Source organism: Cornus florida, unplaced genomic scaffold (assembly GCF_030987335.1).
Source record: "Cornus florida cultivar Cherokee Brave unplaced genomic scaffold, ASM3098733v1 CherokeeBrave_3.0.0_Hap2_Chr01, whole genome shotgun sequence".
In the NCBI taxonomy this organism is placed as follows: Eukaryota; Viridiplantae; Streptophyta; class Magnoliopsida; order Cornales; family Cornaceae; genus Cornus; species Cornus florida.
In genome coordinates this window covers 45,022,276-45,094,364 of record NW_026775571.1, presented here as the reverse complement: position 1 = coordinate 45,094,364, position 72,089 = coordinate 45,022,276, and the positions used below count along the sequence as shown (strand labels likewise).

General features: G+C 36.2%; 1 protein-coding gene across 1 annotated transcript; it reads left to right on the top strand.

The window, feature by feature from the left end:
- Positions 1–52,096: 52,096 nt before the first annotated feature.
- LOC132295654 (small ribosomal subunit protein uS9) lies at positions 52,097–52,744 on the top strand. Its single transcript, XM_059793960.1, has one exon. It carries the CDS (start codon positions 52,165–52,167, stop codon positions 52,597–52,599), a length of 435 nt encoding a protein of 144 aa, XP_059649943.1. The 5' UTR covers positions 52,097–52,164; the 3' UTR covers positions 52,600–52,744.
- Positions 52,745–72,089: the final 19,345 nt, after the last annotated feature.

Below are 72,089 nucleotides of genomic sequence, written 5' to 3'. Positions count from 1 at the left end.
TAGCCTCCAAGATGATTTTCAATGTGTGACAAGAGACTCTAGACTCCCCCCCAAAAAGTGTATCATATTCCTTATATAGGTAGGTCAAATACACCCTATGATGAGCTGTGGTCGTGCAAGGCATATTCTCCAATGATTGGGTGAAGGACGGAATAAATGAGCTGGACTTTAACTTTTTCTCGCTGGAGGAAGTTCGATCGATCGAACCTTAACTTGGATCTATCGAAGATGGGTTCGATCGATCGAACTGCATCTTGGATCGATCGAAGTGGTCTGACTCCTCCGGATAAGGACAAGGCTGAGATATTTCGAAGATATTTATGGGGAAAAGGACAAAAGTGGTTGGTAGGCGTACAGCTGTGGATAAGATCAATCATTTGAATAGGACAAAATAGGGTTCGATCGATCGAAGGTGATGTTGGATCGATCGAACTTGGAATTTCAGCAAAGGCCAAGGTTGGATCTATCGAGAAGTACTGTGATCGATCATAGATGTTCGATCGATCGAACTCTAAGTTGGATCGATCAAACTTTTCAGCTGCACAACTTTGATTCCTTTTTGCTCCTTGCTTTCTCCACTTTGCTCCCTCCTTTGGTTTATCTCAGGATTGCTTCAATTAAGCTCTTATTTGGCTGAGTTAGCTTAATTTTGGGATTAGTGCCTGAAAATATAAATAACACGTAATAAGTCTAAAACGGCAAAGTAAGATAGATAAAGGTACTAGAATGCTTAAGCTTAACGGGTTTAAATGCGCACTTTTCAGTGCTCATCAGATTTTAAACATGCACGCATACGTAAAATGGTGAAGTAGATGCGCTACAATGGCCTACGGCCTCATGGGACGTCATATGCAAAATATGACCCTTCAATGGATGAAATCCCTTAAATTCCACATACAAACTATAAAGATAAAGCAGCATACATGGCATATATGTGTCCTTGGCCATTGGCCTCATTGTATACATATCTAAAGAGAGTCAAAAAGTGCACTTAAGTGCACACTACATAGTTTGAACGTTATATACATGTTTTGTCAAAATAAACAAAAATAGAGCATGATATGCTAACAAGTGCATATCCCATCATAACAAAAATGCTCCAAGTAGACTAGCAATCTTAAGAGTGTTGTGCATCCCACAACAAAGCTTCTTTACCTGAAAAACAACCCAAACTATTAGCGTGAGTAATCAAGTTACTCGTAGGATGTGGTGCATGCGCATATCTTATAGTTTCAAGTATAATGTGAACCAAACATAGAACATCACAAGGGCGCATTCCACCTAGCATCTATGTTTTCAAGGCACTCTAAGGGATCATCTCAAGCTATACTAATTTTTGAAATGATAAACATATAGCATCCAAGTATACATTAAACAAGTACATTAATGCATTTAAACCAAGATTTTCCAAATCATAAGCTACAAGAAATCCATGATCCACAACTTGGAAAGTAATGCGAAATCAAATAATGGAAAGACTAGGATATGTGGCCACGAGACTATACAAGTTATTTTGGGTAATTACGACCCACAAGGTACTACTTAGTGCGCACTATGACTTAGGAGAATTCCTATTCTCCGTACTAGAGCCAAACCCTAGCCATCAAGCATTTCATATCCTTACAAGCTTCCAAAGATAAACAAGTTCATGACAATTATACTATCTCAATGCATGAAACTACCTACCAAGCACAAGTAGGGTAAAACCACACAACCCATGTCTTAAGGTTACATGTCTAAAGTGGTAAGTTAATGATACTACACATCATGTTATATCAACTTACTATCAATGTAAGCCATAATTGCAACTCATGCAATATAGTAATCTACCTACAAGTAATTATAAGTGCTACACACAAGATTTTCGTACTAAGTTTTCAATGACATCTACATTACTTAACATCATAAGTGTAATCTCAAGATATCCATAATAAATCCTCAATGAAATCACAGGTATTAGGCAAATTATTAGACAATAACCTACCTATACAATTTAATGATCATATACATGCTTTAATCCACAAATCCTAAGTCAAGCATATAAAATCTCTATTTATATGTTAGTACAAGAATTTAAAAAGGCATGTAATCAATATATATCAAGCTCTAATATATATAAAACCCAAAGAGGATAAACATATAACCACCCCTACCTCACAAGAGGATTGTCCCTCTTGAATCCAATGAAAGCAAAGAAATTTTAAGTTTTCCTTCTAAGGTTATGAAGAGGATGATGAGGCAAGGCTTTTGTATTCCAAGCTCAAGGATCTAAGGTAAGTGGAAGGGCACCAAAATGAAGCTTTAAACCTTGAATCAAGCTTTTTGCTCCAATGGTGGTCAAGTTAGGGTTTGAGAGGAAAAGATGATAAATGAATAAAATGAAATCAAACCCTAAGTTAAAGGTGGTGGGATTCTCCACTCACTAGGTGCTTTTGCACTACCTCTCTCACACATACTTGTAAGACTTCATTTTGTGCTTACACTTGTTATAAATCTAAGGCTCCTTCCTACACAAAATCCCTAGCATACACTTGTCATGAATCTAAGCCAACATGTGTTCCATTCCTAAGCCAACAAATGGGTGAATCTCCACCCTCCATGTGTCATCTAACTAAGTCCCCAAGTGATTCCACCACAATGCCAACAAGTGGCTCCATGAGAATGTGACACTTGCCAAATTTTCCAATAATTGCAAAAAGGTCCTTTTTGAAAATATCTTCCAAAATAAATTACAAAATGTCCCTAAACTGAAAAATAATTACTTTATTTAATTACGCAAAAACCCCTCAAGTTTAGAGTGATTACCAAAAGTGATGCACTTATGCCCTTTACAAGAAAAGTAAACATTTAACATACTTTTCTACAAAAGTGAAAATGTAGATTTCATAGAATTTAAATATCATGGATGTATGCAAGGCCAGAGTCAAATCCGAGCACAAAAAGTGAGGTTATGCAAGGAAAAATGAAAAATGACTAAAGGACAAAATAGGGAAAAGACAAAAAAAAAGAAATTTACCGAAAAAGAAAAGAAGGGAAATGTCCGGGTCATTACACTCGGGCTATAGAAGCAGGGGTAACAACTGCACTTTGAAATCAGCCTCAGGTACAGCCGGTACCGTTACCAGCACCAGTTGTTCAGACTAATACTTAGGAGAAGGCCAAGAGTTCTTTCACAAAGGGGAGCCCACTTGAGTTCACAGGCTCCACCGATGCGAGAGCAGCTCACTAGTGGAAACAGGACATCGAGCGACATCTTTGCTTAGTTCAGTGCACAGAGGTTTAGAAATAGATGCTTGCTACCTTCAAGCTAGTTGGAGATGCACTATAGTGGTGGGAGTCAGTTACCACCACAGAGGAGAGGATGGCATTGACTTATGATGAGTTCAGTGCACGTTTTGAAGAAAAGTACTTCCCTTATGCAGTCAGGGCAGCCATGAAGACTGAGTTTCTTAATCTGTAACAGGGAAACATAACAGTGGCGGAGTATGAGCAGCAGTTCACATGCTTATCTCTTTTGCATCGGAGGAGGTGGATATAGAAGAGAAGAAGCGCAACAGTTTTGTTAAGGGACTGATGTGGTCTATCAAGAGAGCTATTACAGATAGTCCAGCCTATACTACTTATACTCAGGTGGTAGACGCCGCTCTACAGCAGTACCAGTTGACCGTGGACTTCAGACAGGCCAAGGGAGAGAAGCGGGGTGACAGAGACTCTGCTAACCAGTCAGTTGAGAAAAGGAATGGGAACGGACACCGATAGAATGACAAGGGCAAATTCCAAGGACAGCAACCTTGGAAGAAGCACAAGGGTGGTTCAGATGTTTCCAAGGATGTGGCACCTGTTCAGTGATAGCAGAATGGGGGATCACAGGCAAGATAGGGTCAGCCACAGGCTAACCGACAAAGGAGGCCATTTGGTACTTTCCAGGGTAGTTGTTATACCTGTGGAGAAGATGGTCATACTTCTAGGCAGTGTCCTAGAGCAAGACAGGGACAAGGACAGGGACAGGGACAGCATGTGCAGCAGGGGCAGAGGGCGTCAGTGCCTTTACCAGCTCCACAGGTTCCACGGATTCAGGGACAGACATATCTGGCTTTATCGGCACCACCGCAGTTTCAGGGACAGGCACCGCAGTAGCTATATTATAGTAGGGTGTATAACCTCATGCCATAGGATATGCAGGCACCTCAGGCTGTTGAGGGTAAGTTTCCTATTCATGGTTTACATGGACGTGTTTTGTTTGATACGGGTGCTACACAATCATTTGTAGCTAGATCTTTTGTTATTTTATCTGGGATGACGACTCGGGTATGCAGTAGACCTTATGTTATTTCTATACCATTAAGTAATACAGCCATTCTTTATGAGAGTGATGGGCCTTTGACACTAGATATTGGTAGACTTAGATTTCTAGCCAATCTTTTGATCCTGGACATGCACACTTATGATGTGATACTTGGGATGGATTGGTTATCGCATTATCATACCTAAGTTGATTGTTATGATAGATCAGTTGTATTCACCATACCTGGTCAGGACATATATGTCGTCGTTATGCCGCGTTTTAGCGAGGTCACTAGCACCTATTTGTTTCATATGGAGGAGGAAATGGAGGAGGGGAGTACTGTATCATTAGATAACATACCAATAGTACAGGATTTTCCGAATGTATTTCAGGAGATTCAAGGGTTGTCACCTAGTCGAAAGATTGACTTTGTGATTGACTTAGCTCTAGGCACTTCGCCTATTGCTAGGGCACCATATAGGATGGCACAGGTGGAGATACGAGAGCTGAGGGATCAGATTCAGCAGTTACTCAGCTAGGATTTATTCGCAGGAGTACTTCACCTTGGGGAGCACCGGTTTTATTTGTGAAGAAGAAGGATGGTTCACTTCAGCTGTGTATAGATTACAAGGAGTTGAACAAGGTTACTATTCGTAAAAAGTATCCGTTACCCAGGATTGATGATATTTTTGATCAGTTGAAGGGAGTTACATACTTTTCTAAGATTGATCTGCGGTCTGGATATTATTAACTTCGGGTTAGGGAGTAGGATGTTCCGAGGACAACGTTTCTCACTAGATATGGATCTTATGAGTTTCATGTGATGCCGTTTGGGTTGACTAATGCACCAGCGGTCTTCATGGATTTGATGAATAGGGTCTTTAGGACTTACTTGGATTAGTTTGTCATTATCTTCTTAGATGACATTTTGATTTACTCGAGGTCAGAGGACGATCATGCTAGACATCTTCAGATAGTCTTGCAGACGCTTCGTGAGCACCAGTCGTATGCTAAGTTCGAGAAATATGAATTTTTGCAGCAGGAGGTGAAATTTCTGGGTCACGTGGTGTCAGAAAGGGGAATAGCGGTGGATCCGGCTAATGTTTCAGTGGTGGTTGAGTGGGGACAACCTACTTCACCTACTGAGATTCAGAGTTTCCTCGGTTTGGCAGGGTATTACAGGAGGTTTATCCAGGGGTTCTCCAAGATAGCGAGGCCACTCACTCATTTAACTAAGAAGGGTGTACGTTTCATGTAGGATGAACACTGTCAGAAAACTTTTGATGAGCTGAACACTAAGTTGACTTCTGCACCAGTTTTGTTTACCCCACAAAGCGGGATTGAGTATCTTGTTTACACAGATGCTTCTTTGCAGGGTCTTGGATGTATTTTGATGCAGGAGGAGCGACTGATTTCGTATGGATCTCAGAAGCTTAAGCCGCATGAGCTTAATTATCCAACACATGATTTGGAATTGGCAGCTATGGTCTTTGCCTTACGTATTTGGAGGCATTATCTGTTGGGTGAGTCCTTTAGATTATTCAGCGATCACAAGATTCTGCAGTATTTGTTCACTTAGCGGGAGCTGAATATGAGACAGCGCAGGTGGTTGGAGTTTGTAAAAGACTATCACTTTTCTATACAGTATCATCCAGGGAAAGCGAATGTGGTGGCAGATGCACTCAGTCGCCGACCTGTTGGTAGTCTTTCTACTGTCTTCACTACTGAGTGGAACGCTTTGAGGACAGTGGATGAATTGTCGGATGTTTTCATGGCTTGTATGGTAGTTACACCTTCTATCATTCATAAGGTTTTGCAGGCACAACTCACGGATTAGCAGTGCAATGACAAAGTCGCAGAGATAGCTTTTGGAGAGGTCCCATTTTACTATGTTGGGGTTGATGAAGGTTTGAGGTACAAGGGACAGTTAGTGGTACCTTCTGCTAAGGATTTGAGGAACGATGTGATGACTGAGACTCACCACTCCGGGAGGCGACAAGATGTATCAGGATATGAAGCGACAGTTTTGGTGGGCAGGTATGAAGAAGGACATTGCTCTATTTGTCTCATGATATAGTACTTGTCAGATGGTCAAGATTGATCATCAGAGGCCGCTAGGAGCTCTATAACCACTACCAATACCGGAGTGGAAATGGGAGAGCATTTCTATAGATTTCATGGAGGGATTGCCTAATTCCTTCAAGGATCACAATTCCATTTGGGTCATTATGGATAGGTTGACTAAATCAGCTCATTTCTTGCCTATTCGCACTGACTTCACTTCTGAGCAGTTAGCGAGACTTTACATTACAGAGATTATGAAGTTGCATGGCATTCCGTTGTCTATTATATTGAACAGGGATTCGAGCTTGTGTTGGGCTTTTGGAAGAGGTTTCAGCAGGCTTTAGGTACAGAGTTACATCTTAGCACTGCTTATCACCCTCAGACTGATGGACAGACTGAGAGGGTGAATCAGATTATGGAGGATATGCTTCGGTCATGTGTTCTTAATTTCAAGGGCCACTGGAAGGATTATTTACCACTTGTGGAGTTTGTATATAACAATAGTTTCCAGAAGACTATTGGTATGGCACCATTTGAGGCATTGTACGGTCGACCATGTCGATCACTTGTTTGTTGGATGGAGGTTGGTGAGAGTAGATTCTTGGGTCCTGAGTTCATTAAGGATACTTCTGAGACGATCGCTCTCATTCGTGATCGTATGCGTACTGCTTAGAGTAAGTAAAAGAGTTATGGTGCGCTTTGGGAAGAAAGGGAAGTTGGCACCGCAGTTTATTGGTCCATTCATGATTACAGATCGAGTGGGCGCTGTAGCTTATCGGTTGGCACTTCCGGATAATTTGGATCGTGTGCATAATGTGTTCCATGTCGTTGAAATTTCTGCGTTATGAGGATCGGTATCAGCATATCGATGTTGGGGAGATTAAGTTGCAGCTGGATGCAACATATTTGGAGCCACCGTGTCGTATTGTCGACCGGAGGGATCAAATCCTTCGTAATAAGGTTATTCCTTTGGTGCGTGTTCAGTGGAGTCATCACAATGAGGCTGAGTCCACTTGGGAACGGGAGGATGTTATTCGCTCGCAGTTTCCTGAATTATGGGACGAAGGTAAGAGCGAATTCTGAGGACGGAATTCTTTTTGTTAGGGGGGAAAAATGTAATGCCCCTAATTTTAAAAGAACAGTCCTGGAATTTAATTTAATTATTTATGTGTATTTTTAATAAATTAGTTGTTTAATTGCTTGTATTATTGGACTTAATGGATTATATGCTTGTTTGTCTTTTTGTTTAATTGCTTGTATTATTGGACTTAATGAATTATATGCTTGTTTGTCTTTTTATTTGAATTACTTGTTGATTTATTTTATTTTCTTTAATTAAATTAATTTTTTTAATTTGCTTAATGGTGTAATTGTAGTATCTATTTTATTTATATGCATTATTGGGTTAAATTAGTTTTATTAATGGTTTTAATTGTATAAAATAATTATTAGGTTTTTATGTTTTATCACGTTGTGAGATTTAGCCGACTTATAGTTGGTTTAGGTTTTGATTTAGGTTGTCAAGTAAGGCCTATAAATACGTTATTATACATCTGTATAAGGGTTACAAACAAACCATATTCACGTATTGAGGAAGAGAGAAACAGAGAGTAAATTAGAGAAAAATAGAGAGTGAACCTTAAGAGATTTACAGAGAGGTTCAAGGAGAAAGGAACGTGTTTGCTTCTGGGTTGAACCAAAAGCACCGGAGGGGTGGAACGACAGTCTAGGACGTTGATGGAAAACTCAGAGACGGTGGTTTAGTGTTTCAAAATCTGAAACTAAAGGCAAGTCTCTGTTTTACTCTTTCCTTTAAATCTGTGTTCTGTGCATGCCTAGCTAGACTCCAGGGTTTAATGAATGCTAAAATTGAGTAATTATGCATGCTTAGTTGGACTAAAATAGAGGGTGTATGATTTTGTTTTCATATTCCTGTTTTGAATGATTCTAGAAATTCTTGATGCACAATTGATATTTAAGTTTAATCTTTGCATGTTAAAACATCTAAAATAGCTTAGTATGGACGTATGAGACTTAGGTTGAAGCTTAGTGGCCTTAACAATGAAGTTTTAGGGTTTACAAAGGCTGAACAAATGAAGAAGAAGACTTTAGCAACAACTCAGCCGACTAAGTTGGTAACTCAGCCGACTAAGTTGGCAACTCAACTAGCTGAGTTGGACCGCGACCTGGATTTTGGTTTTAATTGCCCATATTTATTTCTAAACTATTTTAATTAATCTAAATGGGGTTAATGGACTTAGGAAGATCCCAGAATGCATCTTATATTTATATATGCTAAGAAGGTGGATGGTTTGGAAATTAAATAACTTATATGTTTTTTAGATCGGATGGAAGGGTAAATTTAATTGCTCTGACAACTGAAATTAATGTTTAAACGGATTAAACAATGTTCATGAAACGTTATATTTGTTTATCTGAGATTTATATTTGTTTATTGGAGGGTAAGTTAGCGACTTGGAGGGTAAGTTAGCTGCATGTTATTTAAACTGTGGTATTACTTAAATAAATGCAATACTTATCTGTATGATGTGTATCATATTATTTGTGAATTAAATTGATGTATTATTTTTATATTGCATCATTTATTGGACTGGATGGTTTAATTTTGTATCATAATATTTCTGGTTTAATTGATATGTTATTATGTTGTTGCATCATTTGTTGGACTGGATGGATTAATGCACCGGTATAGGACGGTGGCATTCTAGGAACGGATTAACCAAAGAAGTTAAATCCTACCTAATCTGGATTGAGGTATAGATTAACCATAAAGGTTAAATCCATCTCCTACTTGTGTCATGTCAATAAAATAATTGTATGACCTTCTGGATGGATTGTTATACATATATCAGACCACTATACTAGATGGATGATATTTTGTATTAGGAGTATACGGACTTTATAAATTTATGATATGGTGCCATGGTATGAGCTTGAGTCTCAGAACCATGGTTAGGGTGCGTATATTGCCTTGGATGGATAACTGGACATAGGTGTTGTTCCCTGGTAGGTCTAGGTACTCATGCCCACCTTTGGGTGCGTTTTCGCATGTTGCCTTCTATTCAGGTTGAGACAGACCACCTTTGGGTACTCATAGGTGTTGTTCCCTGGTAGGTCTAGGTACTCATGCCCACCTTTAGGTGCGTTTTCACATGTTGCCTTCTATTCAGGTTGAGACAGACCTATTGGACTAGCGAGTGTCCTATAGTGTGTAATATATACATATATGGACTACTCTAGATATTGTTGAGTTATCTAGGATGTATCTGCGTATCGGATTTCTGTATGGATCGTAGTAGGATAGGACTTGCATGTGGGCCTGACCCACTCTTTTATTTTTTTCAGGTGTTCGTCAGTTCCAGGGTTAGAGCTTGGACTTGCAGAGCAGATACAGACACTTATTCCTCTGATTACGTAGGATTGCTTTCTATGTTTAGTTTTAAATTCTACTTCAGTTGTTTTAGTTTTAGTTTGGGATTTTAATAAGGGGTCCACTGGATAGATTCCCGAGTTGTATGGATTGGAGGTTCTGGAAAGTTTGGTTTTAATGATTAATGATTGAGGATTTTATTATTTAGTTTTCGTTCAGCGTTATTATTTATTTTTTCTTAATTCATTTTGTAATCTGTGTTCATTTTAAATATTAATTGTTTGATATTTCCTCAGGGTTTGGGCCTGGGCCTGATCAATCCATGTCTCGGATCTGAGGGGTTTCTGCTATGGACTGTGATATTCCCTCAGGGTTTAGACTTGAAATGGACTATGGACTGTGACATTTGTTGTTGCGAAGAATAGGCAAAACCTTGTTGACGAATGGAGTTTTATTGTTGTAGTTAAAAGTAGAATGGGCATTTTCACATATGGATTTTGTTTATGGGCAATGTCCTTTGTGCAGTGATTGAAATTGATTGAATGTTTTGGTTGATATATATATATATGCATGTGTGCCTTTGTTTGACAATTTTGGAATGTCCATTTTTAAGGGGAGACCATGCCAGATTTTTGAAAAATTAAATTTGAACTTTTATGTTACATTCTAAAGGCAAGTGGTTTTTTTTTTTTTTGAAACTGGAAATGGATTTTTAAAAAAAAGAGTTTTGAAATTAAGGATTTTATTTGAAGAGAAAGAAAGAAGATTTCAAATTGTTTTGAAAATCCAAGTTGTTTTTGAAATGTGTAGTTCTTAACTTTGGAAATATTATGATTATGAAATTTTGTTTGTTGATTGAAAATGCAAATTTGAATATCAAAGTGAACTTGTTGTCTCGAGATTCGAAATGAAAGGAAAATCTTCTTTGAACTTGAAATATTCTTGCAAATATTTTTGAAATGGCATTGAAAAATTTGAAATGTTGTGTCCATAATCCTGACTTGTTTCATTTGATTGTTTGACTATGAAATGCATGGATGTGTTACTTTTGAATTATCTTAAATACATATAAGTATGTTTTGACTTGATTTTTGTACTTTTGAACTTGAAAATGCAAAGTTTTGTCTTAAATGCATAAAGGTGTTTCAAATGGACCTCTTTGAAAAGTTTTGATTTCCAATTGACTTTAGCTCATGATTCAAGTGCATTGTTTTAGTAAAATGAACTTTGAATGTTTAAAATGATTTGTGATCACACTTGTTGGGTTCAAATGATTAAAATTGAAGGTTTTGGAACTTTGTTTTGAAAATGAGAAGTTGAGTTGCTTGATTCCTTCTTTTGTTGTTCATTCATAGCATGATTCTTATCATGAAGTTTTTATACAATGCAATTGAATGTGTTGACTCCAAAGTTTTCAAAAATTCCAATTTTTCCCTAAAAGTGTCGAGTAATTCCAAAGTTGACCAAAATGCCCTTGTTTGAGTTGAAACTTGTTCCATTTGACTCATTTGCATCCATTTGCATGTGCTAAGTGCCTTTGAACTTGTTTATGATACAATTCTTGATTCTTGCTATGCTAGGGCATAATTTTGTTGTCTTCTGACCTTTTTATCATAATTTTGTTCTTCTCTGGCAAAATGAGATAAATTGCCATTCCAACCCAACTTTTTGAAGACAAATGATTCCATTGTTGCTTATTGGCCTTGAAACTTGTCAATTATGTTCCTCTTTGAATAACTGTGTGCACTTTGGAATAATTGCAACTTATTGCTTGTATATACACTATTTTGCACACACTTCTGTCACATTGAAAGTTTTTTAGAGTTCTTATGCATATTCCGAACCTATCTTCTTGGAATTAATTTTTGACTAAGTTTGGGGGTACGAAATGGATGTTTGGGTTTTAAACTGTATGATTGGGAAGTGATTTCTGTTCTTTAGCCTCAGTATCAATTTGTGAGCATGTCTTGAGTTTTTAAAATACAATTTGATATAAGTCCGAGGATTGTTTGCTTTTTCTTGAAAATTATCTGTTTAAATGCCATTTGCTTGATCTTATACACTTGTGATCCATTCTTGAGAGCCAATTAAGGGTTGATGACTAAGGTTCTTTTCGATCCTGATTTTGATTCCACAATGGTACGCTTCTTGTATTCCCAATTTTTGACCATTCTTTGCTTCATTTAAGCTTTAAAGGGGGTTGCAAGCCATAAGCGATCATTTTTCTACTTATCTATTGCTTAGAGGGGATCACAAGCCATGAGTGGTCATAAGATGTTGATTTTTGTTGCATTGGAGTACGGGATATTTCTTTGTCTGGAGTTTGTTGATATATATGCATCATTTAGATATATGCCATCTAGTTACATACCATATCCAGGATTCATTCTCGAACTTGTTTGTCATAACATGCCTTAGATTGAATTGTTTTACAACCATACATTCCACCTAGTCTTTATTACATGATATGCATGATTCTTGAGTCATAGGTTGACATTTGCCATGATTATATGCTCCATGTTATCCTACCTGCTCCATTTGATCTTAACTGTTGAACTTATAGACATTCTTGCTTAGGAATTGATACGATGTCATCTTAAGGTCTACTTGTCATGTCATTATAGAATCTACTTGAGTTTTAGGTTTGTGAATGCGCAATGCATCATTTACACACATCACAGCCTATGCTTACCCTGTTGACCACTTGTTGTTCAAAATGGTCCAAATGTGACTTTTCTACCATCTATGCCATCACTGCATTGTCTTGAGATTGCTATTGTGCTTTGACCTATTCTGTTAGCTGAGGCACGTGAATGATAATTATGAAGTTTTCTTAATCATTTCTTACACAAGCATGATCCTATTTGTCTATTCTCTATTTATACTTGATTCAGGCATGCTTTGTATTTTCTTATCAGTTGCTTACCTTATTCTTTACCTGCGCACTGATTTATTCTTGTTGCTTTTGTAGATGCAGTGCAGATAAAGACTCTTGCTAGAAAGCGAGTACATAGAGCTCCACAGCCTCCTCCATCTCCAGAGGCAAAGTCTTATTCGTCTTCATCTTCAGCATCCACAACAGTCCATTCAAGACCATCTTCAATAGAGAGCCAACATCCTATTATCCGAGAGGTACCTTCTGTCTCTTACTCTAGGGGGAAGCTAGAGCCCAAGTACAGATTCGACCGTAATCTATTTTCCCATTTGGACCAGACCAAGTGGTCCTATATGAGCTTATTCGTAGGGGCATTGATGCCATCATGACACCAGCAGACACTGTAGTCTATCCCTAGGTGGTTGCATTATTTTACCAGCACCTTCGGATGGATGAGGATGACAGACTCTTACTGCATACGACTATAGATGGCCAGGAGATCGACATTTCTCTCCCGGCCATAGTTGTTGCTTGCTGATACCCCCATTCATCTCCACTGATTGATGATTATTAGGATCCATTATATCCTAGTGCTCCACCTTATCCCTATGAGATGACCATGGTAGCAACTCTATCTCCACATGCTGCCTATGAGGGCAACACATTTGCAGACTGGGTTGACATTGATCCCTGATATTGGTTTATTGATTCTGTGTTACACCTCAATGCCTTTTCATCAGGCCATGGTACACAGTGGAGAGAAGGGATTTTTCAGATTCTATACTGTTTGAGCCAGGGCTATTGGATTTCTGTTCCTGCACTTATCTTGGAGCTCATACAAAAGTTTTGGAAGAATTTGATTCATACACACAACTCTAGAGCTGCGACTTGGCCTTTACCTTATGGCCACCTGATTACTCAGCTACCACTTGACTAGGGTTATCAGTTTGACCTAGATGAGATTCTAGATGAGGATGTAGCTATAGAGGATACAGCCGATAGATCACCTCCCAAACAGAGGCGTTGCACTACCATTTCAGCTTCTACCTCATAGCCAGATGCACCTACTGCATCTCAGCAGGCTGATACCTCTCATGTACGTCCCACAGAGCCTATAGCATAGACTGACACTCGATCCCAATATGCCAGTGCTAATTTTAGTTACAGATCTGATGTCATTCAGCTGCATACAGACTTCATTTCCTTCAGAACTGATATGACTGGGCGGCACGAGGATATCATGAGGCGGCATGATGATTTGGTGAGGAGACATAATGACCTACTGAGGAGGCATGATGACTTGAGAGCAGATGTAGCCAAGGTGAAGCGTGAGCTTGGGGCATTGCGGACTGACCTTATATGATAGCCCAAGTTTTGCAACCTGGTTTGTCACTGATGACCCAAAAGTTGACCCAGTAACGGGTCCGAAATGCGAAAGTGAATGATAAGAACTAAAGTCTCTAGAGATATAAATCATCCCTAAGACACAAAAGTGACATTCCATGAAGTCACGGAACTCAAAGAGAATGAAAGAGGAAATAAGAGTCAAAACGGGCAAAATCCGTCAATCAAGGGTAAAATGGCCAATTTACAAATAAAAATAGAAAATGACTCCAAATAAGTTAAATGAGGTCTATAGAACCTAAGCTAACCATGTCACAACATTCTAAGAGATTCCAAGAACTTTGGCCAAGAATCCCACGAAACACCCATTCCCGGTTCAAGCAAAATCTGACACTGTCTCACTAAAACATGATTAACTCCCACTGTGATTTGAATATGAGAATGGCAATGGCACCATTGGATAGTTGACTCAAAATGGCTTAAAAATCACCCCATTTGGATTAGCAATGAAGGAGATATGACCGTTTGAAGTCAGAGCAACAGTGTTGATACACAATATGAAAGGCTTGTGTGCATGAGGCATTTAGGTCGACCGAAATGGCATTTTAGTCGATCGAAATGAACCCAGAATGGATAAAAATCTAAAAAATGAAAGAAAATCACTTAGGTCGACCGAAATGAAGAACCAATCGATCGGTTGTGACCCAAACAGTGCGAAAGCTACTGGAAAATGACTTTTCACTATTCAAATGAATCCCAAAAGCTATCGGTAGACCGAAATGACATTTCGGTTAGCCGAAATGACTCGAAAAGGTGCTGAAAGACCTGCTATATACCAGAATTGATGAGGCTTCACTCAAGCCTCAAACCCCAACATAAAATGGTCCAAAAATAAAATTTAAGCTGTGTAAAACATGCCAACAAATGTACTTTACATATAAAAATGTGTTGCAATGTGTGACACCCCTCGATTCTAAAGCCATGGATGATCAAGTCTGAGCATAGATCCGAGGGATACAAAACAATTAAGTATGTAAATGAACACAGAATACAAAAAAAAAAAAATAATAATAAATAAATAAATAAATAAATAAACAAAAAATAAAAACTAAGAATAAATAAATAGCAGAAAAGAAAAATAAATAATAAAATCTCCAAATGAATTATCCAAAACCTTATATCATTACAACTCGGGAATCCATCTAGTGGAACCCTAATGATCATCCAACTGAATAGATTTGAAGCAAACCATAATTAGAAACTAAAACATAGATAGAATCCTACATAGAACTGGAGGAATGATGTGGACTGTCTCTACTCAGCACAAACCAACTCTAGGTCTGGAACTGATGAGCACCTGAAAAAATAATAATAGTGGGTCAGGCCCAAGAACAAGTTCTTTCTACGACAACCCAAACAGAGACCAGAAAACTATACATCTATAGCTAACCCATGCAATAACTATAAAATCCATAAAAATATATATATATATATATATATATATATATATATATATATATATCCACACTAAATGACTCTCACTAGACTACAGGCCGGTCTCAACTTGAATAGAGGCAACATGCAAAATGCACCCGAAGTGGGCATGTGTACCTAAACCTAACAAGTACACCTTTAACCATCATAGCCAGCTATGCAATCCCAATGCATATACGCTCCCTAAACATCGATACTGAGCCTCAAGCTCATCTCAAGGAATCATAACCATATATTTAAACTCCATCCAAGCCAAAGTAGTGCCGCTCAACTGTTCGTTGCCTTGACATGACATAAGTATAAGTATCTAGTAATCCAGTTAGTCATTCAACTTGTTTAGTTGACCTGACACAAATATAATTAATCCATTCCCTTATATAATAGATAGGACTTAACTGATAAGTTAATCCATCCTTAGAGTGACACCATCCCATACTGGCACACTTAATCCACACAATCTAACAACTGATGTAATAATTTCAGGATTACATCAAATAATCCAAAGTTAAACATAATAATAATATTATAACATGCTAACACAAAATAGGACAACTTATAATTTATTTAGGTTTCCTATATCACATATCCTACACATACTGAATCTTAAATAGATTGTTATATTTTGTTATACAATCACTTAAGCATTCTCCATACTTTGTTTAAAATTTATTTAAATCATTCATAGTCCTTATTCGATGTTTAGGACTCCACAAATCCAATCTAACAATAAAACAACGCTGTTTTTGAGACTTCACCAGGTAAGGCTCGAGCTTCTGTCTCAATTGCTCGAGCACCCTGTCCAAGGCTCAAGTATCTCACTTCAGGCTGAAGTTTTTTATCCCAATTGCTCGAGCTTTCCTTCCCAGGCTCGAGCTTTACTACCAATTGCTCGAGCTTTACAGCCAGTTGCTCGAGCTTCACAACCAATTGCTCAAGCTTTTCATCCTAAGGCTCGAGCACTGTTACAGCGATCTGAACATTGTTACGCGAATCAACCCAGAATTTCAACTGTGCATTAAATCTTTATTTGTTTTAGGAATCCTAGGCATGTTTTTATGTTCCATCCATATATAAATAAAACAAAAACATCATATGAAGCATGCAACAAATTCACAAAATAATCAAATCAAATCATGAATTTAACAGTTCACACAAGAACAACCATGAACAAATAAGATTTTCAAAACCTAGTTCTAGATCAATTAAAACATGGATTCCAATTTTAATTAATCTTTTAAACATTCCTAAAATTATACTAAAAACATATAGGTTACAGATCTAAGGAGAAGTGCAGAATAGAGAACTTGTCTTTAGGATTTGATAAAACCCTTGCCTCCTTCTTCTTCATCTTCTTCCTCTTCCTCCTTATTTCTCTCTCTCTCTAAAATAATATACGTGATCTATTTTCTAGCCCCTTTTCTAACCCTATAGAGACATATATATAGGCTACATATTAACCTTATTCATTTTCCCAATCCACATCCCACTAATAAAGAAAAATAAAAATAAAAACTAAAAAGGTAACTAAAAATATAAGTTACGTACAATCTATGTATATTATTCTTATCTAAATAAAATAAATACAGTAGACTATCTCCAAAGGACTTTTACTAAATATATATTATTTAATTATATAAATATACATATCCACTATCCATGGGTAATTATCCGTACCCATTAAAGCCCTTATCCAAGTAGTCCATGGAACCCAATTGGTTGGCCTATGACTATTATCCATAACCCTAAAATAAAATGAATTAAAATAAAATAAAATAAAATAAAATAAGCAACCATTTAAAACATTTAAATTCCTAACTATTGATTACAAAAAACCCAACACATAGTTAATTAAATCATGTAAACAATTAACATATAGCCAAGAAAATCAATTAAAGAATCAAGAACACTATTCAAAACAATTAATAAAAATACCGAGACTATCCTTTTAAAATTAGGGGTATTACATTCTTTCCCTCTAACAAAAGGAATTTCGTCTTCGGAATTCACCCTTACCTTCATCCATTATGTCTGGAAAGGTTGAGCGAATAACATCTTCCAGTTCCCAAGTAGATTTAGCCTCATTGTGATGACTCTACTGGACACGTACCAAAGGAATGACCTTATTACGAAGAATCTGATCCCTACGGTCAACAATACGTCACGGTGGTTCCACATAAGTTGCATCTGGCTGCAACTCAATCTCACTAACATCAATATGCTGATAACGATCTTCATCGCGAAGAAATTTCGTCAACATGGAAACATAGAACACATTGTGAACACGATCTAAATGGTCTGGAAGTGCTAAACGATAAGCCACCGCTTCAATTCGATCTGTAATCATAAAAGGACCGACAAAACGTGGTGACAATTTCCCTTTCTTCCCAAAGCGCATTACTGCTTTCATAGGAGACACTTTGACTAAATCCTGATCTCCCACCTAAAATTCCAAAACATGAGTACGGCGGTCTGCATAACTCTTCTGCCTACTCTGGGTAGTGCGCATACAATCCTTAATAAGAATAATCTTTTCAGAGGTATCCTTAATGAATTCAGGACCCAAAAATCTGCTCTCACCAACCTCTATCCAACAAACAGGATATCGACAAGGTCGGCCATATAAAGCCTCAAACGGTGCCATACCAATAGTCTTCTAAAAGTTATTGTTATATGCAAACTCCACAAGTGGCAAATAGTCTTCCCAATGACCCTTAAAGTCAAGGCCACAAGAACGAAGCATATCCTCCATGATCTGATTAACCTTCTCGGTCTGTCCATCAGTCTGAGGATGGTAAGCAGTACTAAGATGTAACTTTATACCTAAAGCCTGCTAAAAACTCTTCCAAAATCCTGACACAAAGCTCGAATCCCTGTCCCATATAATAGATAACGGAATGCCATGTAGCTTCATAATATTTGTAATGTAAAGTCTCGCCAATTGCTCCAAAGTGAAGGTAGTGCGAATAGGTAAGAAATGAGCTGATTTAGTCAACCTATCAACAATGATCCAAATGGAATTGTGATCCTTGAATGAATTAGGCAATCCCTCCACAAAATCCATAAAAATGCTCTCCCATTTCCATTCTGGTATATGTAATGGCTGTAGAGCTCCTGGCGGCCTTTGATGATCAATCTTGACCATCTGACAAGTACTACACTAAGAGACAAAAATAGTAATGTCCTTCTTTATTCCTGCCCACCAAAACTGCCACTTCATATCATGATACATCTTGTCTCCTCCTAGATGAACAGAAAACTCAGAATGATGAGTCTCAGTCATCACATCCTTCCTCAAATCGTCAGCAGAATGTACCACTAAACGTCCCTTCTACCATAAGCCTCCATCAATCCTAACATAATAAAATGGAACCTCCCCAGAAGCTATCTCTGCAACCTTGTCAATGCACTACTGATCTGTGAGTTGTGCTTTTAGAACCTTATGAATGATAGAAGGTGTAACTACTATGCAAGCCATAAAAGCATCAGATAACTCATCAACTATCTTCAAAACATTCTACTCAGTGGTGAATAAAGCAGAAAGACTCGCATAGGGTCGGTAACTGAATGCATCTGCCACCACATTCGCTTTCCCTGGATAGTACTGTATAGAAAAATGATAGTCCTTCACAAACTCTAATCATCAGCGCTGTCTCATATTCAACTCCCGCTGAGTGAACAAATACTGTAAACTCTTGTGATCACTAAATAATCTGAAAAACTCGCCCAACAGATAATGCCTCCAAATACGTAAGGCAAATACCACAGTTGTCAACTCTAAATCATGTGTTAGATAATTAAGCTCATAAGGTTTAAGTTTACGAGATCCATATGAAACTGGTCATTCCTCTTGCATCAAAACACACCCAAGACCTTGCAAACAAGCATCTGTGTAGACAAGATACTCTATCCCGCTCTGTGGTGTAGACAGAAATGGTGCAGAAGTCAATTTGCTCTTTAGCTCATCATAAGCTTTCTGACAGTGTTCATCCTATACGAACTATATACCCTTCTTAGTCAAAAGAGTGAGTGGTCCTGCTATTTTGGAGAACCCCTGAATAAACCTACAAGAATATCCTGCCAATTCGAGGAAACTCCAAATCTCAGTAGGTGTAGTAGGTTGTCCCCATTCTACCACTGCTGAAACCTTAGCTGGATCAACTGCTATTCCCCTTTCTGACACTACGTGACCCAGAAACTTCACTTCCCGCTGCCAAAATTCACACTGCTCGAACTTGGCATATAACTGGTATTCATGAAGCGTCTGTAACACTATGTGAAGATGTCTAGCTTGATCGTCCTCCGACTGAGAATAAATTAAAATATCATCAATGAAGATGATGATAAATTGATCTAAGTAAGCCCTAAAGACTCTGTTTATTAAATCTATGAAGACTGTTGGTGCGTTCATCAATCCGAACGGCACAACACGAAACTCATAAGATCCATATCTAGTGAGAAATGTTATCCTAGGAACATCTTGCTCCCTAACCTGAAGTTAATGATATCCAAAACATAGATCAATTTTAGAGAAGTATGTAGCTCCCTTCAACTGATAAAAAAGATCATCAATCCTGGGTAGAGGGTACTTGTTCCGAATAGTCACCTTGTTCAACTCCCTATAATCTATACATAGGCGAAGCGAACCATCCTTCTTATTCACAAACAAAACTGGTGCTCCCAAGGGTGAAATACTCCTACGAATGAAACCCTGGCTAAGTAATTGCTGAATCTGATCTCTCAGTTCTCGCATCTCCACTGGTGCCATCCTGTATGGTGCTTTAGCAATAGGCGTAGTGCATGGAACTAAGTCAATCATAAAGTCTATCTCTTGACTAGGTGGCAACCCTAGAATCTCTTAAAAAACATCCGAAAATTCTTGTACAATCGGTATACTATCCAATGACACAATAATCTCCTCATCCATTTCCTCCTCCACATAGAACAAATAAGTGTTAGTGACCCTATTAGAACGTGGCATAGCGACGACGTACACATCCTGACCAGGTATGGTAAAAACAACAAACCTATCATAATAATTAACTTGGGCATGGTAATAAGATAACCAATCCATCCAAAGTATCACATCATAAGTGTGCATGTCCAAGACCAATAGATTGGCTAGAAATCTGAGTCTACCAATATCTAGTGTCACAGGCCCATCACTCTCATGTAAAATGGGAGTATTGCCTAAAGGTATAGAAATACCCTAAGGTCTATCTCAAACTCGCGTCGTCGTCCCAGATAATGCAACAAAATATTTAGACACGAATGAATGAGTAGCACTTGTATCAAATAAAACACGTCCTTGTTAACCATGAATAAGAAACATACCCTCAATAGACTGAGGTGCCTGAATATCTTGTAGCATAGGGTTATACACCCTGCCATAATGCAACTGCTGCAGTGCCTGTCCCTGAGGCTGTGGCAGTGCTGGTAAAGCTGGATATGTCTGTCCCTGAATCTGTGGAACCTGTGGAGCGAGTAAAGGTACTGGTGCCCTCTGTCCCTGCTACACATGCTGTCCTCCATCCTGTTGCCTTTGAATAGGTGCCCTATTCTTGTGAACATCTGAACCACCCTTATGCTTCTTCTAAGACTGTTATCCCTGGAATTTGCCCTTATCATTCTGTCGGTATCCATTGCCATTCCCTTTCTCAGCTGACTGATTAGCAGAGTCTCTGTCACCTCGCTTCTTACCCTTAGCCTGTCTAGAGTCCACAGTCAACTGATACTGCTGTAAAGTGGCATCTACTACCTGAGCATATGTAGTGTAAGTTGGACTACCAATAATAGATTGCTTAATAGACCACATTAGTCCCTTATTGAAACTATTACGTTTCTTCTCCTCTGTATCCACCTCATCTGGTGTAAAAAGAGATAAACGCATGAACTGCTGCTCATACTCTGCCATTGTCATGTTCCCCTACTGTAGATTAAAGAACTTTGTCTTCATAGCTGTCCTGACTGCATATGGAAAGTACTTCTCATTGAAGTGAGCACTGACCTGATCATAAGTCAATGAAGTCCTCTCCTCTGCGGTGGTAACTGACTCCCACCACTGTAGTGCATCTCCAACCAATTTGAAGGTAGATAGCATCTGCTTCTGAACCTTCGTGCACTGAACCATTCGAAGATGTCGCTCAATGTCCTTCTTCCACTGATGAGTTGCTTTTGCATTGGTGGAGCCTAAAAACTCAGGTGGCCTCCCTTTTGTGAAAGAATTCTTAGCTTTTTCCCAAGGATCAGTCGGAACCACTGGTGCTAATATAGGTGTCTGCTGAACCTGTGGTTGATTCTGAAGTGCAGCTGTTACCCCTGCTTCTATAGCCCGAGCAATGAGGCCATTGAGATGAGGAGGATACTCTAGATCTCTTCTTTGACCCTGAGCCTGCAATGACCATCATTATCCTAAAACCCAGGCAATTGCTGCTCCTCCTCCATTTGCTGACGCCGTAGGAGATACTGCTGCCTACATGCCGCTCTAATCTGTCGCCTATTTCCTTGCATGTTCTGTCATCTTATAGCATTATCCATTCTGTTAACACAGAAAGATAGACATCAGCACGATTTTTAAATGAACCGTAAAGGAAAACAACAAGTCCTAAACTTAAGCTCTAAACAAGAGAATATGCTACGCGGAAGTCTTATACGATAGAATCCTAAAGACACTGAACCTGGAGTTCTCTGATACCAATTGTGACACCCCTTGATTCTAGAGCCACGGGTGATCAAGTCTGAGTACAGATTCGAGGGATACCAAACAATTAAGTATGTAAATAAACACAGAATACAAAAAAAAAAAAATAAATAAATAAATAAAATAAAAAATAATAATAATAATAATAATAATAATAATAGCAGAAAAGAAAACTAAATAATAAAATCTGCAAATGAATTATCCAAAACTTTATATCATTACAACTCGGGAATCCATCTAGTGCACCCCTAATAATCATCCAACTGAATATATCTGAAACCAACCATAATCAGAAACTAAAACATAGATAAAGTCCTATATAGAACTGGAGGAATGATGTGGACTGTCTCTACTTAGCACGAACCAACTCTAAGTCTGGAACTAACGAGCACCTGAAAAAAATAATAATAGTGGGTCAGGCCCACGAATAAGTTCTTTCTACAACAGCCCAAATTGAGACCGAAAAACTATACATTTATAGCTAACCCATGCAATAACTATATAATCCATAAATATATATATATCCACACTAAAGGACACTCACTGGACTACAGGCCAGTCTCAACCTGAATAGAGACAACATGCAAAACGCACCCAAAGTGGGCATGCGTACCTAAACCTAACATGGTACGCCTCCAACCATCATTGCCAACTATGCATCCCAATGCATATACGCTCCCTAACCATCGAAACTGAGACTCAAGCTCATCTTAAGGTATCATAACCATATATTTAAACTCCATCCAAACCAAAGTAGTGCCACTCAACTGTTCGTTGCCTTGACACGACATAAGTATAAGTATCCAGTAATCCAGTTAGTTATTCAACTTGTTTAATTAACCTGACACAAATATAAGTAGGACTCAACACTTTAGTTAATCCGTTCCCTTATATAATTAATAGGACTTAACTGATAAGTTAATCCATCCCTAGAGTGCCACCATCCCATACTGGCGCACTTAATCCACACAATCCAACAATTGCTGTAATAATTTCAAGAGTACATCAAATAATCCAAAGTTAAACATAATAATAATATTATATCATGTTAACACAAAATAGGACAACTTATAATTTATTTAGGTTTCCTATGTCACATATCTTACACATACTGAATCTTAAACAGATTGCTATATTTTGCTATATAATCACTTAAGCATTCTCCATACTTTGTTTAAAATTTATTTAAATCATTCATAGTCCTTATTTATTGTTTAGGACTCCACAAATCCAATCTAACAATAAAACAACGTTGTTTTCGAGACTTCACCAGGTAAGGCTCGAGCTTCTGTCTCAATTGCTCAAGCACCCTGTCCAAGGCTCGAGCATCCTACTTCAGGCTCGAGCTCCTTATCCCAATTTCTCGAGCTTTCCTTCTCAGGCTCGAGCTTTACATCCCAAATGCTCGAACTTTACTCCAATTGCTTGAGCTTTACAGCTAGTTGCTCAAGCTTCACAACCAATTGCTCGAGCTTTTCATCCCAAGGCTCGAGCTTTGCCCCCAAGACTCGAGCACTTTAACAACTATCCAAACACTGTTATGCGAATCAACCCAGAATTTCGACTGTGCATTAAATCTTTACTTGTTTCAGGAATCGTAGGTATGTTTCTACGTTTCATCCATATACAGATAAAACAAAACATCATATGAAACATGCAACAAATTCATAAAATAATCAAATCAAATCATGAATTTAACAGTTTACACAAGAATAACTATGAACAAATAATATTTATAAAACCTAGTTCTAGATCAATTAAAACATTGATTCCAATTTTAATTAATCTTTTAAACATCTCTAAAATTAAACTAGAGACATATAGGTTACAGATCTAAGGAGAAGTGTAAAACAGAGAACTTGCCTTTAGGATTTGATAAAACCCTAGCCTACTTCTTCTTCTTCCTTTTCCTCCTTCCTCCTTCTTTCCCTCTCTCTCTAAAATAATGTACGTGATCTATTTTCTTACACCTTTTCCAACCCTATAGAGACATATATATAGGCTACATATTAACCCTATTCCTTTTCCCAATCTACATCCCACTAATAAAGAAAAATAAAAATAAAAACTAAAAAGGTAACTAAAAATATAAGTTACGTATAATCTATGTATATAATTGTTATCTAAATAAAATAAATACACTAGATTATCTCTAATGGACTTTTCCTAAATATATATTATTTAGTTATATAAATATACATATCCAATATCCATGGGTAATTATCCGTACCCGTTAAACCCCTTATCCAAGTAGTCCATAGAACCCAATTGGTTGGCCCATGACTACTATCTATAACCCTAAAATAAAATGAATTAAAATAAAATAAAATAAGCAACCATTTAAAACATTTAAATTCCTAACTATTGATTACAAAAAACCCAACACATAATTAATTAAATCATATAAACAATTAACAAATAGCCAAGAAAATCAATTAATGAATCAAGAACACCATTCAAAACAATTAATAAAAATACCGAGACTATCCTTTTAAAATTAGGGGTATTACATAATGGCCCATGGCCTCATTACATATCATTTACTCCAAATCACTTGCCAAACCTCCGAAGTTATAAAAATTACATTTCAAAGGCAAAAGTTGAAATTTAAATACATACACTTAAACGTTAAAGTTTGTGGCCCTTGGCGTCGTATCATATATATCAAATAGGTTCCAAATAGTGCATCTAAGTACACTTTACATACCATAGGGCAAAAAGGGCATATTGAACCTAGCTAAGTATTACATCTTTATAACCAAAACTTAAACATGCTAATACTTGCATGTGAACAAGAATACATTAAAAGTATTTCAATTTAACGAATCGACCTAGGGATATTGTGCACCCCAAACCCAGGTATCCGTACCTGAAAAATAACCCGATAACTTTGGGGTGGGTAAACAAGTTACTCGTAGGGAATGAGCATGCATAGACCTAAGATTTTACAAGGTTATCATATTAATGTGAAACAATTCAAAAGGTCATGCCACCTAATGTCTATGTCAAATGTGAGACTCAGGGAGCATCCTAAGCTACTTTAGATCATTTCTAGCATAAATCACATCATTCATGCAATTTAAAAAATATAAAAGCATGTTATACAAAGCAACAAGATATAGATTTTCAAAGCCATCAATTTGAAATCTAAAATACGAAAATAACTAAAGTAGGTCATGCCACCTAACGTCTATATTCCAAATGAATCTATAGGATCATTCCTAAGCTACATTTGAACATTTTAGCATAAATGTACTTAAGAACATCAAAATTGTAACGATTCATTAAAAATCACAGTGCATGAATGTATTTAATAACATTTAAAACTGCGATGATTTATTAAAAATCATAATACATAAATGTACTTAACAATATTAAATCGCCAATAACCAAAACCACAAGTCACAATTAAACATTGGTTGTCAATTTGAAATTGAATGCGAAATCAAATTGTGGAAGACTTAGACATCAAATCTTGGAGTAAACCATGACCTAAATCGCTATTTCGGGCACTAACTCGCTAGGAATACCACCCTAGTGCGGACTATAATTTGGGGAGACCTCATACCTCCCGTACTAGAGCCAAACTCTGGCCATGTCTTTGTAATAATGTCCCAAGTGGCTCCAAAATCAATAAATAAGTTCACAACTTATACATAATTAAATAATACACGAAACCACCTTCCATGCGCAAGTAGGTTGAAGCCACACAATCCATGCCTTAGAGTTTCAATTATAAAATGGCATATATAATGTCAAGTCTTTACTATGATATAATGTACAATACAATATCATCTATTTAACAATTTAAATCATGCTTCCATGGTGAACTTTAAACACTAATTCTACGACATTGTAGCAATAAGTTTACAAGGTTAATAATATCAATAATTCATAAGAATCTCATATTACTACTACATAGTAACAAGGTAGCAATTTAACTTCCAATAGTGCACAATAAGCATTCCATATTTATAATACTATGAAATCACAAGTTAACAATATATTCCATATTAGAAACACGTTCTCATGAATATAAACATAACAACCCTATTATTCAATGCTTGAAACATAATCAAGTGAATACGCAACAAGTCTAAATCCATGATTTATATATGGAAACAACTCCTAAAACATGATTAAATCCATGGAACAAGTAGATAGAATTTAATTAAATAATATAATTAAATTCTTCAGATTTCAAATCAATTCCAAATAGCCTCAATTTAATGTATGTTAAAGAACATAGCATGGTCATCAACAATATCAAGTTAAAAATCAAATTAAATGAAAAAAACACTTAAAATAGAATTAATTAATTTTCTCTAGATTTTAAAACAACTTCAAATGTCCTCAAGTTAGCATAGGTTAAAGAACAAACCAAGGCCTATTTTAATATTGTAATGACCCGGTCATTTTCTTAGATTTTCACGGATATTTTTTTTCCGTTGATCTTCCCTTTCTGAGTTCGGTTTCTCATCACTTAGTATCATCTCGAGTGCTCGGGAATGATTTCCGAGACTCTTTTCTTTGGATTGATAATTTCCTTTGAGGACCCAGTCATTTCCAAATTTTCTTTTTGTCGACACTATTCACTTTTTGTCATTTTCCCTATTTTGTCTTTTCCCCGTTTGTCACTTTGTTGGCACAATTTCACTTTTTGTGCTTGGAGTTAGTTTTTGACTTCACGTATCTTTATTCCAAGTGGTTTCCATGAAATATGTATCTTCACTTTCGCAGAAAAGTACTCTGATTGCTTCAGGTGTCCATAGGGGCATGGATGCATAGTTCTTTAGAAATTATTTCTTTTCTTGAGGTATTTTTCGTAAATATCTTTTGAAGATATTTTATTTCAGGGGTTTTCATTCTGGGTCATTAGTGCAGTTTTCACTTTTTAGAGAGACCATTATGCAATTAATGAAAGTTATTACTAAATGCCTTATTTTGATCCTAAATCCTCGTACAGGATTCATTTTCACTTTTCTTCAAGTCGTGTACTCTTAGAATTTCCTTCTGATTGTTTTTCTCCAGTTTCAAGGTTTTTGGCCCCGGTTGCCGCCGAACTTGTTCGGGGCATATTTCTCTGCTCGGGACTCGGTTTTTGACGCCATTTCTTCCGTTATTCATATTTTCTCATTAAGGTTCTTTTTCATTCACGGAGTTTTTCCGTTTAAGCACATCTGCTCAAATTCCACTTTTTCAGACCCGGCAGAGCCTGTTCGAGACACTTTTTGAGTTTTTCTATAAATAGGGGGTCTTTAATTGAAAAATCTGATTTCACTCTCTCTCTCCCCTCTCTTGGCTGGATTCCATGGCAGCCATGGGCTGCCACCTCTCTCTCCTCTTTTGAGCTTCTTCACCTTAGTGAAATGCCGTAGTGCCTTAGCGTTTTATGTTCGGCTTGGCAAGACCTTCAATTCCACCGATTGGAATCTCGTTTTGGCTATTTCTTGAGTTCGGGTTTGAAGTCAAGTTATGATTTTGATGGGGCTTCCTTGGGGTTCTTGTTCACCGTGTTGTCCCCGACAAAACCCCGAAGTATCGTCAGATTCGGAGCAGTTTCATTTTGGTGGCTTTTGAGATTTTTATCTCAAATTGAGGTAGGGGGTGTCTTAGGTTTATATTAATGTTGTATTGATGATTTTAGAAGCTTTTACAACTTGTATGCATACTTTGGTTTAAGTCTTATAATTTAATTTAATTAATTTCTATGGTTAAGATTTATTTCTCATGATGATATATAGCTTAGAATTAAATTGTGGCATACTAGAAAGTTTGGCTTTGATATGTTTGTTAACATATATTAAATTGGAATTATTTGAATAAGAATTGTACTTTTTATTTAATAATTATCTTTGGTGAAAGTTTAATTCTCATGGGCGTATCTTGCATGAAATTAACTTATAATATGCTTTTAAATTAAATCTTGACATCTTCTTTAACATACTTTAATTTAAGAGCATATGGATGATTCTAAAAATCTAGAGATTTTAATTAAAAGAATTAATTAAAATCTATTTAAATGTTCTATTGGCTTAATTGAGTTTTTAACTTGATATTTGTGATGACTAGGACTTCTATACTAGCATATATTAGTTTGGGACCATTTAGAGTTGTTTTAGAATTTAGGAAGTTAATTATCATGAATTAATTAAATTTTACCTCGTTGTTCCATTGGCCTAATTGAGATTTGAATGAATATATGTAATGACCATGCTATGTTATTTAACATGTATTAATTAGGGGCCATTTAATTGAGATTTGAAACCTAGAAAAATTAATTAGGTTATGTAATTAATTTTCGTTTCTATTGTGTTAATGATTTAACCATGTGTTTGACATTAATTGTATATTTAAATTATGATTTTAGACTTGTAATGGATTTATGAGTTTATGTTTAAAATGTTGAATTATATTGTTATAGCGTGTAATGAATTGCACACTGAAGATTCGACATGTGATGTTATTCTAGCGTGTAACGAATTGCACTCTGAAGATTCGACATTGTCATCTTCTAGTAGTTGTGGATTTATAGCATGTATTGTGTGATTTCAACCTACTTGTGCATAGAAGGTGATTTTTGTGCTTTATATATTTCGTATATAAGTTGTTAACTTATTTATTTTGGAGTCACTTGGGACATTGTTACAGTAATATAGCTAGAGTTTGGCTCTAGTACGGGAGGTATGAGTTCCCCTATTTTGTAGTGTGCACTAAGGTGGTCTTCCCAGCGGGTTAATTTTCAGAATAACCATTTTGATCTTGGTTTAGTCCGAGACGTAATGTCCAAGTCTTCCACTATTTGCTTTCGCATTCAATTCCAAGTTGACAACCAATGTTTAATTGTGACTTATGGTTTTGGTTATTTGCGATTTAATGTTGTTAAGTACATTTATGCATTATGATTTTGAATGAATCATAGCATGCTTTTAATGTTGTTAAGTACATTCATGTGTTATGATTTTTAATGAATTATTATAAACTTTTAATGTTGTTAAGTACATTCATATTTTATGATTTTTAATGAATCATTGTAAACCTTAATGTTGTTAAGTACATTATATTATGTTGTTCAAATGTAGCTTAGGAATGATCCTATAGATTCATTTGGAACATAGACGTTAGGTGGTATGACCCACTTTTGTCGTTTTCGTATTTTAGATTTCAAGTGATGACTTTGAGAATCTATATCTTATTGCTTTGTATAGCATGCTTCTATGTCGTTTGAATTGCATGAATGATGTGATTTATGCTAGAAATGATCTAAGGTAGCTCAGGATGCTCCCTGAGTCTCACCTTTGACATAGACGCTAGCTGGAATGAACCACAATGATTAATCTATGCAAACTTGTAAAATGTTAGGTCTATGCATGCTCATCTCCTACGAGTAGCTTTATGTTGCTCACCCCGAAGTTACTGGGGATATTTTTAGGTACACGATTCAAAATCTGGAGATTTGCACTTGCCTTGGGTGATTTGTAGATTTGAGGTTTCTTTAAATGCATTTCTGTTCACATGTAAGTGTTAGCATGTTTGAGTTTTACCATCGAAATGTAATCTTTCTAACTTAGAGGTTTGACATGTAGAATTTTGTAAATGAATTGTAATAAGGCCATAAGCCATTGTAACATGTTTAAAATACCATTTTACACTTGCGTGTATGTTCACATCATCACACAGTAGCATATAATGTAAATTGATCATGTCATAGGGGATTCAAATGAGACTTAGGAACTCTTTTCAGTTTTGGTGCTTGGTAGGTTCATTCTTCACATTTTTGACCTTTTTCGGTCGACCGGTGGCTTGTTTCGGTCGACCAATGCCTTTTTGAATTTTAATTGAACAGTAAAGTCCAATTCCAGTAGCCATTTTCTATTATGAGCCACAAACCGGTCGACCGGTTTGTCATTTCGGTTGACCGAAATGAAGGCTCATTTCCTTTCTTTTCTTGGCTCATTTCGGTCGACCGAAGCATCATTTCGGACGACCGAAATAATGCTGCCTTGTGGGTTTTGTTTGGTTTGTTGCCTAGACAGGTTAACTCCGATTGTTTGTTCCAGCAGGATCTTATTTATCTTGTTTAAGTCATTTAATGGCACACATGGTCTAGTTTGAACTAGATCTTGTTCCTTTGGTTGTCATTGGTGCCATTTGACCCTTTTCATTCTGGCTTCCGCTTCCGGTTATTTCCTTGAGTCTCGTGACTTTATGGAAGATCACATTGGTATCTTAGGGATGATTTATATCTTTATAGACTTTGGTTTTATCTTTCGCTTCCGCATTTCGGATCCGTTATCGGGTCAACTTTCGGTTCATCACTAACGCACCGGGTTGCAAAACTTGGGCCGCCACAAATATCATATTACAAGTTAATTTCGTGCTAGTTACAACCATGTGAATTAAATTTTCATAAAAGTAAATAATTAAATAAAAATCTCAATACTTATTCAAATGTCCTTAAATTAATATATATTAATAAACATATCAAGGCCTAATTTAATAGCTAGCATGCCGTAATTTTATTCCATCACAAGAATAACCATATGATTTAAATCTTACACAAAGAAAATAATTAAATTAAATTCTAGATTATGAACAAAAGCATGCAAACAAGTTGTATAAGCTTAAAAAACATTCAAGACAACAAAAATATAAACCTATAACATCTCCTACCTTAATTTGGGTTAGAAATCTCAAAAGCCACCAAATGGAAACCGCACTGAATTCGACAATACTTCGGGGTTTTGTCAGGGACAACTAGGTGAACATTAAACCCCTAGGAGGTCACACCAAAATCCAAACTTGGCTTCAAACCCAAACTAGAAAAATAGCTGAAACCGGATTCTAATAAGGGGTAAAGGATCGCCTCGCCAAGGCCTACGATAAATACTAAGGTATCACAACATTTTACTAAAGGGAAGAGGTCAAAAGGAGGAGAGAAAAGGTGAGATACCCACTGATTTTCGGATACGGATTGGCCAAGCCAACGCCAGAATACCCGAGGATGTCAAAATAAATGGCAATAATCGAATACAGAGTACAAAATAGATAACAGGAATAAATAAACGACTGAAATAAACTAAAACAATATTCCATTAATAAAATCTCAGAACCAAATTTCATTAATAAATTCTACTGATACAAATAATCCTCCAACATATACAACTCGGGAATCCATATTATGTGGACCCCTGGAAAACCAAACTAACCAAACTTTTAACCATCAACAATTAGATACAAAAATCACCAAGGAACTCCTATATAGACAATCCAGAAGAATGAGGTAGACGATCCCTGCTCAGTACGAACAATCCGTACTCCTGACGAATACCTAAAAAATGAAAGTGGGTTAGCCCCACAAACAAGTTCTACTCTACTACAGTCCAAGCAGAGATTCGATACGCAGATGCATCCTAGATAACCCCAACAATATCTAAATAGCCCATATATGTATATATATACACACTATAGGATGCTCACTAGCCCATAAGTCTGTCTCAGCCTAAGTAGAGATAACATGCAAATCGCACATAACGTGGGCATGTGTACCTAGACCTACCATGGAACAGTAACTATGTCCAGTTATCTATCCTAGGCAATATACGCCCTAACCATAATTCTGAGACTAAAGCTCATATCACGGCACCCTAATCATATATATATAATCCATCTAAGACAAGGCATGCCATTCAACTGTTTATTGACCTGACATATATCTAAGTAGGACTTAACTTTTATAGTTAATCCAATTCTAATTTCAGAATAGGTAGGACTTAGTATTTTGAACTAATCCATCCATAGTATGCCACCGTCCCATACCGGTGCATACAATTCACAAATCAAATCATTGATGCAGTAAATAATAAATTTAATCATCAATTTAAGTAGGACATAAATTTTATAGTTAATCCATTTCTTATTTCAGAATAGGTAGGACTTGGTATTTTGAACTAATCCGTCCCTAGTAAGCCACCGTCCCATACCGGTGCATACAATTCATAAACCAAATAATTGACGCAGTAAATGGTAAATTTAATCATCAATCATACTCCAAAATAAGCATAAATAAAGTCTAATATGTATATGACCATATTATGTATCCAATACAAAATTTAAAAATCATGTTCCAATCGTTTAAATTGCTAGAATAAGACTAGGCATTTAAATCCTCCAAACAGTTCAATAATTGATGCAATTTACAATCAATTAAAACATCAATTAATCCAATCTAAGCATAATCATTTTCAGATAATCAACTACACTGATAACACAGCTAAGACATGATTAACCGCTATTAAATCATGTATAGAAGAATTGCTAAATTTCAGTAAGCAATTAAATCAACTAATTGATATTCAATATGTAGTCTTTCTCTTTAACTTCATGTTGTTCCATTCCTTAACGCATTAATGTAATAATGCTTCCAAGTTGTTTTATATGTCCATAACAATTATTTAAATCATTTAGAACAACTTAAACAACTTAGGTACACTCCGGATGGCCAAACAGAACTTAAAAACACACTTTCTGAAAGTTCCAGCGCGAGAGCAGGCTCTCAACCTTCGAGAGCCAGCTTTGTCTTCATGGGAGCCAGCTCCCCACAAGTGGGAGCTGGCTCTGTAGTGTCGGGAGCTGTGTCCCTCCATGTGTGATCCGGCTCTGTCCATGTAGGAGCTGGCTTCCTCCTTTAGAGAGCCAGCGCTCTTTCCCTAAGAGCCGTAACTTCAACTATGTTCATCTTCTTTGCCTCCGGCAATGTTCAAAGCCTCTATAAATCTTTTATTAGGGTTCCTAGATGCCCAACTACGTCCCAACACATCCAGAACAAAATCATATAAACCCAGTAGGCATAGTTAACAAGAATCAGAACATAATATGCAACAAGTTATACAAGAAAATCAGTTTCCATTAATCAACACATAATATAATTTAAGGCCTAAATTTACATGCATACGAGAACAATTTTTAAATCCAATTAACCCTGGAGACTATCTAGCATGCACAGAACACGGGTCTAGGGGAAAGAGTAAGAATAAAACTTGCCTCTGAGATTTCGGATTAAAATCTCAACGTCGTCTTCCTAGGTTTTCTGGTGACTCTAGTTGCCGTTGAAGCCATCTGCTGTACTATTCTAGCCTACATACAACCTCCACTTCTTTCTCCTTGGTCTGGTCTTGGACTTTTGCCAAAACCCTAGCCCTGTTCTCTCTCTGTTTATCTCTCTCTCCTTGCTTCTTTCACAGAAACGTGAATAGGGTTTTCTAAACCCTACCGCAGACATAGAACATATATATATATAAGCTTAGAAAACAAAATTCTAATATATGTCGGCACCTTAACCCAACGTGATAACACATATAAATATATAAACCCATTTAATTATATAATAAAACTATAAATTTTAATTAGTAATTAACATAATTCTTAAATACATATATACTCATATATATATGTACCACCATCCATGGGAAATCTTTCCGTACCCGTTACTCATCATATCCAAGTAGTCCATGTAACCCAAGTGAGTGGTCCATTACTACTATCCAAATCCATCATTTTAAAACATAAAATAAAAGAAAACAAAATAAAATAAAATATATACACATCAAAATCAAATAACAAATAATTTCATTCAACACTTAATGTAAACAAAACATTTAAGCACTCACTTACAATTAAACATAAAAATGAAACCATATAAACACATATCCACATAAGCAACTAAAATACAATAATTAAATTTCAATTATATCCTTTTTAAAATTAGGGGTATTACATTCTTCCCCCTTAACAAAAGGAATTCCATCCTCAGAATTCACGAAACTCTAAATTATTGTTGTTAAAATTCATGTCCGTTTTGTTGTGGATTCAGCCTCTATGTAGGGCTCCACCAAATTCCTACGCATCCCATAATATACAAGGTTCCTATATTAGGAAACATCATAAATGTATTACTCCTAGGTTGTATCTAACAACGACCCAATCCTACCCAAAATTTAGTGAAGGGTAACGATACTTATTCCTCCAAGTTCCATAGAATATACGCACAAAATTCCTATGCATCCAGCGCTAACTAGTTGGTAACGCAAAACTGTAGGCTACTACCCTAACTAATACACACAATCCATGAAAAGTCAATTTAATACGTAAAAACTGACCTTCCGCCAAAAAAACACATTGCTTCCTATATGGAATACATCCCAATCAACCGTTTCCTAATAGAAAACTCTAATGTATGAGTTCAACTATTTACAACATCCTACTGCCGCCTTCAAACCGCGCGTAATCCGTTACAATGGAGAGTATTTATCTCCAATGTATCCTTTAATGAAGTCAAGGTCTTATTGTACAACCCTCGCTGCCATTTCAAACCTACAGGTAAGAGGTCTGCACTATATAATATACAAAACCTCAAACGTCATCAGACCACCCTCCTTGTGCCAACAATATAACAGACAAAAAATGGAAAAGTGAAGTAAACATGTCCAATTAACCATAAAAACCTAGGATATATATCCCAAGCATATCCTCCATAATCAAATTTACGTGCTCAATCAAATCCTCTGTCTAGAGATACGAAGCAAAACTGTTTCTCCAAAATCCTCATAAAGCTCCTTCTAAATAGCAAATTTCATCCAGTATAATGGACATCCACATGCTATAACGTTCTCCATTATCAGTGCAAAGTATAACTGATATAAAACTCCAAAGTGAACATTACCCTAATTAATGTTCATAAACGAACGTACTCAATCCAGCACTCTAATCCATACAGAATCAATGTCAATAATTTCTACCGACCTTCCAGTCTTGATTAGTTCGACTCCCAATTTGAAAAAGGAAGTGACAAAAATCTCCAATGATATTCAATTGTCAATTTTCCACCTTTCTACCAGGTGTTACCCTCATAGACAGTTTTGTACATGTCCCTTTCCATACCGGCTCACCAAGAACTAACATTATATATCTTGATGTAATGCATAACCATCTGAGTGCACTGTAAAATTATATATTTTATATTTTAGGCACTCCAACCTCCGTAACATCAGTTACAGAATCTACTAAACCTCATCCAGTACCTTAAACTCGATCTGTGTAAGATAACACCGCCTCCAGGTCAGCTCCGACATTCTAAGTTGACCTCATCAATTACCTAGGTAATAGCAAGTGTTATTATTACACATGTTATACATTCTTCCGATTTCTCAACAACTACCCGAAGGTTTAATTACTATATCGGTTGTTAAGAGTATCCACTTCCATATTTACTTCCATCAGACGGAACTTAATGCAAAGGATGAATCAACACTTCTTTTCATCTAAGTCGTCTCGTGATTCGTGCTATTTATATGAACTGATATCTTACCAGTTTAAAATAGACAAAAATGAAACTGATTTAATTTATCAGTCAATCAACATCCCAACTAGAATCTTGACCCTTGTGTAAAATCAACAATCCCTCAACTAAATCTGTGAAAAATGCTCTGTCATTTCTACTTCAGTATAGGAAATAGTTACAAGGATTCAGTAATCTCTGATGGTCCATCACAATTATCTAGTGAATATTAGAGTTGGAGACAAAATCACTTTATCCTTCCTCCTGCCTATCCTCCAAACATCTGCTCCATATCGTGACTGTAGCATTATGTTTCCACCAGGGTGAATAAAGAACTAACAGTTGTGAACCTCGGTTCTTACATCCTCCTTCCAATTTTTCTACCGAAAGTACCGTTAGTCTGGTACCACCAGCTTTCATTTGCACCCATTGTTTAAGTTGGAGCATATTCAAAAGCTAGCTATGCAACTTAACCCATGCACCACTGATCCGTGATAAAGTTACCGAGAATTAAAATCAACCGGTAATTCTATTCATCGAAAGTTAACTAACTATGACTTTTCCACACCCACTATGCACCGCTTCCTTATATAGGTGCTCGGTCTCACCTGTATGGCTTTGACACACTCTAATTCTTTAACACATGTGAGTATCTATTCTACTTCTTGACTAATCTTTAAAAGAATATGGAACTTTTCCATCCTCCAAGCAAGTCATCAATCTCCCACCAACAACTATTTGTTGCAAACTGTGACCTAAAAAAAAAAAAAAAATTCCTATAGTATTTGTGCAAGTGAAAAGACTTTGCTTCCTCCTCCAAGTACAACATCGACAACTTCTACTAATGACACTCCCTGGTGAAATAAAATCTTGATTAAGGATAGACTAATGAAGATTTATTTAATCTGCTATCCCTACTTGGCATCATTCCAATAAGTACCAAATCCAGTACTAAATCCCCCTTCAGACTTGGTGACAACTTCTGGAATTCCCAAGAAGATGTTCAGTAAAGTTAGCACCTTCGATAAATCATTGTGGTGTTCAAATATATCAAACTAATCGTACTAGCTTATTTGACTCGTAATGATGCTTTAACTATCCCATCTAAATTATCGTACCATAATTACGCATGTCTAGGTCCAATAGATTGGCTAGAATTATTTATATCTACCAAATCCTATGACCACATGCTCCCAATCCTAGTGTATTTTAGCGCTATTACTCCAAAACAGTAGTTAGCTGATCACATACTTGTGTCACAATCCTAAATAATTAATGAAAATAAAGCACGCATGATACACACAATAAAACATAATATAATCCTACTTAAGACATCGTTCTTTCTAGAAAAGAAAGTCTCTTTTGGAATCAACCTTCCTAGATTGGTTCACAATTTCTTTTATAGTTTCATAGGTGCTCATCCAACCTCGAAACACTGCCTTTAAACATAGCTTAAAAGTAACATCCATTTGTCTAAACAAATACCAAAGGCTTAACCCTTATCCTCCTTATACGCAGAATGCAAACCGTCTAACGTGGCCTTATAAAGCAATTTAGAACGTCACAACCCTATCTCTATACCCTCCAGAACGTGATATAAAATCATTACTTTGTTCTGATAAGAACTCCATCCGATTCCTAAACTCCTGAAGAGTACTTTTTATCTACCTCCTTTAGAGATGATACGAAAGTCTAACTATATGTAGATTGATCCACACCAACTCTACTAGTATCATTCACTATACTACTAGCGAATAAGATCACCCTCGTGCGATCAGTCATCATCAAGATTCAGTATCCTTTTTCTTGGCTACGCTGAAATCTCCCCCCTTAAGATCCTCTTCGGACTCCTGCTCTTCACTTGTCTCCTCCTTGAGAACAACTGAAGTCGTGTTAGCCCCGATATGCGGTAACCTAACACGTACACCTAATTCCCTCCTTGGCTTATACTTTTAAAAGTAGCGCCAACCGGAACTAAACCTTCGATTCCTAATTCTGCCTTCTAGCAAAGAAATCGATAACGTACTCCTTTACTCCTTTGAGTCTCTATCGCTTTCGCCTTGGATCCTATCCTCTTCCTAGTGTCAACTATTATGTGACTACATAATATAATTGACATAAGCTCCTCCTAACGAACTGTAAATAGAGTACAATGAATCCTAATATGGCTCTAACTTTTAAGAGATGCAACGCAGAAATCATATAACGAAAGACACTCCTAAGGACACTTGAACCTGGAGTACTCTGATACCAACTCTGATACCCTCGGATTTCCAAATACAGGTTGGCCAGGCCCACTCCCGAATACCTGAGGATATCAAAACAAATGGCAATGATCAAACACAGAGTACAAAATAGATAACAGGAATAAATAAACGACTGAAAGAAACTAAAACGATAATCCATTAATAAAATCTCATAACCAAATTTCATTAATAAATTCTGTTGATACAAATAATCTTCTAACATATACAACTCGGGAATCCATACTATGTGGACCCCTAGGAAACCAAACTAACCAAACTTTCAACAATCTACAATTAGATACAGAAATCACAAAGGAACTTTCATGTAGATAATCTAAAAGAATGAGGTAAACGATCCCTGCTTAGTACGAACAATCCCTACTCCTGACGAATACCTGAAAAATGAAGGTGGGTTAGCCCCACAAACAAGTTCTACTCTACTACAGTCCAATCAGAGACCTGATACGCAGATGCATCCTAAATAACCCCAACAATATCTAAATAGCCTATATATGTATATATATACACACTATAGGACGCTCACTAGCCCATAAATCTGTCTCAGCCTGAGTAGAGATAGCATACAAATCGTACATAACATGGGCATGTGTACCAAGACCTACGAGGGAACAACAACTATGTCCAGTTATTCATCCTAGGCAATATACACACCCTAATCATGATCCTAAGACTCAAGCTCATATCACGGCACCATAATCATATATATAAAATCCATCTAAGACAAGGTATGTTATTCAACTGTTTATTGACCTGATATATATCTAAGTAGGACTTAACTTTTATAGTTAATCCAATTCTTATTTCAAAATGGGTAGGACTTAGTATTTTGAACTAATCCGTCCTTAGTATATCACCGTCCCATACCGGTACATACAATTCACAAATCAAATCATTGATGCAGTAAATGATAAATTTAATCATCAATTTAAGTAGGACTTCACTTTTATAGTTAATCTATTTCTTATTTCAGAATAGGTAGGATTTAGTATTTTGAACTAATCCGTCCCTAGTATGCCATCATCCCATACCGGTGCACACAATTCACAAACCAAATAATTGACGCAGTAAATGATAAATTTAATCATCAATCATACTCCAAAATAAGCATAAATAAAGTCTAATATGTATATAACCATATTATGCATCCAATACAAAATTTAAAAATCATGTTCCAGTCATTTAAATTGCTAAAATAAGACTAGGCATTTAAATCCTCCAAACAGTTCAATAATTGATGCAATTTACAATTAATTAAAACATTAATTAATCCAATCTAAGCATAATCATTTTCAGATAATCAACTACACTTATAACACTGCTGAGACATGATTAACCACTATTAAATCATGTATAGAAGAATTGCTAAATTTCAGTAAACAATTAAATTAACTAATTGATATTCAATATATAGGCTTTCTCTTTGACTTCATATTGTTCCATTCCTTAACATATTAATGTAATAATGCTTCCAAGTAGTTTTATATATCCAGAACAGTTATTTAAATCATTTAGAACAACTTAAACAACTTAGGTATACTCCGGATGGCCAAATAGAACTTAAAAACACACTTTCTGAAAGTTCCAGCGCAAGAGCAGGCTCTCAACCTTCGAGAGCCAGCTCTGTCTTCATGGGAGCCAGCTCCCCACAAGTGGTTGCCAGCTTTGTAGTGTTGGGAGCCGGCTCCATCCATGTGGGAGCCGGCTCTGTCCATGTGGGAGCTGGCTCCCTCCTTTAGAGAGCCAGCTCTCTCTCCCTAAGAGCCGTAACTTTAACTCTGTTCATCTTCTTTACCTCCGGCGATGTTCAGAGCCTCTGTAAATCTTTTATTAGGGTTCCTAGATGCCCAACTATGTCCCAACACATCCAGAACAAAATTATATAAACCCAATAGGCATAGTTCACAAGAATTAGAACATAATATGCAACAAGTTATACAAGAAAATCAGTTTCCATTAATTAACACATAATACAATTTAAGGTCTGAATTTACAAGCATACGAGAACAATTTTAAAATCCGATTAACCCTGGAGACTATCTAGCATGCACAGAACACAGGCCTAGGGGAGAGAGTAAGAATAAAACTTGCCTTTGAGATTTCAGATTAAAATCTCAACGTCGTCTTCCTAGGTTTTTCGGCGACTCTAGTTGCCGTCGAAGCCCTTTGCTGTATTGTTCTAGCCTACACACAGCCTCCCCTTCTTCCTCCTTGGTCTGGTCTTAGACTTTTGCCAAAACCCTTGCCCTGTTCTCTCTCTGTTTATCTTTCTCTCCTTACCTCTCTTACAGAAACGTGAATAGGCTTTTCTAAACCCTACCGCAAACCTATAACATATAAATATATAAGCTTAGAAAACCTAATTCTAATATATGTCGGCACCCTAACCCAACGTGATAACACATATAAATATATAAACCTATTTAATTATATAATAAAACTATTAATTTTAATTAATAATTAACATAATTCTTAAATATATATATACTCATATATATATGTACCACCATCCATGGGAAATTTTTTCGTACCCGTTACAAAAAGTGAGGTTGTGCCAAAAAGTGACAAACGGGGAAAAAGACACAAAGTGAATAGTGTTCAAAAAATGAAAATGTGGAAATGATGCGATCCTTTAAGGAAGTTGTCAATCCAAAGGAAAGAGTCTCGGAAACTATCCCCGAGTACTCAAGACGACACTAAGTGACGAGAAACCAAACTCAGAAAAGAAAATATTAACGGAAAGAAAAAAAATATATATCCGTAAAATTTGAGAAAAAGGAAAGGAAGGAAAATGACCGGGTGGTCATTACACCTTACAGTTTCTCTCACTCGGCACAGCCATTAGATGCTTGACATGCTGTAACACATTGCTGACATGATGACTCCAGATCCTACACCTTGATTCCACCATTTTCTCTCTCTATTATTCATTATCTGTTGTGATACACTGTTGTTACTGAGATATTTTTGCACTATCTTGATATTGGCACTAGTTTTGGATACATTGGATATTATTTTTGCACTGAACTTGCTATAAATTGATTTTTGGATATATGGTTTTGGATTTACTTGCTATATATGGATTTTTTGGATTTTAATATCAGTTTTGGATATTCTGAGCTTTACATTGCTAGATGCCATGATTTTTGCCTAGTTCTCAGTTTCATCTCTCATTTATATTATTGATGCATATGCTTTGACAATTGCTAGTGTGACCATTTTCAAATAGGTTTTCGGAATCTAAGTTTGGGGGTGCGCCTTCCAAAGCTAAGTTTCCGTTGTCGGGTCCCTTTTGCTACACCCATTTGGTATACTCTTTCCTTTATTTGTTGTTTCTTTGCACATTGAGGACAATGCCCAGATTAAGTTTGGGGGTGTGTTAGCATATTTTACATGTCACACTTAGTTTTTATGCATGTAGTATAATTTGATAGTCTTGAGCCATAATTTTGATCTTTTGAGGACCGTGATACTTAGAATTTAAAAATTACTTAACTTAAGAGTCCAATACTCCTTGTATGCTTTGTGAATACCATTTAGGAGTAAATTTTTGGAAAGATTGATATCTTGTTTGCATTTGTGGTTCACATCATCCTGATTTTGTGATTGCTATGAGATTCACTCTAAGATTCTACACTAGCACAGGCACATACTAGCATTCATTTGTGGGGTACATGCTTTGTTGATTATTGACTTGGTTATATCCCAATTGAGCTAATAGTGCATTGAAAGCTTTCATTTTTGACAAAGGTGGATAACAAACCTTTTTCACTAAATAGCCGGGATTCTAGTCTTATTAAGTACTGAATTTCTTATGCCGAAAGGTGGAGGGCCCAAACTCTAAATTAAAAAAAAAAGAAAAAAAAAAAAAGTGAGGACTTCTCCCAAAAGGTGAAAAGTGGGAAATAATTAGATGGAGGTTGTTTTGATTTGTAGCCTAGTTGATTTGAGCTTGTAAGTCCTTAATGGTGTTTAAACACCTAATGCCCTAAAACCGTCCGGTTTGGGAGTCTTTGACCTAACGCTCGACCTCATGGATCGCTAGAAAGCTTAATAGATCAACACATTGCACCATGCTTCCATCTTTGATCTTCTAGGTTAGTAAAAAAAATAAAAAATCGAGTGAAAAGAATAAACACATTAAGTTGAATAAAGCTTTAATAAAAGGTCCATTCTTTGTCTTGATAATCAGTACTAGATTTGTGTGCTAGTTTGAGGCCGGATGTGATCATTTCTTTAGTTGGCTTAGATAGTAACATATTTGATGTCGGTTCACTTAAAAAGAATTCTAGAGTTATTTTGATTTACATGATCATTGTCTTGATGTATGGAGGACCACACTTGCTTGCTTGATGTTGAGATTTTGGGAAATTGCTTGGAAAGGATTGAAAAATTGCATACTTGACGTAGTTCTTTCCCAATGCTTGTTTTGTATATTCGTGCCTCTTTAGTGAGAAAGAGCTCAATGTTTATGGGTATCATTTCTTGTGACGACCCTGATTTTTAGGCCAGCGTGTCCTGTGATGAACAGAAGATTGACCCGCTAACGGATCCGATATGCGAAAGCAAAAATAGAAAACAAGACTCTAGGAAATCAAAATGACATTCCATGAGGTCGTGGAACTCAATGAGAACTGACGCGGAAGCAAAAGACCAAAAATATGACAAATAAGCCCCCAGAGGCAAAATAGTTATTTCAAAAAACTATAGATTCGGGTGTCACCGAGCAAACCGCTGGAAGGATAACGAAAAACTAATCAAGATGGACTCAAGAATCGCAGGATTCGGAGTCCGAACGAAGGAGAAACGGCATGACGAAGAAAAATGAGCACTTAAAGCAAAAAGGGTAAAATGGTAATTATCCAGGAAGAACCAGATGCAACCGAGCACACCGTTGGAAAGACAGCAAAAAATTAGTCAAGTTCAAAAAAAAATTCACTTGAATCGGAGTCCGGACAAAGAAGAAAAGCCCAAAAGAAGAATTGACGTCGCGGCGGCCCGACGAGGGGCCATGGCGCACATGGCGCCCATGCGCGAGCCCACCGGCGTGCATGCCGGCACCCAAAGACATGGCTGGTGGCAGCCCTTGGCTGCTGCTACATTTTTTTTGATCTACCCAGAACTGAGGCTTGAAACAGAGGTCAAGACGAGTTTTTCTGGAAAAACACGAAGAAGAAACCCCCCCTAAAATCGAGTTTTCTACCCGACACCGCGGACGGAATTGAAAAAAACTCACTGTGAAATCCCCAAAATACCCCTAAATCAGAATTGAACAAGAGGGTCATAAAGCTGCTAAATGAAAACTGGAAGCTGAAACTTCACGAGGGATTTTCGGTACCAAGACGACATTTTCTGGAAAAACATGAAAAAGAAACCCCCCCTAAAATTACGTTTTCTAGGCGACCATGTCGAAAGAAGAAAATAAAACTAAGGTGAAAGGTCCATAATGCCCCTAGATCAGAATATGCAAAAAAAATACGAAATGAATTCACAAGAGGCTCAAAACACAAACGATGAGGTTTTGCCCAGAAACGACTATGCACGCAAACGTAACATACCTATTTAAACGCGCTACAATGGTCCATGGCTTAAAAATATAACCGATGCAAAATCTGACCCCCCAACGGGCAAAAAGGCAAAAATGGACTTGGAATGGAAAACATGGAATCCAAAAATGCAAAACGGGATCAAATGACCGTTTGGCCCTTGGCCACACTTCATACAAGATTAATAAGACCCTATGAAAGAATGAAAATGGAATTCCCACACCCGATGCAACCATGGTGAAACAATGACTTGCGATTTTTCAAGGTTTTCATAATATTTCATGAAGTTAAAAAGTTGTATAAAATACAATACACATGTCATTGGCCTCCGGCCTCATCTCATACATATCAAATACATTGAAAGGAGTGTACTTAAGTACACATTACATATATCGAATCAAATATACATATTTTGACATATAAGTCTACAAAATGACATTTCATGCTAACATTTGCGTGAAATGGAAACTTGAAAGTTACACGACATCCAAGGAATGCTAGGCTTCACGAACTAAGTCTTCGTACCTGAAATATGCCCCAGTATCGTAGGGGTGAGTAACATAAAGCTACTCGTAGGAGATGAGCATGCATCGACCTAACATTTTACAAATTTATCACCTTATGGTGAAACATGTTAAAGGGGCTCATGCCACCTAACGTCTATGTCCAAGTGAGACTCGGGGAGCATCCTAAGCTACCTTAGAGTCTAAGCAACAAGAATCATGATATACATACATGTATGAAATGAATCATGGTTGGGATAATCCAAAGAACATGACAAGAAGAATGCTTGAGCATAGATTAACATGAACTGCATTTTCAATACAATTGAACTAGGTCTAGAGTAATCCATACAACATGACAAAAGCATATTTGAATACAAGTTAACAAGAATCACATTATCCATGCAATTCAACAACAAAAGAGCATGTTATCCAATGCACCAAGGTTTAAGTTCTCAAAGCCATCACATTAGAATCTAAAGTACAAAATAACAGTAGTGGTTCATGCCACCTAACGTCTATGTTATAAATGAATCAATAGGATCAATCCTAAGCTTTATTAGAATGTCAATACACGATTTTCAATATCGATGCAATTTAACCAACATTGGAACTTCCAATACAACGCATAAAGCACAATTTCTCAAAGTTAACATCCTGTAACTTAAAATGGAACGACAAATAAGAAACAACAAGTTACAACATCATCTAGTTATCAACTTGAAAATGAAATGTGAAATCAAACAAAGTAGATACTCGAACATCACACCGGATCAGACCGACAACATAGTAACTTTAGGGTTACTAGCCCATGGGTAACCTCCCTATGTGCGCACTAGACTATATATAGAGGGACTATCCCCCGTACTAGAACTACGTCCTAGCCATAGCCAAACAACGACATCCCCAAGTTTCCAAAATCAACAAGTTGTGCAACAACGCATATATCAACAGGAATATGCAAGATAATCAACTATCTACCAAGCACAACCAAATTTGGAAACCTATACAATACATGCTCTAAGTCCACAACTAATATGATGTGATGAATGTCGAATCTTCAGTGTGCGATTCGTTACGCGCTATGCATGAATGATGCTAAATATGAATGTGCAAATCATTACACAATGCAACAATATATTCAATAAGGAAAATATATTCTCATGAGTATAAACATAGCAACTATGGTATCCAATGTTCAAAACATAACCAAATGAATATACAACAAGTCCATGTCCATGATTTTGATATAGAAACGACTTTCAAACACAATTAAATCCATGGCTCAATTCGATAGAATTTAACTAAATAAAAATAATTAAATTCCCTAGATTCTAATTCAATTCCAAATAACCTCAAATTAATACATATTAAAGAACATGGCATGGTCATCACCTATATCCATTCTAAAACTCAATTAGGTTATTGGAACAACAAAGTAGAACTTTAATTAAATCATGCTAATTTAAATCCCAAGGTTCTAAAACAACTTCAGATAGTCCCAAATTAATATATACTAGTAAACAAGTCATGGCCAATACAAATATCAAGTTAAAACCTTAATTAAGCTAATGGGACAGCAAAATAGATTTTAATTAATTCTTTTAATTAAAATCTCTAGATTTTCAAACTTAACCAAATGCTCTCAATTTAACATATCTTAGAGAACATGCCAATGACTAATGTAATATCACATTACAAGCTTATTTCATGCAAGTTACACCTATGTAAATTAAACTTTCACTAAAGTTAAATATAAAATAAAGGTTGTAATTCTCATGCAATTAATCCCAATTTAATATATGTGAACAACCACACCAAAGCTTAATTTTCTAGCATGCCACAATTCAATTCCAAGTTGTATATCACCATGAGGATTAAATCTTAAACATGGAATTTAATTAAATGAAAGGTTTCAAAACCTCACCGAATATTCTAAATCAAATATATGTGAAGCTATATGGCATGTAAATCAAGAATATCAAGTCGGAATTCAAAAGGAGTGAATAGTGCACTCGGGGCAAATTAATTAATTAAATTAATTAATAATTACTAATTTTCAAAACACCTCCAATTACTTTCAAATTCAACTATGTTGAAGAGCATGCCAAGGCCTTATATAATATGCTAACACATATTAATTTCAAGCTAGTTAAGGCCATGTGAATTAATCTTTCACCTAAGATAAATATTAAATAAAATCTTTAATACTTATTCAAATGTTCCAATTTTAATACACGACAATGAGCATATCAAAGGGTAATATAAAATCATGCTACATGTTTAAACCAAGTCATGAGCAACCGGGAAAATTAGATCCCGTACAAGAAATATAAATAATAAAATCTCTAGATTTTTATATTTAATCATGCAAACAAGTAGTATAAGCATCACAAGTATGCTATATAACAAAAATTTAAACCTAAAACATCTCCTACCTCAATTTGAGATGAAAAACCCAAAGGCCCACCAAAATAAAAGTGCTCCGAATTCGACGATACCGAGAGGTTTTGTCGGGGACAACACCATGAACAAGAATCCACAAGAAGCCCCATGAAAATCATAACTTGACCTCAAAACCAAACTCAAGAAATGGTCAAAACTGAATTCTAATAAGGGGGAAAGGTAGAGCACGGCGAGGGGAACAACAAACGTTAAGGCCGAAAACTTTCCATCAAAGAAAAGTGAACCAAAAGAGGAGAGAGAAGATGGCAGCACCCCTTGGGCTGCCATGGGAGCTCCAGGTCGTGCATGAAGAGGGGAGAAGATGAAAAATGAAATATCTCACCCCCCTTTTATAGAAATCTCAAAAAGTGCCCCGAACGGGCCCCGCCGGGTCTGGAAAAGTAAAACTTGAGCAGACGCACTTAAATGGCAAAACTTTGTGCATGAAAAAGATTCAAAATGATAAAATATGAACAACGGAAGAAACGGCGTTGAAAACTGAGTCCCGAGCAGAAAGTTATGCCCAAAACAAGTTTGGCGCAAACTGGGGCCAGAAACCCTGAAACTGGAAAACATCAATCAGGAGGAAATTCCAAGAGTACACAACTCGACGAAATGTGAAAATGAATCATGTACGAGGATTCAGGCTCAAAACAAGACATTTTGCAATAACTTTCATTAATTGCACAATGGGCCCTCCAAAAAGTGAAAACTACACTTATGGCTCAGAATGAAAATATCTTCCTAAAATATTTTCTTAAAAACCCCTGAAATAAAATATCTTCAAAAGATATTTACGAAAAACACCCCAAGAAAAGAAAATAATTTCAAAGAACTTTGTATCCATGCCCCTATGGACACCGGGAGCAACTAGAGTACTTTCTTGCAAAAGTAAAGATACGTATTTCGAGGAAACCACTCAAGATGAAGGCATGTGAAGTCAAAAACCAACTCCGAGCATGAGAAGTGAGGTTGTGCCAACAATGTGACAAATGAGAAAAAGACAGAATAGGGAAAAAGACGAAATAGCGCATAGTGTCCAAAAACGAAAAATGCGAAAATGACTCAGTCCTCAAAGGAAGTTGTCAATTCACATGAAAGAGTCTCAGAAACCAATTCTGAGTGCTCGAGATGACACTAAGCGATACGAAACAGAGCTCAGAAAAGAAAATTAAACGAAAAAAATTCATTCCTAAAATTTCAGGAAAAAGGAAAGGAAGGCAAATGACCGGGTCGTTACATTTCTAGAAACTCTTATGAGACTTCACTCGTCCACTAGGGGTAACCTAGGGGTTTAAAAGGCTTATTGCATAAGCTAAATGCAATCGTGTTCCCTACGAAAGTGGCGCTATCATTTCATTGCTTTCTAGTTTATAGTTGTATAGTTGTTTATTTGTTTCTTTTCTTTGTAGTTCATTAATAAGGACTAGCAATATCTAAGTTTAGGGTGTAATGAGTGCTCAAATGTGATGCATTTTAGCACCTAAGCTAGGGTATTTTAGTCAATTCATCTATCTTACTTTCATGTTATAATACTTATTTGTGTTTTTGCCTATTTCAGGTCAATAAAGTTCAAACAGGCTAAGAAGAGCCATTTAGCTCAATTTTAGAGCTAAGGAGCAAATCTGGAAATAAGTCAAGAAAATTGCATTAGTAGATCTTCGATCGATCGAAGGAAGTCCCGATCGGTCGAAGAAGGCTACAATCGATTCAAATTAAGGCGGTGCCAACTTAGTAATCCAGATAAGGCCAAGAAAATATTTTCATGACACGTAAGCTTTGATTGATCAAAGTAAGAGTTTGATCGATCGAAAATCCTTCGATCGATCGAAATGGCTACTGGCAGTGAGCCGTCTAATTCCCAAGCGCGCCCAGATTCTACTACTTTTTGTAGCTGCGAATTTCCACCAATCAGAGGTAGTATTTCTGACTTGTTGCCTACTCAAAGATGCTTGTAATAGATTAATTGAACCAATTTTTGTAGAGGTTACACATAGAGATATTTTTACCAAATATAGAAACAGTTTCTCTCTCTAGAACTAGGGTTTTGGGAAGAAAGTAAGGATGAAGATGATGATACTAACCTCCAAGTTAACCCTTGAGGGTTCCATGGCCACTACAATGAATGACTAAATATTTCTTTTAGGGCTAAAGATAGCCCCTAGGCTTGCTTCCTAAACCTAGCTTTTGTATATTTTTGGGAATTTTAGTTGTAATTGATGTTTTGACCATGAATAAATGTAGATCTTGTGATTTTTACATGATTTGTATGGATTAATGCTTTCAATTGATCATCTAATTCTATCTATATGTCTATGTATGCTAGAATGAATGTTCATGTGCTTTTCTCTACATTTAATGAAATTGATGCATATCTATGTGTGTTAATGTTATAAATTTAGTGATGGTTAAGGCATGGTGCTTAATTGATTACTCTTGTGGTTTATTTGATGGTTCATACTTATTTCTTGATGGATTATGCCACCTTCTTAGTTTAATTAGTTTAATTTTCATGTCATTAGCATAGTTGTAGTGTAATTACTTTCATTTCATAGATAAGTGGACAATCCATTCTTGTTGTTTGATGTTCCATACTTATGAGTGCAAGAAGTACATTTCTCTAAATTTTTGTGTATGCACTAATTGTGGTTTAGTTGAATGGTTAATGGTCTCATTTGATAGTTTGTGCTAATCACTAGATTGATTAGACAATCTATGCTTATTTGCCATCCATATTTAGTTTTCAATTGGTCACACACACACACACACACACACACACACACACACACACATTTTATAACTTGAATTTCCCTATTAATTTACAATTGCTAGTGTTTGGTGAAGTGAAGCTTAGTAGTGAACTCTAAGCCCCAAGACCTTTATTTTATATTACTTTCTCTGAAATCTAGATTGTCACTTAATTGCATTGTTTTAATTGAACCATTAGTTTAATTAATCAAATCGAACCCCTTTTTTGATCATTCGACCTATTAATCCAACATTGATTTCAAGAATACTCTACCTTTCCCTTGGGATGATCCCTACTCGCTCTTGCTACGTTAGTAGTTACGAGTGGCAGTGACATTCTATAAATTTAAACTTGGCCACATTTCATCACACTTTAAGCTTTGGTTGTCATTGACGACAAAAGGCACACCAATTATTATAGGAACCTTAAATTACTCCACTGAATATTGCTCTAAGAATATTATGGGAGTGATTTTACTTTATGATAAAATATGATTGGAGTAATTTATGGGATTGATTTTATGAATCATCAATTAATGTATTTTTCATATTTATCGCTTTGGTCCTTCACCTATAAATAGAGGTGCTCATTGTAAACAATCTTAAGAGAGAATATAATAAGGGTGATGTAGCCCTTTGGGCTTTATGTGTCTTTCCTTGCATTCTTCATTTTTAATTTCTCTCTTCAATTTTTATTTCTTTCAACATTATGCATGCTATATATATATATATCAAATCATTCACATACAATATCAAACTTAACATGCTTTAACTTGAATAAACCAAATCATCATATTCATAAAATGATTCATGTAGAGCAACAACCATATAAAGGAAATGAACATGTAAGGAACAACAACTAGCACATAATCATGCTTTTAAACAAATACACATGTAGATACTCACAAAGATTAAATACATTGTAATTTAGACTTCCCTACCTCAAATGGAGCAACCAAAGCTTAGATAGCAACTCAAAATTCCAACAAATGCATGCAAGACCGGTGTCAAAACGTAACCCTTGCCAAGCTCTTCAACTCTTTTAACTATAGTTTGGGCTAATTCTAACTCAAAAATTGAGAGATCTTAGAGAGAAGTTGGAGAAATATAGAGAAAGATAAATGAAGAATGGAGAGAAAAGATGTGGGTGGCTGAGAGAGAGAGAGAGATGAGTGATGAGACCCTTGTAGTCCAAAATGGACTTTAGGGTCTTCCAAGACTAGTCAACCCATGGGTCACATTCTTTGACCCTCACAATTACCACATGCCCCTTGAATTAACTTTAATCACTAATATGCCAAATAATATCTCCTCCCACTAACCACCCATACATACATATATATATATACACAGACACACACACACATACACATCAATGCTCAAATAAATAAATAAATAAATGTAATAAAATCATCGGGATTCGCATAACGCGTAAAACGTTATACGAAAAATAAATAAAATAAAATATTAAAAAATTTGAAAAAAATCCGGGACACTACACTCAGTGAAGCTTTAACTGTGATAAGCAAACACGATTTCCTGAACCGGCCTCACAACCATCTTCGATATTAATGATAACCCCAAACCACGATCATCGAGTCATCACCGCCAGACCAGCATCACAGCGTTGTCACTGCCATGTCGAGATCAATTTTGACATTAACCCCAAACCTCACCGCCAACATCATTGTAAACCTAGCTATCTTCAATGGTTCTTTGGGTTTTTAGGGTTGATTCTTTGTATATTTACATATATGTATATATTTTACATACTGAAGGGTGGTGGTGTAATGGTTCACAGTCACGGTCACGGTTGTGATATCGGTCTCAGTCGTGGTCGCGGTGTAATGAACTCCGACAAAATCAGTGTAAATTGGCGGATACAGATTGCGTATCAGACTTGAAAAATGATCGCGTATCGGCTGATTTATCGCATATCGGACGATACAGTATATTGTTGGTGGCGATGGAAAGGAAAATAGTGGGAAAAAGGAAAAAAATGAAAATATTTTATTGGGTAAATGTTAATGGGCAAAAGGGTCATTTTCTATTATAAATATTTTATCCATTTTTAATAATATAATAATAAGGGTATACGAGTAAATTCATAACAAAACCTGACATGGAGGTGTCTTAGCCAAAAAAATAAAAAAAAATGACAAATATCAAATTTATTTACAATTAGATGAAACCTCTGGAGAGGTTATAATAGTTTGCTCAACATTTTCAATCAAAATCCTATATGGGACAAACCTACAACACCATGCCCACAGAGTGAACATGTTAATAATATAAGATATCCAAATACCTAACACCCAAACCATCTCATTTGGACACACAGAGAACACTTATACCTAAAACTTCCAGGCTTTTCTCTCCCTACATTTTCTCCTCTGCGCACACCCAACTCCACTTCTTCCTTCTGTTTGCTCCCTCCTCCCTTCCATGGGAGTGGGGAGGTGATGGCTTGCTTCCTACGGCTGCAATAAACTCAGCGTGTTTTAATAAATGCGTTTCGTGGGGATTTTTTTTACGCCATTTTTGTTTTTGTTCTGCTTAGATTTGCTCATGTTTGGTTCGTTTTCGGCTCACATGAGTGGATCTGTTGTTTTTCTTCGGCTAGATCTCTGACTAGGTCAGTTTTTATTTGTTCCCGCCTAGATCTAATCTTTTTCTTCTTGATTTGATCTTGTGCGGGGTTTTTGGTGGTATTCCCCCTGTCAAAGCACCATATGGTTGTAACTTTGGAGCTGTTACCTTGATGATTGCAGACATTTGGGTCACTCATGTTGTGGCGTTTCTCCTTTGATGGTTTCCGTTGTAAAGCTTTGACTTTCGTTTCTCCACAAATCTGAAGTCTGTTCTTTATTTTTTTTTATTTTGCTTCAAGATTTTTATGTCTTTTATGACTCGACTTTTTTGCATTTGTACCGCCGTTATGGCTCGGCCTTTGTGCCTTTGAAATCTGATAATAATAATAATAATAATATTATGACACTAATAAAAAGCACACATATTAGTCGGATTTTATCCGGACGGGTGGATTGGACCCTAACCCACAGGGGACAACCCAACCCTAATCCACCTGTCCTCACTTCCTTTCAAAAACCCTAATCCTATTTGTTTCACTCGCCCTCATTTCTCTGCGGAGAGAGAGAGGGAGCTGATTATCATGGCAGCCCCAATTGAGTCTGTGCAGTGCTTCGGGCGCAAGAAGACTGCCGTGGCCGTGACCTACTGCAAGCGCGGGCGTGGTCTGATCAAGATCAATGGCCGCCCCATCGAACTGGTGGAGCCGGAGATCCTCCGCTACAAGGCGTACGAGCCCATCCTCCTCCTGGGTCGCCACCGCTTCGCCGGCGTCGACATGAGGATCAGAGTCAAAGGCGGTGGTCACACCTCCCAGATCTACGCCATCCGTCAGTCCATTGCCAAAGCCCTCGTCGCCTACTACCAGAAGTACGTCGACGAGCAGACCAAGAAGGAGATCAAGGACATCCTCGTCCGCTACGACCGCACCCTCCTGGTGGCGGACCCCAGACGCTGCGAGCCCAAGAAGTTCGGTGGACGTGGTGCTCGTGCCAGGTTCCAGAAGTCGTACCGTTAAGGGGCTCATGAGGTTCGGAGAGAGAATCACTTCAAATTCAAATGTTTTGGTTTTAAGCTTCTCATTTAAGCTTCTCTATATATCACTGTTTGATTGAGTAATTGACTGTTCAGGAATTTAAATTTTGCAGAAAATTTTGATTTAATTGTTTTTGGTTGCACAATTTTATTATTGGATGTTTGTGATAGAGGATTGAGTATGGAGTTTCAGATTAGTCTGAGTGTTATAGGAGTCTTTTTTAGGTTCAATGTGTAGCTTGAAACATAGGACATCATGCTTTTTATCTCTCCCTTGACCCAACTTAAAGAGTTCTGTAATCTGTGGTTTTAATGGGTTTGGTTCGATTTATAGTTTGCAAGCTATTTAATTGTCTTGGCTGTGGAGTCTTATTTTGCTAGGTTAAGAATCCGATATGGAATTAATCTTCATTGATTCAAATTTGTAGTTGTCAATATGAAACTACACGAATAGGAATGGCCCATGTGTGATGTGTGTCCAATAGGTTATTGATCTTTACATGTGATGTTGGGAGAAGATGAAAAGTTTCAAATTTGATAAAAGAATGATTTCCTACCTCTTACATAGAGAGAGATGGAAACCTAATGTTCTTCACCACGCACTATATAATTTTTATATTTATTATTATTATATCAAATTATAATATTATGTTTATATAACATATAATAAATGCACAGGATGTGTTTCTGTACCAATACCAAATGTTTGGGCAACTTTTAGGCTAAGTTACCACATCATGATACTTGGAGTTTAGGGAAATGTGGCATTTCATTGTTGCAAGTACTCCTTCCTGGCCATTTCTCAGAATGCTAGTTATCTTTTGATGTGCGCATTATATAAATAGCTTTGTAGTTTTGCATTGGGATCATGTCATTTTTAGCCTTGCTTCATACTTTGTTTGCCTAGAATCTTTTTGATATTTTACTAATTTTTTAATCTGTGGATTTTAGGAGCAGCAATCCAGTGCATTAAAAAGTATCATGTTTGGGTATTACTCCTTGTGCAAAGCTTGTGAATTAAAGAGAGAGGAAAACATTTGTGCATAAATTTCAACCTTTAGTTTCTTGATTCTGTTCTGACTAAAGTCGAGGTCTGGTAAGCAGAAATCTAAAAGTTCTGCTAGGTTTTTGGAACATTCTCGCCTTACTTAAACCCAAAATTTCTCTTTATGAAGCTTGGTCTCACTCGTACTTGAGTTAGGTATTGGGTCTGTAAGTCCAACTGTGGCTCCAGAAATCCTTTGGATGGGAAGATGGAAGTGCCTCCACAGATTGTCTTGTTGGGGGAACATATGCTTTCTTAAGGCTTGTTTTGTCTCCAGTCCTGGTTGAACAACATGGGTAGTGTGTCCATTCCTCCTGTGAGTGCACGATTATCCTTCCCCACTATCTATGATAGCAATTTCCCTGCAACAGACCTGTATTAGGACATCTGATTTACTAAGTTCGGACTACTTGTACCACTTTGAATTGTTTGAACTTCTCTTCTTCTATTGTAATTTTTAATTACTGACTCATGTGTCGTAAGTGGTGACTAAATTGTACTGACAAAAACAATAATAATTAAAAAAATTAGAATTAATGAGATATCATTATAATTACTGTGGCTTAATGTAGTCCTTGGAAGGATTTGTAATGTGTTTGTCTAAACTTCAAGGGACCTCATGTTTGCCTACATGAGTGACCAGGCTGTAATGGTTGATGTTGATTGTCGATCACCATGTTGGATAATTGTGGTTGAGGCTTGTCACGATGCATGGATCAATTATTATTATTCTACTCTTTTATTGCCATTTTATTTATTTATTATTGTTTCTCATTTCATATCGGCATGGAGTCCATCCCTATTGAACTTCGTATTGTTCTGCTGGACCATATCATGGTAATGACAGTGAATACAGAGACTTTATTAGAGGAAAATATCAAGTTGCTTTGCTCAAATTTTACCAATTTGATCATCTTTCCAGAGGAAAGAATTAGGAGCTGCAATAATGAATGTCTGCACAAAACAGAAAGTTCATGGGTCTTTTAAGTTTTAACCATCCCATATAAGGACTTGTTAATCTAATGTCTAGAATTATGTTCAGAGCATTTTTTTTTTTTTTTTTTTTTGACCTTTTCGATTGCCAAGTGAATTATGATGGTTGTGGGTGTTGCTAGTTCCTCCGATACTTTTTTCGGGCTAACATGGTATCCATGTTAATTGTGAAGTTGAATTTGTATTTTGATTGATAAGGTTGACAAGCAGTTGATACATGTAAGTCCATGTTCAGTTCTGGCATGACAGTTCTTTCAAATCTGTATTTGGCTTTTGAAGTAAAATATCTCTAGCCTTTTAAGATTGCTTCATGCTTCATGCTTCATGCTTCATGCTTCATGGTATTATTTTCACATGCATGTTTAAATTTTCGGTGGAGATTTTATTCCTTTTTGAGTGAGTATTTCAATTCTTATGAATTATGATAATCTAGCAGAAATTGAGAAGCTTTTTATGGAAAGAAAATATAAGAAAAGAAAAGAAAAGAAAAGAAAAAAAGATGGGGATGGGAACATGTTAAACAGTGAAGTAATGAATGAAAGAAGTTGCTAATTGCTGGTAACTGGATGGGTGGTTGTTGACACTGCTCTTCTCATTAATATTAAAATAAAGGATAAATTATGCACCTTCATTATTAGCTTCAACCATGGAGACTAACAAAACAATGCCCTCAATTCATCTCCTTTGCTGGGATCCACCAACACCCCTTCACCAAATTGCTCCATTCGCTGTAGAACAAGAATAAGCCTTGAATTGACAATTTGAACCCCAACCCTAATTCTAGCGCAAGTCCCCTGTAAATTGATAGTATGCACGGCTTCTCATAAAGAAATTCCCAAAAATGTTATTAAAATTGCAAACCCATCTATGCGAAATATTAGGTGTGCCAAATTGCTCCTCTCGAGTTTCAAGAATGTCATTTGCCTTTCTTAAAATGATGTCAGTTCAAGCCAAAGTTGCTCAATGATGTTAATTGATGATGTCAGCATCCTGATCACCTGGAAAGTCCATATTGCTCTCTAAGATTTACTAATTGTTGTAATATTACCTTCCACCATAGATATTAACAAACAATGCCCTCAATTCATCTCCTTTGCAGGATCCACCAACACCCTTTCACCAAATTGCTCCATTCACATTACTATCACAATGAACAAGAATAAGTTCTGAATCGACAGTTTGAACGCAAGCCCTAAATCCTATAAATTGATAGTATGCACTGTTTCTCATAAAGAAATTACCAAAAATGTTATCAAAATTGCAAATCCATGTATACGAAATATTAGCTAGTTAGGTGTGCCAATGATTCCCTCAATCAGAGGTGAAGAGAGAGAAAGGATAATGGCGAGAGAGATTAGGGTTTGGTAGGCAATGTTTGTCCAAAGACCAGACCGAGCCCTCCTCACATCACATTTCACACAATCATCAATGGACTTCTCATCTTCGTCAAACATATCAATACCAGTCTCTTTGATCTTTTGGGTAATCTCCTTCGCTACCCCCATGCTCCCTGTATGTTTGCTTCGTCTTTTTTCTTATACTCTGTGCCGTCTTCACTGCAATCCTATTCCTTCCTTCGAGCCGATGTCATTGTTACTCTGTTTCTTTTCCTTTTGTACTATATTTCTTGGGGTCCATGGACTATGCAACATATACGTTTGACGTTTTAAGGTGTAAGAGGTGAAGAAGATAGCATCCTGATTGCATGACACATAGAGGGTGAATTTGGCAATGATGGTTAGGTTAAGGGACTTGTTACAATGGGTGGTGCCAAGGGCACGATCGTTATATAAGAATAGTTTTATTATTATATTAAAATAATTATTTCAAATGTGAAGGTTTTTTTAGTAAAATTCCTATGGTCTGTTAATTTGACTCCAATGGACATTCATTTTAGGGGAGGTAAATGGTTCTCTTAAAAATTAAGGGGAGCTATTTGAGCTTTTAGCTAACTAGAGGGGAGGTGAATTTAATTTACCCTTTTACATATGAATTAATAAATTCTAAACTAAATTGTGATTATTAATAAATTTATTTCCAAACGTTTCATTTTTCTACACAATCCAAAGAACACCAATGCTTGCCAAAAGGTTCTCATATGTATTTCCAAGTTTTCTTTTCGTGGACAACCCAGAGGACATTAACGCTTGCCAAAAGGTTCCATATAAATTTTTAATAAATTTATAGTATTTCTTATATGAATTATTACCTTCAAAGATAAATTATAGTTATTAATGAGAAAATCTAGATTTTGGGCTTGGGTTCAAACTTTCCATTCAGCCAAATACAAAAAAATAAAAAAAATAAAAATGAAAAAAGAAAAGAAAAAAAGAGGTACTTACGATTTTCTCATTTACATTTTTCATTTTTTTTTATATAAAAAATCTAAGAAATAGTATAAAATTGTTAATGAGAAAATCATAAGCACTACTTCTTTCCTTTTTTATTATTATTTTTTATTTGTATTTGGATGCTTTTTTTATTAGTGTATTCGGAGTTTTTTTTTTATTTTTTATTTATAAAAAAAGTGGAATGTTTTTTTTTTTTATTATTTTTTTTTTCAAAAAAATGAAAAATGTTAATGAGGAAATCATAAGGAGTAGGGTAGTATATTTTTTTTCCTTTTTTTGCTTCATGTATTTGGCTTCATTTTTTCTTTGTGCGTTTGGCTTTTTATTTTTATTTTTTTTAATATTGTGGAGTAGGCTCTAGAATTTTTGGGAAGGTATGATTTAATGAGCGTTATTAGACTTTTTAATTTTAAAAAATGAAAAATGGTAATGAGGTATGAATCATAATTTGATTTAATGAGAATTTATTACAATTTTATATTAAAAATGAAATAAAAAATGTCAATGAGGAAATCATAAGGTGATTTAATGAGACTTTATTAGACTTTTTATATAAAAATATATAAAAAAAATAAAGAAATAGAGAAAGGGACTTATACTTTTAGAATAATATAAATATAGATATAGATAATACCATACTAAAATTAAGGGTAAAGTGCAAAAAATCCCTTTCAACTATTAGCCATTTAGCAAAAAACCGCTATGATTTAATAATTTGGCAAATAACCCTCCTGAACTAACATGTTTGTTGCAATTAACCCCAGTCCGGTGATTAGTCGGTTGAATTTAACCGTGAAGAAGCACATGACGATCACGTTACAGCCTAAAATTTTTTAAATGACCATACAACCCTTTATGAAGTTAAAAGAACACAATGCCCCCTCACCCTTACTATAAAATGACTTATTTTTAGTCTTTAACTACTGACGTAACTGATCGATTGAAGTAGCTCTTGCTGCCAGTGTAACGACCCGATCATTTTCCTTCCTTTCCCTTTTTTCTGAAATTTTACAGATAAATTTTTTTCCGTTTAATTTTCCTTTATGAGTTCGGTTTTTTGTCACTTAGTGTCATCTCGAGTACTTGGAATTGGTTTCCGAGACTCTTTTGTATGGATTGACAACTTCCTTTGAGAATCGAGTCATTTCCACATTTTCACTTTTCGGACACTATTCACTTTTTGTCCTTTTTCCTATTTCGTCATTTTCCCTATTCTGTCTTATCTCTGTTTGTTAGTTTTGGCACAACCTCACTTTTTGTGCTCGGAGTTAGTTTTTGACTTCACGTGCCTTCATCTTGAATGGTTTCCTCGAAATACGTATCTTTACTTTTGCAAGAAAGTACTCTGGTTACTCCTAGTGTCCATAGGGGCATGAATGCACAATTCTTCAGAATCTTTTTTTTTTTCTTGGGGTGTTTTTCGTAAATATCTTTTGAAGATATTTTATTTCAGGGGCATCTAAGAAAATATCTTTTGGAAGATATTTTCATTCTGGGGCAGTTTCGCAGTTAACCCTTTTTGTAGGGGCCATTGTGCAATTAACGAAAGTTATTGCAAAAATACCTCGTCTGGAGCCTGGATCCTCGTACGGGATTCATTTTCACATTTCGTCAAGTCGTGTACTCTTAGAATTCTATTCTGGTCGTTTTTCTCCAATTTCAGAGTTTTTGGACCCGGTTGCCGCCGAACTTGTTCGGGGCATATCTCTCTGGTCGGGACTCGGTTTTTGACGCCGTTTCTTCCGTTATTCATATTTTCTCATTTTGAATCTTTTTTGTTCATGGAGTTTTGACGTTTGAGCGCGTTTGCTCAAATTCCACTTTTCTGGACCAGGCGGGGCCTTTTTGGGGCACTTTTTGAGATTTCTATAAATAGGTTGCCCTAATTTTTAAAATCAGATTTTCAGACCTTCTTCCTCTTCTTGGCCGGCAGCCATGGGAGCCCAAGGGGCTGCCTTCACTCTTTCTTCTCCTCCACTTGATTTCCTTAGTGAAAATCCTTCGGCCTTAACGTTTATTGTTCGCCTTGACGCCACGCACCTTTCCCCCTTATTAGAACCCGTTTTTGGCCAAATTTTTAGTTCGAGTTTGAAGTTTAGTTGTGATTTTCATGGGGCTTCTTGGGTATTCCTGTTCATCATATTGTCCCCGACAAAACCCTTCGGTATCGTCGGATTAGGAGCACTTTTCTTACGGTGGGGATTTGAGATTTTCATCTCAAATTGAGGTAGGGGGTGTTATAGGTTATTATTCTTGTTATATTGCATGCTAGTGATGTTTATGCAACTTATTTACATGCTTTGGTAACAAATCTAGAGATTTTATTATTTGTTTTTCTTGTGAAGGATTTGATTTTCCCGGTTGATTATATCTTTGTTTAAACATGTGGCATTGAATTATATTACCCCTTGATATGGTCACTGACATATATTAAATTGAGAATTTTTGGACAAGTAATGAAGATTTTATTTAATATTTTTCTTGAGTAAATATTTAATTCATGTGGCCTTATCTAGTTTGAAATCAATATGTGTTAGCATATTATGTTAGACTTTAATACACTCTTCAACATATGTGAAATTGAAAGTAATCGGAGATGTTTTAAAATCTAGTAATTATTAATTAATTTGCTCCAAGTGCACTATTCATTTCTTTGAAATTCCGACTTGATATTCTTGATGTACATGCCATATACTTTCACATATATTAAATTTAGAATATTTGATTAGGTTTTGAAACCTTTCATTTAATTAATTTCTTTGTTTGAGATTTAATTCTCATGATGATATACAACTTGGAATTAAAGTGTGGCATGCTAGTAATTTAGGTCTTGGTATACTTGTTAACATATATTAAATTGGAATCATTTGAATGAGAATTGCAACTTTTATTTAATATTTATCTTTGGTGAAAGTTAAATTTACATAGATGTAACTTGCTTGAAATAAGCTTGTAATATGATATTACAATAGGCCTTGGCATGTTCCCTAACATATGTTAATTTGAGAACATTTAGATGAGTTTGAAAATCTAGAGATTTTAATTAAAATGATTAATTAAAATTTATTTAATGGTTCCCTTGGCTTAATTAAGTTTTTAACTTGATATTTGTAATGATCATGACTTGTTTACTAGCATATAGTAATTTGGGACCATTTGAAGTTGCTTTAGAATCTTGGGATTTAAATTAGCAAGATTTAATTAAAATTCCACTTTATTGCTCCAACAACCTAATTGAGTTTTAGAATGGATATAGGTGATGACCATGCTATGTCCTTTAATATGTATTAATTTGACGTTATTTGGAATTGAATTGGAATCTATCTAATTACTCCATGGATTTAATCGGAAGTTGTTTCTATATTTAAATCATGGACTTGGACTTGTTGTGTATTCACTTGGTTACATTTGAGCATTTGATAACATTGTTGTTATATTTAAATTCATGAGCTTATGTTTTCAATGTTGAAAGATATTATTATAGCGTGTAACGAATCACACACTGAAGATTCGACATTTGTCATGCCATAATAGTTATGGACTTAGTACATGTATTGTATGTGTTTTCAAATTAGTTGTGCTTGGTAGATAGTTGATATCTTGTATATACATGTTGATATATACGTTGTTGCACAACTTGTTAATTTTGGAAACTTGGGGATGTCGTTGTTTGGCTACGGCTAGGACTTGGTTCTAGTACGGGGGATTGTCCCTTTATATAGTTTAGTGCGCACATAGGGAGGTTACCTATGAGCTAGTAACCCTAAAGTAACTATGGTGTCGGTCTGATCCGGCGTGATGTCCAAGTATCCACTTTGGTTGATTTCGCATTTCTTTTCAAGTTGATAACTAGATGATATCGTAACTTGTTGTTCTTTGTTTGATTTACCATTTTAAGTTACAAGATGTTAACTTTGAGAAATCATGCTTTATGCATTGTATTGGAAGTTCCAATGTTGGTTAAATTGTATCGATATCATGATTTGTGTTTTGATGTTCAAATGTAATTTAGGAATGATTCTATAGATTTATTTTGAACATAGACGTTAGGTGGCATGACCCACTCTTGTTGTTTTCGTATTTTAGGTTTCAAGTTGATGACTTTGAGAATCTATATCTTGTTGTTTTGTATAACATGTTTCTATGTTGTTGAAATGCATAAATGATGTGATTTATGCTAGAAACACTCTAAGGTAGCTTAGGATGCTTCTTGAGTCTCATTTTGATATAGACGTTAGGTGGCATGAATCCCTTTAACATGTTTCACCATAAAGTGATAAAATTGTAAAATGCTAGGTTGATGCATGCTCATCTCCTACGAGTAGCTTTATGTTGCTCACCCACGTAGTGGGGACATTTTTCAGGTACAGGAATCAATGTTGAGATTCTCATTAAGCTTGAATGATTTGTGGACTTGAAGATTTCAATTCTTGTGAAGGTTGGCTTGAAATGCCATTTGTAGTTATTTTGTCAAATGTGTATATTTGATTCCAAACTTGTATTATGTGCTTAAGTACACTTTTTGGTATTCATTCTATGTATATGATACGTGGCCAAGGGCCAAACTTCATTTGTAATCCATGTATATTGAAAAATGTTAAATTTTGCCTTTAATGAGAAAAGTATGAAAATTAGGATTTTGATATGTCATTCTCGCACCGGTGTGTGCATTTTGTGTGAAATTCATCCTTTAGCATTCATTTGCCATATGTGAGGTGTAGCTAAGGGCCAAATACCGTTTAGTTTTTATTTTTGCATTTTAGTTCACATATTGCATTTTTTGGGCTAAAATAGTAGAAACCGAGCCTTTAAGGGTTCATTTTCAAATCGGGTGGTGTAAAGTGTGTTCTGGTACCTCCACTAGGGTCTCATTTATCTTGTATGAAGTATGGCCAAGGGCCAAATGGTCATTTGAAACCATTTCTTAATATTGGTTTCCATATTTTCCATTTCAAGTTCATTTTCGCCTTTTTGGCCGTTGGGGGGTCGGATTTTGACTCGGCCATTTCTGGGAACCGTAGACCATTCCCGCGCACTCAAAATCACCATTTACGTCTGCGTGCATGATCGTTTTCGGGAAAAACCCTTTCCTTTGTGATTTGAGCCTCCTATAGAATCATTTTTCAATTTTTTTGCATAATCTGATTTTAGGGCATTCTGGGGTTTTCCTTTGGGAAATAAATTCTGGTCTTCACATGGTCAATTAGAAAACATGACTGTAGGGGGGGTTTCTTCTTTGTGTTTTTTTCAGAAAATGTCGTCTTGGTACCGGAAATCCCTCGTGAAGTTTCAGAATCCAGTTTTCATTTTAGCAGCTTTTTAGCTCTCTTGACCAGATTTCTTGGGAGGGTATTTTGGCCATTTTGCAGTGAGTTTTTTTTCATTTTCTCTCACTCGTCTGGGTAGAAAATTTGATTTCAGGAGGGGTTTCTTCTTTGTGTTTTTCTAGAAAAATTCGTTTGGTAGCCCATTTTCAATCTTAGATCCTATAGCAGCTTTTTGCCCTCATGTCCAGTTCTGATCTAGGGGTATTTTAGGGATTTTACAGTGAGTTTTTTTACATTTCCTTTCGCGTAGTAGGGTAGAAAACTCGATTTTAAGGGGGGTTCCTTCTTCGTGTTTTTCCAGAAAAATCCGTTTCGGACCTCGTTTCGGCTGTCAGTTCTGGCTGAATTTTTCTTTTTCCTAGCATGTCATGGTGTATGCCATTGGACGCCAAATGGGGTGCCGGCATGGGCGCCGGACGCGCATGGGGCATGCCATGGCCTTCGTCGAGCCGCCGCGACATTACAACTTCAAACACTCATTTCTCCCTCATCCGGACTCCAAATCGAGTGAACTTTTTTTTGTACTTGACTAATTTTTTGCTATCTTTCCAACGATGTGCTCGGTTGCACTCGGTTCTTCCTGAATAATTACCAATTTACCCTTTTAGCCTTGAGTGCTCGTTTTTCTTCGTCATGTCGTTTCTCCTTTGTCCGGACTTCGAATCATGCGATTCTTGAGTCCATCTTGATTATTTTTTTGTTGTCTTTCCAGCGGCGTGCTCGGTGGCACTTGAATCTATAGTTTTTAGAAATGACTATTTTGCCCCTGGGGGCTTATTTGTCATATTTCTGATCTTTTAGTTCCACGTCAGTTTTTTTGAGTTCTGTGACCTCATGGAAGGTCATCTTAGGGTCTTAGAGGTGTGTTGTGCCTCGGGAGACCATATTCTTGTTTCTTGCTTCCGCATCGGGATCCGTTACCGAGTCAACTTTCGGGTCACCATTGACGCACCAGGTTGAATAAAACCTGGGTCTTTATAGCCAGATTCTAACGTTTGAGTCACCGGGATCTGACGTCGAAGTTGCCGCTCCCAAAGTCGTCTCACACGAGTTCACGAAGTGATCTCTCAGCGTAGGTGATTATCACGCTCGCTAGGGTTAGGGCTTTCACGCCTCAAGCCTTCCTTGCATCAACAATTCTCTTGAAAAATGCTATGTCCACAATCAATAGTTCCTCCTCCTTCCTCATTCCCGCCATAACTGAGCAAAGACCAAATATCTCCCCAACCTTTTTTTTTTATGGGTAAAATCCTTGCAACGACTACCGGACAGACTCCGATGACCACAAATATTACAACTCATGTTTTCTTAACTCTCCAATCATTGATTTGATCAATCGATGAAGCTTGGATCCCTGATTTTAGGCCAGATGATGGATTGATATATATATATATATATATATATATATATATATATATATATATCGAATTTCTTAAAATTTTGTTATACAACTATGTCAAATAGGCATCGGCGTCGTCATCTCCATCATCAGAGAAACGACACTAATAATTAAAAAAAAAAAATAGAGAAATCTTTCTCAGCCGATGGTCTTTTTGGCCTCGCCGGAATTGCATCACCATGGTTGATTCCGCCGGAATCACAGCACTGCCGTGAGCAGCGGTTTGCTGGTGGTGTCATTTACGTACAACGACGAGACGCGGTTCGATCTGGAGAGCGTGAGGGGATCATATAAGGGTTTGAGTGCCGAATCTGCGATCTACAAGTCGAGTTTTGCAGAATTCGCCTTCCAGGATTCTAGCCATTAATTCACACTATCCTGGTGGTGTGGTCTTATCATCTTTGGTGGCTATGCAATCTAGTGGTGCCTTTAATTTAGCTATGTTACAAAGGTTTGAATAAGCGATGAAAATTAGGGTTCGCAGAGAGAAAGAGGGGATGGTGGTTTGGCAGCCTTTCGAGGTGTGGTGGGCAATGGAGAAGAGACAGAAAACGGTTGTACCGTGCTGGTCAGGAGTTGGCACCCGAAGGAAATGGAGAGGAGAAAGGGGAAAGAACTGTGAATACAGAGGGGAGGGGACAATTTGCTCGAGTTTGGTGTCTAAGGGCTGTTTAGATTTCAATTTTCATTTTTTTTTTCAGAATTTTTTTTTTAGTTCTAATTTTTTGTGGATAAAATAACATCAAAAAATTGGTGGTTGCTAAAATTTTATGAAACGACGTGGTTTATATAGGGGTAAAATTGTCTTTTACTATTTTTGTTATAACTAATTGGCTGGAGATGTCACATAGGGGGTTAATTGCACCAAATTCAATAGTTTAAGGGGGGCAAATTGTAGTTCAGGGGGGTTAACTGCACATGGCCAATAGTTGAAGGGGGTTTTTTGTACTTTATCCTAAAAATTAATTTGAAGTTTACACATGGTAGTGAAATAAAGGGTTAGAATCATAAAACCCCTATATATTATGCATAAACTATCAACTAACCCCCTAATTAAAATAAACTATTTTATAACACCCTTAACTTTTTAAAAGTGTATCACATCACCCTTTCCTGTTAGTTTGTCATGTGAAACTAACTAGAGTGAAGCACGTGAGCAACCATTTGATACACTTAATAACCAATTTGCCCTTATACTCATGTATTGACTAAACTGCCCTCTTAAACCATTTGGTAGACTTGATCACATGTGTATATATACATATGAGGAGTGCATAGTTGCCTACGTGTCAGTAGCCTATTGGTCGCTGACTTTATTGGTACTCGGACTGTAAACTTGAAAAAAAAAATAACTTTTGCTCTTTTTCATTTTTTGTACCTTTCCAATTTTTATAAAAATAAATATCAACCCAAAAACAGTTAGAGAAAAGAAGAACCAGAAGTACAGAGGTGATCCAAATTACAAAACTGAACAATAAGATAGCAGCCGACGGACACGTTTGTCATAGCCGTTCCAAGCTCACTCATCGTCGAAGTTCCTTGCTCATAGCTCACCGTGCCAATTCATTGCTCGCCAATAAACTTACTCCTTGCTTGTCGGCTGAAAGTTTCAGTACCCACTGCCGCTGTTTCATCACTGTCATACCTCTACTCTCTGTTATCGCCGCTTTGTTGTGTGTATATCTATCTAGGCCACTATTTCCAACAAAGTGGTATTAGAGCTAGTTTGTGAGAGAGAGAAGAAATGGAACCGAATTGTTTGCCTTTTCTTCTTTCTCTCACAAACTAGCTCTGATACCACTTTATTGGAAATAGTGGCCTAGATACACACGCAACACTTAATACAATATTTGGAAGAGAATAAAATGGAGGAAATATTTTTATTTCACTTGATTAAAAATAAGTAAAAATACATGAGATTATATTCGTTTCAAAACATATATGTAACAACTATATGTAAATAAAAATTAACACCCTACTAACATAACATTTAGTAGGCATAATTCCCATTAACATGATTATTACTAGTTGTAAATCTCATGCCTCTCACTAACTCCAATAAAAACTCACATAAATATAAAATTAAACACTAAATAAAAAACACCCATGATCTTCAAAGACATTAAAAATCATAATCAAGTTTAATTTCTAACACCCTCCTTAAACTTGATTTTTTCAACTCCAAGCATACTCCTTAACTTATGAAATTATGCAAACTTGAGGGGCTTGGTGAAAATATCTGCAACTTGATCTTGTGACTTATGAACTTGAGCTCCACCTCCTTCTCGGTTATGCATTCTTTAATGAAATAAAATTATGTATAAATATGCTTGCTTCGTTCATGAAATAACGGATTCTTGGCTTAAGCAATTGCTAATTTGTTGTCCTAAAAAATCTCCGTTGACTCTTCTTGTAGCATGTGCAATTCGTTTAAAAAATTTCTGAACCAAATTGTTAAACTAAGAGGGGAGGGGTGAATTGGTCTAATTAAAACTTTTCTCAATGAAAACAAAACGAATCAATCATAAGTTAAGCACATAACACAAGATATACAAGGAAACTCTCTTAATAGGGAAAAACCTTGGTGCTTTGCCACAGCCAATAAATCATTCACTAGCTGCAAGTACCTTGTTACACACTCAGCTGTCTCACTCTCTGCAGATTCCCTTGTACAAGAATAGGCACTAGTTTTCACGACCAATACTCACACACTAGCTCACCAATGTGCACACTTGCACTCCCCCTGTCCTAAGCAACCTAGCTTGGACTCCAAAGCTCTTAATAGCTTAAACAACAATGGGGTGAGCTATCAAAGCCTCACTACCATTTACAATAAGGTGTCAATACCCAGCACAATCTACTTAAGCTGCTACACAAAAAAAGAATGAATACACAGCCTTGAGTAAGCACAATAAGATACCCTAGTAAACTTTTCTCTGCACAAGAAGGATACAACTGTCAATTCACAATGCAGCTTCAACTGATGATCACACTAGGTTCCCACAGTCTTGATTTAGCTCAACAAACTTGCTCAAGTAAGTATTGGACAGTGAATAGAAAGTTCATTCAACAATTTAGCTCAATTAGACTTTAAACCCTCTTCAAAGGGTAAATCTGTCAACTCACAGAATGTCTTCCTTAAGGACCCCTTTTTCTGTCTTCATAGCTTTATAATTTCAAAACACACTTGCATAAATGATAGATACATTAATCATAGCAAGATAGAACAATGTCAGCCCTAAAACAATTAATGTTTAACAGATAAGCTTCAACAAGCAGCAACATAGATACTCAAACAATATACCCCTTTAGTTCAGTTCAAACCTTAGCAATCTTTGTTCCCAGACCTCAATTTATACTTGCTTAACATATTGGATTCAAGAACCAAGCAAGGTAAATTGATTTAATTCATATTTTAGTAGATCATAGTACACAGTAGGTTATTTTAGGCTGAAAACAACAGCACCCTAATTTCAAGGGCAAATATGGAAATTTGACTTTGCTCAAGACTTTTCAAGTTTCTCACAATCTTATATAACCATTATACTCATATTCCAATGTGAATCACAGTGATAGAACCATGGTATGTCAATTCAGTTCTCCAGTCACAGCTTATTAAGTTAAAAACTCAGCCTAGTGTGGTTTACAAGGTCTTGACAGCAAATAATCAATATTTTTAAATAAGGCCAACTTCAATAGCTTCTTTTCATTAGATTAAACTAGCTTAGTTGATAAAAACAAGGTTTATAGCAAGTTAATTCAATGTAGATTAGTACTGCAGCTATTTCATCACAAATACTCAAATAACAAGCTTTGAGATATCATATTCTGTTGTAGTGTGTGTTTGAGTCAATACCTGAGTTCAGCAGATGTAAATAAGAGTATTAAACTTGATTCAACCTTTTTCCAGCTCCTTCAGCCTCTAGAGCAACATTTGATACCTCAGTTTAGCCTTGACAACAACCAAATTACACCAGCAGCACTTAATTCTTTGGATGTCTTGAAGAGATATTTCACACATAGTTAATTTCTGAGATTTAAATTGATTTTACATGGATAAATCACTGCTCAGAAATAAACATTTAGGTCCTCTTCACATTTCACTTAAGAACAGACTCTAACACATATGAAAATCTATTATTAGGGCTTAAGTCTTGCATCAGCTATAACATTGCCTTTATACTTAGGACCTTTGCTGATGCAGCCCTAAAATGGATGGATAGGAATGAGCTAAGGTCCTCCAATCCATGAGGAGAGCAATTCTGACATTGTAGAGGTGATAGTACATTTATGCCCTTGCCAACACACCTTTTTTTGGCCTACAACTGATAGCTTTGATAGTCCGCATATATATATATATATATATATATATATATATATATATATATATATATACACCAGCTGCAATATTACACACACACTGTGTAGCTGTCAATACACTCTCTCATAAGGACCACATTACACGTGTCCACACCTGGTAGCCTCTCACAAAAATGTCCCTACAATTGCCTTTTGACAGACCAGTTAAAAACACCTTGTTGTATCATTTTTAGACTATGTGATTGGTCTGTCACATTGTAAAAATAAGCTCAAACCAGCAATGTAGCTTTATAGGCAAATGTAACATTGATTTTATGATGTGTGTAAAGACAAAAATACCTTTGGGAGTGGCTGTACACAAAATGAGTGTGTTGCCACAGAATTCACTAAACTGAATATAGCTACTGTGACTTCTTTGTAAGTTTTGTAAGCTATGTGCCTTGATCAATTAATTAGAAATTCATTGAGTGAGCTTCCACCATATGCTAAACATCCACTTGACCAAACCCTAACATGTCAATGTGCCAATTAAATTTCCTTGAACCCTTTTTAACATGAATTTTGTCATTAAAAGAGAAAACCTCAAGATATGCATCTTAGGGACCAACACAAATTGCTTGACAAACACATGAAGTGGCTGCAACATATTCTGCATCATAAGTTGATAGGGTGACAATGGGTTACTTCTTTGAACACCATGTAAAAATAATATTTTCCATAAAGAAACAATAGCCAGAAGTATTTTTCCAATCATCCATATCTCCGGCCCAATTGCTAATTTGCTATCACAATAACCCGCAAGCTTAAAATCATTAGAAAATGAATAGAACAACAAAAAATCAAGTGTACCTTTGACGTAACGGAAGAATCCTCTTACCTGTCTTGAAAAAAGTCATGGTGGGTCATTCAATAAACCGACTAACAAGCCCAACCATAAATATTATGTCCAGCTTTATGCATATTAAGTATCTTAAGCTTCCAACAAGACTTTTGAAAAATGTTGGATCCACCGTCTCTCTATCTTCATCTCTTGATAACTTGATTCTAATTTCAATGGGCGTGTTCACCAATTTACAATATTCCATCTTGAATTTTTTTTTTTTTTTTAATAAATTTCCTTAGCATAGCCTTCTTGGTGAATGAATATTCCATCTTTCATTTTTTGTACCTCAATACCAAGATAATAAGCCATGGTACCAATATCATCTCGAACTTTCGAGCCATAGCCTTCTTGAAATCTTCAAATATTTTTGGATTGCTATATGTGAAGATTAAATCATCCATATATAAGCAAACAAAAAATATATCTCCATACTCACTTACTTTGCTGTAAAGTGCATGTTCATATGGACACTTTGAAGAATTGTTGTCTTGAAAACATTTGTCAATCCATTTATTCTGTGCCCTTGGTGCTTACTTCAAGCCATATAAAGCCTATTTCAATTTCAAGGCTTTATTTTCTTACCCCTTCACAACATAGCCTATGGGTTGTTGAACATACACATTTTCTTTAAGAAACTAATTCAAAAAAGCCAATTTCACATTCATTTGGTGAATTCTGCAATTGTTTTGGGCTGCCAAAGAAATTAACAATCTAATTGTTTCTAAACGGGCTACAGGTGCAAAAACCTCATCATAGTTAATTCCAGACTTTTGGTTATACCCTTTAGCGACCAATCTTGCTTAATATCTTTCAACTTCACCATTTTCATTTTTCTTTGCTTTATACACCCATTTGACACCAATTGTCTTTTGCCCTTTTGGAAGTGTAGCAAGCTTTCATGTGTTATTCTTCTCCATGGACTTGATTTCTTCATCCATAGCATTTCTCAATTTTTTGTCTTGTGCTGCCTATTCAAATCCTACGGGTTCATAATCCGCAAAGAGACAAAAAAGTGTTAGATTACCTAACCTTTCTGTTACCTCGTCCATTTCGTCATATATGTCACAAAGACTCCTTATATAAGGTGCTAGTATGTCACTTGAGCTTGATGATGATAGAGTTGATTAATCATGAATTGATGTTGGTAGAGGTGATATTGGTGGAGAAATGGGCTGTTCCATGCCATAACCTTTTTGCTCCTTATCCGAAATTGAAAAAATATTATAATCTTCGTTTGGAATGTTCCAATCCCGTGTGGCTTCCTCTTCGAATTCAACATCTCTACTAAGGACAATCTTCCCAATGCTTGGATTGTACAACTTATAGCCTTTGGAACTTGCATCATAGCTAATGAACACCATTTTCTCACTTTTGTTGTCTAACTTGGTCATCCTTTCATCCAGCACGTGCACATTGGGAATGTTCCCAAAAACCCACAAATGAGAGACACTTTGCTTTCTTCCATTCCATGTTTCTTGTAGTGTTTTGTTTTGCACGCTTCTAGTAAGACACCAGTTGGACAAGTATACCACACAATCAACGGCTTCAACCCAAAATTATTTAGGCATTTCTTAACTTTTTAATATGCTTTGAGACATATTGAGAATGATTCTGTTCTTCCTTTCTATAACTCCATTTTGTTGGGGTGATCTTAGAATCGTTAAAGGATGGCAAATTCCATTTTCTTCACAAATTTTTTTGAAATCATTTGATGTGAATTCACCACCTCTATCAGATCGGAGAACCTTTACATTATAGCCATTTTGTTTTTCAACAAGTGCCTTAAATTTCTTAAAAATTCTGTACACTTCCGATTTTTGTTTAAGAAAATACACCCATGTTTTCTGGCTAAAATCATCAATGAATAATAAAAAATAATTATTCTTACCAAATGATGATGGATAAATTGGACCATAAACATTTGAGTGGATATGTTGTAATGGCGTCATAGCTCTTGAGGTAGTTTCTTTAGGAAAACTTTTCCTTGATTGCTTTCAAATGAGACATCCTTCACATAATTGATTTGGATTTCTAATGAAAGACAATTCATTCACCATCTTCTTTTTGGCCAAAACTCTATTCCTCCAAAATTCAAGTGCCCAGTCTCAAATGCCAAAGTCAAGTTAAATCATTAAAACAAGCCTTCAAACATTTAGTCTCGTCAGCTTGAATATTTAGCAAAAACATCCGGTTCTTTGTCATTGGAATCTTGGCAATCAAATTACCCAATGAGTCTCTTATCGAAAGACTACAATCCTTTATGGAAATATTGTAACCTTTTTCAAAGAGTTGTCCCAAACTCAAAATATTTTTCTTTATGTTAGGCACAAAATAAACATTAGAAATAAATTAATGATGCCTATTCCTCAAATGAATCAATATTTTACCTTTCCCTCTTACTAAAATTTGTGATAAGTCTCTAAATGTCACCTTTCCATTTATTGATTATCAAGATCAACGAACTTTTCTTTGCTACCACACATATGGTTGTTAGCACAGGTGTCAAGATACCATGGTCCAAACCAAAATTTAAAATACAACCTAGAATGCCCAAAATGCCCCCAAGATGAAATAGATCGCTAAAGTAAATATGAGCTGAAATTTAATATACATTGCATTCATCAAAAGGATTGGCCCTTGGCCTCATTTCATACAAAGTGCAATTAAAATTCAAAATTTAGGTCCACATTACACGCCTAAAAAGGGAAGCAAGCTATGCTTTTATACTAGTTACATAGTACAATTTCAAATGAAAGTTAAACATGCCAACACTTGCACGTCTGCAAAATTACATAAAATATATCTAAGTAGCTCAAACCGAACTAGGGATGTTGTACATCCCAAAACAAGGTCTCCTTACATGAAAAAGTACCAAACAACTAGGGTGGGTAAACAAGTTACTCGTAGTAAATGAATATGCGTATACCCTAGAGTTTCACTGGCTTTTGTATACGTAAAATAAACCGAACTCATGTGGATCATGCCTCCTAATGTCTACATTTCAAGGGGAAGCTAAGGTAACACCCTAAGCTATTATTGAAACAAATTAAAAGCAATCCACAATAGGTATAATAGTCAAATACAATGGAATACTCTATGAGATACAACAAGTTACAACCCTAGGTTATATCAACTTGTAAAATAAATGTGAAATT

Bases quoted from the DNA above. Each gene is read 5' to 3' on its own strand.
- LOC132295654 (XM_059793960.1), top strand. From the start codon at position 52,165: ATGGCAGCCCCAATTGAGTCTGTGCAGTGCTTCGGGCGCAAGAAGACT.